This window comes from Triticum urartu, chromosome 5 (assembly GCF_003073215.2).
Source record: "Triticum urartu cultivar G1812 chromosome 5, Tu2.1, whole genome shotgun sequence".
NCBI lineage: Eukaryota > Viridiplantae > Streptophyta > Magnoliopsida > Poales > Poaceae > Triticum > Triticum urartu.
The window spans coordinates 246,595,022-246,667,110 of NC_053026.1; positions in this window are offsets into that span (position 1 = coordinate 246,595,022).

Sequence of the window (72,089 nt, forward strand, 5' to 3'; positions counted from 1 at the left end):
TGGTTCTACTAACCCCCATTTTAGTGAAAAGTTTGGAAGGCTAATGCCGAAGAAGTTTGAGATGTTTAGGATGAGTGAACTCAAGTTTTTCCTTAGATTGCAAATAAAGCAAACTAAGGAAGGTACCTTTGTCTCACAAACAAAGTATACCAAAGATCTTTTCAAGAAGCTCAACATGCAAGAAAGAAAAGGTATGAAAACACCCATGCCTACTAGTGGACATCTTGACTTGACTATGGATGGCAATCCGGTCGACCAAAAGGTTTGCCGTTATACGATTGGTTCATTGTTATATATATGTGCCCCCTATCCCGATATTATGCTAAGTGTGTGCATGTCTGCTCGATATCAAGCGGCTCCTCAAGAGTGCCATCTTAAGGCCGTGAAAAGGATATTGAGAAATTTAATTCATACACGAAACTTTGGAATTTGGTATTCTAAGAGGTCATCTTTTGATCTTGTTGGCTATTCCGATTCGAACTATGCCGGTGACAAGGTCGATAGGAAGTGCACTTAGGGTACTTGTCAATTTCTTGGTAGATCCCTTGTGTCTTGGTTCTCCAAGAAACAAAACTCCGTATTCTTATCCACCGCCAAAGCAGAATACATTGCAGCTGAATCATCTTGTGGTCAGTTACTTTGGATGACCCAAACTCTTAAAGATTATGGGATACATGTGAAACATGTTCCATTGCTTTGTGACAATGAAAGTGCTATTAAGATTATTCACAATCCCGTGCAACATTCTCGAACTAAGCATATTGAAGTTCATCATATTTCATTCGAGATCATGTTGCTAAAGGGGACATCAATCTTAAGCATGTCCGTACCGATAAGCAATTGGCGGATGTATTGACCAAACCGCTTGATGAAAAGATATTTTGCCATTTGAGAGGTGAATTGAATATCATTGATGGCTCAAACTTGGAATAGAGATTCCACTTGGATATATGCAAGGCATGAGCCTCTTTGTGAAAGATCCTTGATATTTCTCTTATGATGATGATCAATTATCTTGGATGTACTTTTCTACCCTTGCATGTTGTCTAACCCGTGTAGGTACTTGGATGAGCCTCAATCTAGGAAATTGCAAGTCATTCACATCCCAAGCAATTTCTACATCACCAAGTTCCTATGAGTTGGTTGTTGATTTCAAGGAAGCATGAACTCACTCAATATATACTTTTGACTATTTGAACATGACGAATTTCTCGATTGTCAATTTGGATACACAAGTGCTATTCCTTGCAAGATTAACCCATGTATGAAGATGAACTTTAACTTCTAGTGGTGCTCCCAACTCTTGATGGACTACATCAACCTTGAGCATCCAACATAAGTTCAACTACATGATCAAGATCAACACCACAACCCAAGGTATGTCATTCCATCTTAGAGAAGCTTGACTCCGAGTCATGAGCTAAATCAACTCAAGAAGATGTGAATACATCAAAATTCTTAAACAAAAAATGGCAACCCCATTTCAATCTTAAACAATGAGTATGACCTACGATCAAGTGATCTCACCTGACTCCACAGTCAATATACTCTAACATAGGTGACTTTGTTGCCGACCATCTCTAGATGAAGTTCTCTAGTGTTCTTTTTGCATAACTGAATTTCGATTTGCATGTTTTCTTGCCATTGTGTCTCTTTTCTGAACACAAAAAAACACTTCATCTAGATCTTTTTGTTCTTTGTCATTTCTCTATGTTTCTACAGTTAATTCATTGCAAATCCTTATGACAATTCCTTGAAAATCGTTGTGAGATTTCATTTGCCAAGTGAGCCGAGTTGACAAAAGTTTACTCTGTGTTGAACTTAGTCTCACCGATCCAAGCCCATCAGCTAGACCAAAACACAAGGTTTCCTTGTACTCAGTTCATTGGTACAACCGAGGTGGACTAACTCGGTCTCACCGATGAGCACCTTTAGTGGCTCTGCTATTTCAGAGTAACCGACGGAAATAGATCGGCGGCACCGATTTTACTACTAAGAAAACATTTTTTTTCATTTGATATTGCCTATTTTCTTCAGCTCCACTCAATGATTCTTTTCCGCTATCAGCATCTTAAGCTACATGCTGCTTTGTAGTGACTCTCAAGAACCACACCTACTTGACTCATATTCCTGAAGTTTCCCTTCTTGGAAATTGATGTTAAAGGGGGGGGGGGGAGAGAACACATCAAATCTTGTCAGGTCATACCTATCAAGATAAAGAGAGCACATCTAAGCTTTTCTACAGATGCTTGTTAACTAGGGGAGAGAAATCACATGTCTTTAAGAGGGGAAGACATGTTAGTATGATTGATTCTAGTTTTGCCTTGTCTTAATTGACATATATTTTCTCTAATTTTATCTCACCCTACCCTCTCCCATTATCTAATATCAAATTTAGGGGGAGAAAGAGTCTATGCTTAAGGGGAGAAAAATCTTTGGAAGTTATTTCACATCTTTAAATATTTGGGGACATGTCTATATCTAAATGAAGTACTCACTTTGTAGTACTCATCCGTTACATGTCATCCCAGTCTTGGTGTTCTTGTGGATTTTGAAATTGCTTTGCTTAGAGTGTTCTTGTGTTATCTAACTCTGTTTTCTCAAGTCTACTCCTTCAAAAGTCAGCTCAGGAACCACAAGATAAGTGTATGCATCACACTCATGTGCATGACGATCTCTTGTTGCTGCACATATTGTTTGCAAGAGGGAACCATAAACATGACGGTACATCTTTCAACCATATTGTTTTCTCAGATCCATATATCCAAGATACATGTAACTCTTTGCCTACTCATTCATGCTATGCATTCACATGTTCTTCTATTCTATCTTCACATTAATGCATACAAGTAGGGGGAGCTTATGCATGTTACATGTTCCTCCAAAAATTTGCTTGCTATTCTTCATTTGATTAAAACTTTGATCTATGTTGTCATCAATTACCAAAAAGGGGGAGATTGAAAGCACTAGTGCTCCTTGGGTGATTTTGGTTTTAATGCCAACATATCTCTTGTTGGACTAATAGTTTTATCTAGTATGTTTCAGATAAGTTCGACAATGGCGTAGCATGGACAAGAGGATGTGGAACCCCTTCAAAATGCTAAGGACAAATATTGGCAAAAGCTCAAGACTCTTCATCTTTATTTTAGTGATCCAAGATTACATTGAATCCATAGGAAATCCAATACTATTAAAAGGGGACGAGGTGTTGCTTAGTGGTTTTCTTGCTCAAATACTTAGTGATATTGCTCCAAAACCCGAGCCACTTTCTCCATCCAAATATGTCAAAACCCTAAACTCCAACTCGTCCCCACCGATTATTTCTACCTAGAGCCACCGAGTTCATGTGACATAGCCACTGATAGAAACCCTAACAGTTCGGTCTCACCGATACCGGTCTTGGTCTCACTGAGATGGCCTGGCCACCACTCTGTGACTTGTTGCATTTATTTTGGTCTCACCGAGTTGGTTTGACAGATTCTCTGTTGCCCTATTGCTTCACTTCGGTCTCACCGAGTTGATGCAATCGGTGCTGATACGTCTCCAACGTATCTATAATTTTTGATTGTTCCATGCTATTATATTATCAACCTTGGATGTTTTATATGCATTTATATGCTATTTTATATGATTTTTGGGACTAACCTATTAACCCAGAGCCCAGTGCCAGTTTCTGTTTTCCCTTGTTTCAGTGTTTTGCAGAAAAGGAATATCAAACGGAGTCCAAACGGAATGAAACCTTCAGAAAAGTTATTTTTGGAAAGAAAGCAATACAAGAGACTTGGAGTGTACGTCAGGCGATCAACGAGGAAGCCACGAGGCAAGGGGGCGCGCCTACCCCCCTGGGCGCGCCCTCCACCCCCGTGGCTCCCCTGATGTATTTCTTCCGACTATATATATATCCATATACCCTAAAACGATCGGGGAGCACAATAGATTGGGAGTTCCGCCACCAGAAGCCTCCGTAGCCACCGAAAACCAATCTAGACCCATTCCGGCACCCTGTTGGAGGGGGAATCCTTCTCCGGTGGCTATCTTCATCATCCCGGTGCTCTCCATGACGAGGAGGGAGTAGTTCTCCCTCGGGGCTGAGGGTATGTACCAGTAGCTATGTGTTTGATCTCTCTCTCTCTTGTGTTCTTGATTTGGCACGATCTTGATGTATCGCGAGCTTTGCTATTATAGTTGGATCTTATGTTTCTCCTCCCCCTCTACTCTCTTGTAATGGATTGAGTTTCCCCTTTGAAGTTATCTTATCGAATTGAGTCTTTAAAGATTTGAGAACACTTGATGTATGTCTTGCCGTGCGTATTTGTGGTGACAATGGGATATCACGTAATTCACTTGATGTATGTTTTGGTGATCCACTTGCGGGTTCCGCCCATGAACCTATGCATAGGGGTTGGCACACGTTTTCGTCATGATTCTCCGGTAGAAACTTTGGGGCACTCTTTGAGGTTCTATGTGTTGGTTGAATAGATGAATCTGAGATTGTGTGATGCATATCGTATAATCATACCCACGGATACTTGAGGTGACATTGGAGTATCTAGGTGACATTAGGGTTTTGGTTGATTTGTGTCTTAAGGTGTTATTCTAGTACGAACTCTAGGGCTGTTTGTGACACTTATAGGAATAGCCCAACGGATTGATTGGAAAGAATAACTTTGAGGTGGTTTCATACCCTACCATAATCTCTTCGTTTGTTCTCCGCTATTAGTAACTTTGGAGTGACTCTTTGTTGCATGTTGAGGGATAGTTATGTGATCCAATTAAGTTATTATTGTTGAGAGAACTTGCACTAGTGAAAGTATGAACCCTAGGCCTTGTTTCAACGCATTGCAATACCGTTTGTGCTCACTTTTATCATTAGTTACCTTGCTATTTTTGTATTTTCAGATTACAAAAACTATTATCTACCATCCATATACCACTTGTATCACCATCTCTTCGCCGAACTAGTGCACCTATACAATTTACCATTGTGTTGGGTGTGTTGGGGACACAAGAGACTCTTTGTTATTTGGTTGCGGGGTTGCTTGAGAGAGACCATCTTCATCCTACGCCTCCTACGGATTGATAAACCTTAGGTAATCCACTTGAGGGAAATTTGCTACTGTCCTACAAACCTCTGCACTTGGAGGCCCAACAACGTCTACAAGAAGAAGGTTGTGTAGTAGACATCAGGCGCCACCGAGATGATGTTTGCCCTAAGCCCTAGCACATTGGTTCACCGAGTTATTCCAATCACTCCCACCGAGATTGCTAACATTCACATTTTTGAACTGATCTGTGCCTCCTTGTTTAACCATTCGGTCCCACCGAGATGAGTCAAATGTGTGTAACAGTTGGATTTTGTGTGGAGGCTATATATACTCCTCCACCCCCTTGTCCATTTGTGAGAAAGCCATCAGAACGTGCCTACACTTCCACCATATATATTCTGAGAGAGAACCACCTACTCATGTGTTGAGATCAAGACATTTCAATCCTACCACAAGAATCTTGATTTCTAGCCTTCCCCAAGTTGCTTTCGACTCAAATAATATTTCCACCATAGCAAAATCTGAGAGAGAGAGAGAGTTGAGTGTTGGGGAGACTATCATTTGAAGAACAAGAGCAAGGAGTTCATCATCAACACACCATCTATTACCTTTTGGAGAGTGGTGTTTCCTAGATTTGTTAGGTGTCTCTTGGGAGCCACCGACAAGATGTGGAGTTGAACCAAGAAGTTTGTAAGGGCAAGGACATCACCTACTTCGGGAAGATCTACCCAGTGAGGCAAGTCCTTCGTGGGCGATGGCCATGGTGGGATAGAAAAGGTTGCTTCTTCATGAACCCTTCAAGGGTGGAGCCCCCCGTGGACTCGCGTAGCCATTACCCTTTGTGGGTTGAAGTCTTCACCACATGATATGTGTTTTGCTTGGAGCGTCATTTTATTTCATTTTGTTTTGCTTGCTGTTTGAATAAAATACCAAGATCTAAAATTCTTAAATGTTAGAGAGTCTTCACATGGTTGCATAATTATTCGACTACTCATTGATCTTCACTTATATCTTTCGGAGTAGTTTGTCATTTGCTCTAGTACTTCACTTATATCTTTTTAGAGCATGGTGGTGGTTTTGTTTTGAAGAAATAGATGAACTCTCGTGTTTCACTTATATTATTTTTTAGATTCTTTAGAACAGCATGGTAGTTTTCTTTGGTTATGAAACTAGTCCTAATATGATGGGCATCCAAGAGGGATATAATAAAAGCTTTCATATAAGTGCATTGAATACTAAGAGAAGTTTGATACTTGATGATTGTTTTGAGATATGGAGATAGTGATATCAAAGTTGTGCTAGTTGAGTTGTTGTGAATTTGAGGAATACCTGTGTTGAAGTTTGCAAGTCCCGTAGCATGCACGTATGGTAAACGTTGTGTAACAAATTTGAAACATGAGGTGTTATTTGATTGTCTTCCTTATGAGTGGCGGTCGGGGACGAGCGATGGTCTTTTCCTACCTATCTATCCCCTGGGAGCATGTGCGTAATGCTTGGTTTTTGATGACTTGTAGATTTTTGCAATACGTATGTGAGTTCTTTATGACTAATGTTGAGTCCATGGATTATACGCACTCTCACCCTTCCATCATTGCTAGCCTCTTCGGTACCGTGCATTGCCCTTTCTCACATTGAGAGTTGATGCAAGCTTCGCCGGTGCATCCAAACCCCGTGATATGATACGCTCTTTCACACATAAACCTCCTTATATCTTCCTCAAAACAGCCACCATACCTACCTATTATGGCATTTCCATAGCCATTCCGAGATATATTGCCATGCAACTTTCCACCATCCCGTTTATCATGAAACGTTCATCATTGTCATATTGCTTAGCATGATCATGTAGTTGACATAGTATTTGTGGAAAAGCCACTATTCATAATTATTTCATACATGTCACTCTTGGTTCATTGCATATCCCGGTACACCACCGGAGGCATTCATATAGAGTCATACTTTGTTCTAGTATCGAGTTGTAATCATTGAGTTCTAAATAAATAGAAGTGTGATGATCATCATTTTCTAGAGCATTGTCCAAAGTGACGAATAAAAGAGAGAGAGAGAGAGAGAGAGAGAGAGAGAGAAAGGCCATAAAAAAGAAGAGAAGGCCCAAAAATGAGAGAAAAAGAGAGGAGGGACAATGCTACTATCCTTTGCCACACTTGTGCTTCAAAGTAGCACCATAATCTCCATGATAGAGAGTCTTTTGTTTTGTCACTTTCATATACTAGTGGGAATTTTTCATTATGGAACTTGGCTTGTATATTCCAACAATGGGTCACCTCAAGTGCCCTAGGTCTTCGTGAGCAAGGAAGTTGGATGCACACCCACTTAGTTTCTTTTGTTGAGCTTTCATACATTTATAGCTCTAGTGCATCCGTTGCATGGCAATCCCTACTCCTTGCATTAACATCAATCGATGGGCTTCTCCATAGCTCATTGATTAGCCTTGTTGATGTGAGACTTTCTCCTTTTTGTCTTCTCCACATAACCCCCATCATCATATTCTATTCCACCCATAGTGCTATATCCATGGCTCGCGCTCATGTATTGCGTGAAGGTTTATAAAGTTTGAGATTACTGAAGTATGAAACAATTGCTTGGCTTATCATCAGGGTTGTGCATGATGAGAGCATTCTTGTGTGACGAAAATGGAGCATGACTAAACTATATGATTTTATAGGGATGAACTTTCTTTGGCCATGTTATTTTGGGAGGACATAATTGCTTAGTTAGTATGCTTGAATGTAGCGAACAGACCTCAAACGGTCCAATCTCTGTGCTCAGGTGTCATCCATGGATCAGTAATGCTGACACCACACAATACTTGAAGGATTTATAACAGAGTAGCAATCACACACTTATTACATCGAGTGTCTCAAAAGAGAACTTATTACAATAAATATGGCTTAAGGCCATCTAATAACGATAACAGCGAAAGGCTTGGAAAATAAGTGAGTCCATCAACTCCAACGGCATCACTGAGTATAGAACCACGACCTAAAAGCACCTTAATTGTCGTCTGAAAAGTCTGCAACATTAACGTTGCAGCCCGAAACGGGTCAGCACATGGAATATGCTAGCAAAGTAACACATAGAGAGTAATGGAATGAAATAGGCTATACTATATGCATATTTGGCTGGTGGAAAGCTCTATGGTTACAGTTTTGCATAAAGCCAATTTTTCCCTACTGCAAAGGAATAGATTTTATTTAACTATCATGGTAATTGTTAAACATTGAGAATGGTTGACAGCATTCTCAATCCCAATTAAGCATCATCATTAAACAAAACCCAACAAAATTAATTTTTAGAGTAACATGTTGAGATTCACACGATAATCCAGGTACTAGATACTCAAGATGTCCATAACCGGTGACACGGCTAACCATGATTAGTTTATACACTCTGCAGAGGTTTGCGCACTTTTCCCCACAAGACTCGATCACCTCCGTTTGGTTTCTCGCACTACATGGTGTTTGAGAAACGGATGACCGAGACATAGTCTTTCAGAAGCGCTAGCAGCTTACGATCGGGTAGACCGTTACACCTACTTTCCCCTACATCTGCTAGTCTACCACTGTAAGAGTTCGCACAACTTAGTCAACTATGCTAGAGCCCATAGTAGCTTGTGGCTGCACACTGAAGTTTCTAGCATGAATAATCTCATGATCCCTTTGGGCCTGGGTGGCGGTCCAAAAGAAAACAGGCAATCGCTGGAATACCCAGGTGCCTCAATCCACCCAGATGTGTGTTTAGGTTGCCACCTTAAATAAACCATAAATTAACAATCTCACATCTGTCATGGATACACTCACCCAATCCACGTCTACTAGCATAACATGGCATAATAAGAAAACGTAGAAGTAACTCCCAAAGGTTTGATAATAAACAGGTAATAGGTACTACCTCAACTACTTCCCAAACTCACAATTTAATTAGATCCTAAACAATGCAATGTGTGAGGATTGATCTAATGCAATAAAACTGGGTAGTAGGAGGTATGATCAAAGTGTTACTTGCCTTGCTGATGATCCGGGAAACCTAGCGATTCAAAGAAGCAAGCGGCGCACTCCGGGTACTCTATCGCAAACAAACAAGCATACAATAAGTACTCAACTAATGCACAGGTAAAACTCACATAAGAGATCTAACCAGAAAGTTCAACTTAAGAACTCCGATTGGCAAAACAAAATCAAATCGAACGAAACAACGGAAGACAAACGGCAAAAGAAACAGGCTTCGATTACTATTCTGGATCTAGGGCAATTTTTACAGTGGAAAAAACTTGTTTGAGTTGGTTAAACGGAAAGAGGGTTTCGAGACGAAACTCCAGGCGATTGAATCGCCTGATTCCGATAAATGAGCGAAAATTTAGACTAAAACGAAAATCGGATCAGGAATCGCGATCAGAAAAAGCGCGGATTTAATCCGAGAAAAAGAAAAACGACGAACGTTCGCTAATTAAATAAACTGGAAAAACCGATCTATTTAAACAAACCGAAACTAAAACAAAAACCGAACAAAACCGACGGAAAAACCAATCGGGTTTTCTAAAAAAACGGCGGCGGGTTCTACCTCCACGGTGGCGGGGCGGCGGCGGCTCCGAGGCGGCGGCGGCGGCTAGGGTTAGGGTTTGGGCGGTTGGGCTGTCCCGGGCCTCGGGCGGCGCTATAAAAAGGCCTCGGCCAGGGAGGCCTGGCCGGATACGGCCCGTACGTCGGTCCAGACCCTTTTTTTTAAATAATTACGCTCAGAAAAAAACAAAAGGAATACTAAACGGACTCCAAAAATCCCAAAATAAGTTTTCCCCGGCTTCTAAAATCAAGCCGCACAGGATGAACATTTATTTGGGGCCTAAATGCAATTTTGAAAAACACGCATTTTTCCCTAATACAAATAAAATAGCAAATAAAACCAAAATAAAATCTTATTTGATTTTTTTATTAAATCCTCAATATTTCTTTATTTTGGGAAAGTCATTTTATTCCCTCTCTCATATTTTTGTAATAGAAATAATTGAAGATAAAATAAATAAAATCAAATGATCCTATTTTCAAAACTTGAGAAAACTCAAATATGAAAATAACGAAATCCCCAACTCTCTCCAAGGGTCCTTGAGTTGCGTAGAATTTCTATGATCAACCAGAATGCAAATAAAATATGATATGCAATGATGATCTAGTGTATAACATACCAAATTGAAAATTTGGGATGTTACAAACCTACCCCCCTTAAGATGAATCTCGCCCTCGAGATTCGGGTTGGCTAGAAAATAGGTGAGGGTGGTCCTTCAGCAATTCCTCCTCTCGCTCCCAGGTGGCTTCATCCTCCGTGTGGTGGCTCCACTGAACCTTGCAAAACTTGATAACCTTGCTGCGGGTGACTCGACTGGCATACTCTAAAATCTTGACTGGTTTCTCCTCATAGGTCAAATCACTGTCCAACTGAATTGCTTCCAGTGGCACTGTATCTCTCAGCGGTATATCAGCCATCTCTGCGTGGCACTTCTTCAACTGGGTAATGTGGAACACGTTGTGAACTCCTGACAATCCTTTGGGCAATTCCAACTTATAGGCTACTTCTCCCATACGCTCCAAAACTTTGTATGGGCCTACAAAACATGGCGCTAACTTTCCCTTAACTCCAAAGCGCTTAACTCCTCAAAGTGGTGATACTCGAAGATAAACTCGGTCTCTGACTTCGTAAACTCTCTCCTTGCGTTTAGAATCTGGATAACTCTTCTGCCTGGATTGAGCTACCTTGAGCCTATCGCGAATCAATTTCACTTTCTGTTCAGACTCCTTTATCAGATCCGGTCCAAACAACTGGCGGTCTCCAACTTCATCCCAAGACAATGGGGTCCTGCACCTCCTTCTGTACAAGGCTTCGAAAGGGGCCATCTTCAAACTGGATTGATAATTGTTGTTGTAAGAGAACTCTGCATATGGAAAATTCTCGTCCCAACTAGATCCGTAATCTAGCGCACAAGCTCTTAGCATATCCTCCAAAATCTGATTGACTCTCTTGGTCTGTCCATCTGTCTGTGGGTGGAAAGCTATGCTAAACTCTAGTCTGGTACCCAAAGTTTCATGCAACTGATTCCAGAACTTTGAGGTAAATTGGGTTCCTCTATCTGATACTATGCTCCTTGGAACTCCATGCAGAGAAACGATTCTGGTCATGTATATCTTTGCCAACTTTGCACTGGTATAGGTAGTCCTCACTGGAATGAAATGAGCTACCTTTGTCAAACGATCGACTACAACCCATATCGAGTCATAGCCTGAACGTGTTCTGGGCAATCCTGTAATAAAATCCATGCCTAGCTTATCCCACTTCCATTCGGGTATCGGCAATGGTTGTAGCAATCCTGCTGGCTTCTGATGCTCTGCCTTTACTCTCTGACATACATCACAAACTGCTACATACTCCACAATATCCTTCTTCATTCCGGTCCACCAGAAAATATCCTTCAAATCCAAATACATCTTGGTATTTCCTGGGTGAATCGAATACGGTGAATCATGGGCCTCTTGTAAAATTAACTTCCTGATCTCTGAATCATTTGGTACATAGACACGGTCTTCAAACCATAAGGTATCGTGCTCATCCTCAAGAAATCCCTTAGCTTTTCCTTTGCTCATTTTCTCCTTAATATAGGCAATCTCCTTGTCAGTCCTTTGGGCTTTTCTGATCTTATCCATCAAAGTAGACTGAATCTCCAATGCTGCTACATAGCCTCTCGGGACTATCTCCAAACATAGGTCACAAAGATTTTCGGCTAACTCCCTTGGTAAATCTCCCGTCATTAGGGTGTTGACATGGCTCTTACAGCTCAACGCGTTAGCTACTACGTTAGCCTTTCCGGGGTGATAATGCAATTTCATATCATAATCCTTGATGAGCTCAAACCATCTCCTTTGTCTGAGGTTCAACTCCTTCTGTGTGAAAATATACTTCAAACTCTTGTGATCCGTGTACACCTCACAATGGTTTCCAATGAGAAAATGTCTCCATGTCTTCAATGCATGCACTACGGCTGCTAACTCCAAATCATGCATAGCATAATTCAACTCATGGGGCTTAAGCTGTCGTGAGGCATATGAAACCACTCTTCCTTCCTGCATAAGCACTGCTCCAAGTTCTCGACGTGAAGCGTCGCAATACACCTCATAATCCTTGGTCTGATCTGGCAAAATCAATACTGGTGAGGTAACCAAACGTTTCTTTAACTCCTGGAAACTAGCCTCACATTCCTCAGTCCATATGAACTTGGTATCCTTTTTCAACAACTCCGTCATAGGCTTCACAATCTTTGAGAAATTCTCAATAAACCTCCGGTAGTATCCTGCGAGTCCAAGAAAACTCCGGATCTCTCCAACTGTTGTTGGGGCTTCCCAATTTGTCACAGTATCAACTTTAGTGGGATCTACTGCTATACCTTCTCCGGATATAACGTGTCCGAGAAATCCAACTTCTTTCAACCAAAACTCACATTTGCTAAATTTGGCATATAATTAATGTTCTCTGAGCTTTCCAAGTACCAAACGCAAATGCTCCTTATGCTCCTCTTCATTCTTCGAGTAAACCAGGATATCATCAATGAACACTACGACGAACTTATACAAAAACTCCATTAACACTTTGTTCATCATGTTCATAAAATATGCAGGTGTGTTAGTCAGACCAAATGACATAACGGTATACTCGTACAGCCCATACCTGGTGGTAAAAGCCGTCTTAGGTATATCCTGTTCTCGAATCTTCAGCTGGTGGTATCCTGACCACAGATCGATCTTGGAAAATACCTTAGCTCCTTGCAATTGATCAAACAGATCATTGATCATTGGTAGTGGGTATTTGTTCTTGATGGTTACTTCATTCAATCCTCGATAATCAACAACCATCCTTAACGATCCATCCTTCTTCTGCACTAGAAGTACTGGCGATCCCCAAGGTGAAGAACTTGGGCGGATATATCCTTTATCCAGTAACTCCTTAATCTGCTTCTTAATCTCCACCAAATCCTTTGCGGGCATCCTATATGGTCTCTTTGATATTGGCCCTGTGCCTGGCAAAGGCTCAATCAAAAACTCAATATCTCTATCCGGTGGCATGCCTGGCAACTCTTTTAGAAATACATCAGGGAAATCCTTCACTACGGGTACTTCCTCCTGCACAACTCCTGTTAAACAATTTACTTGAGTCCTTTTCGGAACATGTCGGGATACATACTTGATCCTTCTTCCTTCTGGGGTGGTAAGCAAGATCGACTTACTGGCGCAATCGATGTTTCCTCCATACATCGACAACCAATCCATACCCAGAATTACATCCAAACCTTGTGATTCCAAAATTATTAAATATGAGGGAAACACATGCCTACCTATACTCAATGGCACTTGAAAACATCCTTGGCTAGCAATATATTCCGCTCCTGGTGAGCTTACTAACATAGGTGTTCTAAGAACTTTGGTGGGCAGGTTATACTTATCCACAAATCCCCTTGATATGTATGAATGTGATGCACCAGTATCGAAAAGAACGAGTGCAGTAAATGACTTAACCAAAAACTTATCGATTACTGCATCCGGCTGCTCTTCAACCTCCTCCACGTTAACGTGGTTCACCTGTCCCCTGTTGAAAGGGTTCGTCTTCTTCCCAGAGCTTCCATTGCCATTACCATTCTGTGATTCAGGACATTCATTGGCATAATGTCCGGTCTTCTGGCACTTAAAACAAGTGACTTGGCTCAGGTCTCTCTTGGCTGGGGTCGATGGGTTGGTGCGATTCTGGCCGTTGCTTCCTCCATTCCCATTACCATTCTTGGTGCCATTGTGATTGTGTGAGCTACCTCCTCCATGGGTATGCTGAAAATGTCCTCCCAGTCTAGGGGTAAAACGTGGCTTCTGCTGAGCTCCTGAATTGTACTTCCCTTGTCCATACTCCCTCTTGCGATTCTCAATCTGCTGCTGCTTCCCTTCAATCATGAGAGCACGATCTACCAACTCCTGGTAATTATTGAAGGTTGCTACCATCAACTGCATGCTCAACTCATCATTCAGTCCTTCCAGAAACTTCTCCTGCTTAGCTGCATCTGTAGCAACGTCATCTAGGGCATAACGTGCTAATTTACTAAAGTCCTCCACATACTGGCCAACTGTCTGTCCTCCTTGGCGCAAGTTGCGAAACTCTCGCTTCTTCATGGCCATAGCTCCCGCTGAAACATGGGAAGTACGAAAAACCTGCTGAAACTGGTCCCACGTGACAGTGTTGACAGGGAAAGTGGCTGTGAAATTCTCCCACCATGATGCTGCGGGTCCTTCAAGCTGATGTGCGGCAAACTTCACCTTTTCCGCATCTGTGCATCCCGCCGTGGTCAACTCCCTTGCTGTCTTGCGGAGCCAATCATCTGCTACTATCGGCTCGGTGCTACTGGAAAACACCGGCGGATTCAGCCTAAGAAAACGGGCTAAGTGATCAACAGGTGGTGGTGGTGGTGGGTTGTTGTTGTTGTTGTTCCCTTGATTCTGATTCTGGACTAGCAACTGCATCAATGTGTTCTGCTGCTGGATCAACTGAGTGAGCTCCGGTGGGAAGGTAAATCCGGGGTCACGTCTTGGAGGCATCTGAGGGTTTAGAAAAGATGAGATTTAAGAATAGAGGGGTCTAAGAAGAAAACACTACCCATATGCACATGAGGCAAAACCAAACAATTCACTTCATTCAATCAATCAAACAAGGGCATACAATCGATCTAACTATCGCAAGAGTGCTCGGACTACTATATTTACATGGTGGACTACTACTACTGTTGGGGTGGTCTACTAGAAATATTCTTCGGTTGCAGACTCCATGATATCTGCTCCAGCTTCATCAACATAGTCATCATCGCTATCGTCTGGATCCGAGTCGGTGTCATCGATGATGATGTAGTCTTCCGAGCGAATCTCCTTGGGTTCTTCGTCTTCTTCTACTAGTGTAGGGCCTCCCATGAATATTCCAATCTTCTTGATCAGATCGTCATTCTTCTCCACTAATACTTTGATTTCCTCTTCATAATCTTCATGTGTAGCCTTGAGTTCTTCCTCCAGTTCATTGATTCTTATCCTTGCCTTCTTCAGATCTATCATGTCGGCGCACATCTGGTTCTCCTGACGTCGTATGTGCTGGTTTAACTCCTGGATAAAAGCTGCAATTGATCTATCCTTCCTGGTGCTGATCATCTCCCAATGCTCATCTCGGCGCCCACAAATCTGGTAGATAGTATCTTTGAGATCATTGCGGTAAACTTCTCCAATGCGTCCCATGGCGATGTGAGCTGCCATGCTCTTTCCTAGATTCCAAGTTGGTGCATCAAAAGAAAACTCTATGGGCTCAGTGACTGGCATGAACGTCCTTCCTGGAACTTGAACTTGAATCATCCAGCGCTCTTCTTCAGGTAAAGTGGCGCTGTAGGTTCCGGTGAAGCTTGGTACTCCTATGTTCAGGTATCTAGTGACTTCCTTCAAGTGACGTCCGAAGGGTGTATCTTCATCCGGTTGCGTGAACTTGTTCCTTGCATCCGCCATCCTAAAAGAGTAGAAAAGATGAGAAGTCAGAAAGAGAAGAGAGTGAGTAGTGATCTAGGTCTTTAGCTTAGTGGTCGTGTCCTACAGTCAGTGTGTGCTCTGATACCATCTTGTAGCGACCAAATCTCAAACGGTCCAATCTCTGTGCTCAGGTGTCATCCCTGGATCAGTAATGCTGACACCACATAGTACTTGAAGGATTTATAATAGAGTAGCAACCACACACTTATTACATCAAGTGTCTCAAAAGAGAACTTATTACAATAAATATGGCTTAAGGCCATCTAATAACGATAACCGCGGAAGGCTTGGAAGATAAGTGAGTCCATCAACTCCAACGGCATCACTGAGTATAGAACCACGACCTAAAAGCACCTTAATCATCGTATGAAAAGTTTGCAACATTAACGTTGCAGCCCGAAATGGGCCAGCACATGGAATATGCTGGCAAAGTAACACATAGAGAGTAATGGAATGAAATAGGCTATACTATATGCATATTTGGCTGGTGGAAAGCTCTATGGTTACAGTTTTGCGTAAAGCCAATTTTTCCCTACTAAAAAGGAATATATTTTATTTAACTATCATGGTAGTTGTTAAACATTGATAATGGTTGACAACATTCTCAATCCAATTAAGCATCATCATTAAACAAAACACAACAAAATTAATTTTTAGAGTAACATGTTGAGATTCACATGATAATCCAGGTACTAGATACTCAAGATGTCCATAACCGGGGACACGGCTAACCATGATTAGTTTATACACTCTGCAGAGGTTTTGCGCACTTTTCCCCACAAGACTCGATCGCCTCCGTTTGGTTTCTCGCACTACATGGTGTTTGAGAAACGGATGACCGAGACATAGTCTTTCAGAAGCGCTGGCACCTTACGATCGGGTAGACCGTTACACCTACTTTCCCCTACATCTACTAGTCTTCCACCGTAAGAGTTCGCACAACTTAGTCAACTATGCTAGAGCCCATAGTAGCTTGTGGCTGCACACTGAAGTTTCTAGCATGAATAATCTCATGATCCCTTTGAGCCTGGGTGGCGGTCCAAAAGAAAACAGGCAATCGCTGGAATACCCAGGTGCCTCAATCCACCCAGATGTGTGTTTAGGTTGCCACCTTCAATAAACCATTAATTAACAATCTCACATCTGTCATGGATACACTCACCTAATCCACATCTACTAGCATAGCATGGCATAATAAGAAAACGTAGAAGTAACTCCCAAAGGTTTGATAATAACAGGTAATAGGTACTACCACAACTACTTCCCAAACCCACAATTTAATTAGATCCTAAACAATGCAATGTGTGAGGATTGATCTAATGCAATAAAACTGGGTAGTAGGAGGTATGATCAAAGTGTTACTTGCCTTGCTGATGATCCAGGAAACCTAGCGATTCGAAGAAGCAAGCGGCGCACTCCAGGTACTCTATCGCAAACAAACAAGCATACAATAAGTACTCAACTAATGCACAGGTAAAACTCAAATAAGAGTTCTAACCAGAAAGTTCAACTTAAGAACTCCGGTTGGCAAAGGAAAATCAAATCGAACGAAACAACGAAAGACAAACGGCAAAAGAAACAGGCTTCAATTACTATTCTGGATCTAGGGCAATTTTTGCAGTGGAAAAACTTGTTTGAGTTGGTTAAACGGAAAGAGGGTTTCGAGAAGAAACTCCAGGTGCTTGAACCGCCTGATTCTGATAAACGAGCGAAAAGTTAGACTAAAACGAAAATCGGATCAGGAATCACGATCAGAAAAATCGCGGATTTAATCCGAGAAAAAGAAAAACAACGAACATTCGTTGAAATGAACGTACGGGCGAACGCTCGCTAATTAAATAAATCGGAAAAACCGATCTATTTAAACAAAGCGAAACTAAAACAAAAACCGAACAATACTGACAGAAAAACCGATCGGTTTTTCTAAAAAAACGGCGGTGGGTTCTACCTCCGCAGCGGCGGTGGCGTGGTCCGACGGCGGCGGTGGGGTGGCGGCGGCGAGGCGGCATGGCGAGCGGCACGGCGGGCGGCGCGGCGGTGGTGGCGGCGCGCGGCGGCGGCTCCGAGGCGGCGGGGGCTAGGGTTAGGGTTTGGGCGGTTGGGCTGTCCCGGGCCTCGGGCGGCGCTATATAAAGGCCTCGGCCAGGGAGTCCTGGCCGGATACGGCCCGTAGGTCGGTTTGGACCCTTTTTTAAATATTTACGATCAGAAAAAACAAAAGGAATACTAAACGGACTCAAAAAATCCCGAAATCAATTTTCCCCGGCTTCTAAAATCAAGCCGCACAGGATGAACATTTATTTGGGGCCTAAATTCAATTTTGAAAAATGCGCATTTTTCCCTAATACAAATAAAATAGCAAATAAAACCAAAATAAAATCTTATTTGATTTTTTTTATTAAATCCTCAATATTTCTTTATTTTGGGAAAGTCACTTTATTCCCTCTCTCATATTTTTGTAATAGAAATAATTGAAGATAAAACAAATAAGATCAAATGATCCTATTTTCAAAATTCGAGAAAACTCAAATATGAAAATAACGAAATCCCCAACTCTCTCCAAGGGTCCTTGAGTTGCGTAGAATTTCTAGGATCAACCAGAATGCAAATAAAATATGATATGCAATGATGATCTAGTGTATAACATTCCAAATTGAAAATTTGGGATGTTACATTGAAGTATTATTATTTTTATGACAATATTAACTTTTTTCTTTAATCTTATGGATCTGAATATTCTTGCTACAATAAAGATAAATTCATGATGAATATGTTAGGTAGCATTCCACATCAAAAATTCTGTTTTTATCATTTACCTACTCGAGGACGAGCAGGAATTAAGCTTGGGGATGCTGATACGTCTCCAATGTATCTATAATTTTTTATTGTTCCATGCTATTATATTATCAACCTTGGATGTTTTATATGCATTTATATGCTATTTTATATGATTTTTGGGACTAACCTATTAACCCAGTGTCTAGTGCCAGTTTCTGTTTTTCCCTTGTTTCAGTGTTTTGCAGAAAAGGAATATCAAACGGAGTCCAAACAGAATGAAACCTTCGGAAAAGTTATTTTTGGAAAGAATGCAATATAGGAGACTTGGAGTGCATGTCAGGGGATCAACGAGGAAGCCACGAGGCAGGGGCGCACGCCCACCCCCCTGGGCGCGCCCTCCACCATCGTGGGCCCCTCATGGCTCCCCTGATGTATTTCTTCTTCCTATATATATATATATATATATATATATATATATCCATATACCCTAAAACGATTGGGGAGCACAATAGATCGGGAGTTCCGCCGCCAGAAGCCTCCGTAGCCACCGGAAACCAATCTAGACCCGTTCCGGCACCCTGCCGGAGGGGGAATCCTTCTCCGGTGGCTATCTTCATCATCCCGGTGCTGTCCATGACGAGGAGGGAGTAGTTCGTATGTACCAGTAGCTATGTGTTTGATCTCTCTCTCTCTCTCTCGTGTTCTTGATTTGGCACGATCTTGATGTATCGCGAGCTTTGCTATTATAGTTGGATCTTATGTTTCTCCCCCCCTCTACTCTCTTGTAATGGATTGAGTTTCCCCTTTGAAGTTATCTTTTCTGATTGAGTCTTTAAAGATTTGAGAACACTTGATGTATGTCTTGTCGTGCGTATCTGTGGTGACAATGGGATATCACGTGATTCACTTGATGTATGTTTTGGTGATCAACTTGCGGGTTCCGCCCATGAACCTATGCATAGGGGTTGGCACACGTTTTCGTCATGATTCTCCAGTGGAAACTTTGGGGCACTCTTTGAGGTTCTATGTGTTGGTTGAATAGATGAATCTGAGATTGTGTGATGCATATCGTATAATCATACCCACGGATACTTGAGGTGACATTGGAGTATCCAGGTGACATTAGGGTTTTGGTTGATTTGTGTCTTAAGGTGTTATTCTAGTACGAACCTCTAGGGCTGTTTGTGACACTTATAGGAATAGCCCAACGAATTGATTGGAAAGAATAACTTTGAGGTGGTTTCATACCCTGCCATAATCTCTTCGTTTGTTCTCCGCTATTAGTAACTTTGGAGTGACTCTTTGTTGCATGTTGAGGGATAGTTATGTGATCCAATTAAGTTATTATTGTTGAGAGAACTTGCACTAGTGAAAGTATGAACCCTAGGCCTTGTTTCAACGCATTGCAATACCGTTTGTGCTCACTTTTATCATTAGTTACCTTGCTATTTTTGTATTTTCAGATTACAAAAACTATTATCTACTATCCATATACCACTTGTATCACCATCTCTTCGCCGAACTAGTGCACCTATACAATTTACCATTGTGTTGGGTGTGTTGGGGACACAAGAGACTCTTTGTTATTTGGTTGCAGGGTTGCTTGAGCGAGACCATCTTCATCCTACGCCTCCTACGGATTGATAAACCTTAGGTCATCCACTTGAGGGAAATTTGCTACTGTCCTACAAACCTCTGCACTTGGAGGCCCAACAACGTCTACAAGAAGAAGGTTGTGTAGTAGACATCAGGTGCCACCGAGATGATGTTTGCCCTAAGCCCTAGCACATTGGTTCACCAAGTTATTCCAATCGGTCCCACCGAGATTGCTAACGTTCACATTTTTGAACTGATCTGTGCCTCCTTGTTTAACCATTCGGTCCCACCGAGATGAGTCAAATGTGTGTAACGGTTGGATTTTGTGTGGAGGCTATATATACTCCTCCACCCCCTTGTCCATTCGTGAGAAAGCCATCAGAACGTGCCTACACTTCCACCATATATATTCTGAGAGAGAACCACCTACTCATGTGTTGAGATCAAGACATTTCAATCCTACCACAAGAATCTTGATTTCTAGCCATCCCTAAGTTGCTTTCGACTTAAATTCCACCATAGCGAAATCTGAGATAGAGAGAGGTGAGTGTTGGGGAGACTATCATTTGAAGAACAAGAGCATGGAGTTCATCATCAACACACCATCTATTACCTTTTGGAGAGTGGTGTTTCCTAGATTGGTTAGGTGTCTCTTGGGAGCCACCGTCAAGATGTGGAGTTGAACCAAGAAGTTTGTAAGGGCAAGGACATCACCTACTTCGGGAAGATCTACCCGAGTGAGGCAAGTCCTTCGTGGGCGATGGCCATGGTGGGATAGAAAAGGTTGCTTCTTCGTGAACCCTTCATGGGCGGAGCCCCCCGTGGACTCACGTAGCCATTACCCTTTGTGGGTTGAAGTCTTCATCAACGTGGACGTACGATAGCGCTACCTATCGGAACCATGCAAAAAATCTTCTTGTCTCCATTGCATTTCCAAACTCCAATCCCATCCCTTTACTTTCTTACAACTTGCATTCTTTATTCTTTCCGCTGCATATACTCTTGTCATGCTTGCTTGAAATGTATTGTGAATGCTTTAACTCGTGTTAAAACTCAACCTTAACTTGAAGAATTTTAAAAACTGTCAATTATACTTGTTAAGGGTCTAATCACCCCTCTAGATCCCTCTTCTCAAACCTGTCCATTCGCACCTATTGCTAGTCTTGAAGCTCTTTGTATATTGCTATATGCTAACCGTCATAATATTATCTTATATCAAATGTATGTGAAAAGTGCATTCCTCAATGGTAAGCTTGAGGAAGAACTATATGTTGCTCAACCACCAGGCTTTGAGGACCCAAAGCATCCTGACAAAGTCTTCAAGCTCAACATGGCTCTGTGTGGCTTCAAGCAAGCCCCAAGGGCTTGGTATGATACTTTGAAGGAATCCCTGAAGAAAAAGGGCTTCAAACCTAGTTCACTTGACCCAACTCTTTTTGCAAAATCTTATGATGGTGAACTGTTCATATGCCAAATATATGTTGATGATATTATCTTTGGTTCCACTAACAAGTGATACAGTTACGAATTTGCATACATGATGCATGAATAATATCAGAATTCTATGATGGGGGAGTTGAAATTCTTCCTTGGTCTTCAAATTAGTCAACAACCCAATGTCATCTTCATCTCTCAAGAGAAATACATCAAATATTTCCTGAAGAAATTCAGCATGCAAGACTGCAAAGGCCTCAAAATCCCGATGCCTACAAATGGCCAACTCCGCTCTGATGAAAATTTTAAAGATTTCGATCAGAAGGTATATCGCTCCATCATTGGTTCACTACTTTACCTATGTGCATCTAGGCTAGACATTATGTTTAGAGTTTGCATATGTTCTTGATTTCAAGTGGCACCGAAGGAATCACACCATCAGGCTGTGAAGCAAATTCTTCGATATTTACCTCACACACCAACGCTTGGATTATGGTATCCCAAGGGCTCATCTTTTGATCTAGCTGGATTTTCCGATTCTGATTATGCTGGAGATCATGTGGATTGCAATTCAACATCACACACATGCCATTTCCTGACACGGTCTCTTGTTTGTTGATCCTTGAAGAAGCAGAACAATGTCTCATTTCCCATAGAAGAGGCTGAGTACATTGTTGTTGGTGCCTGTTGCTCTCAGTTGCTATGGATGTAGCGGGCCCACAAGGACTATGGCATCAACATGAAGAAATTCCCTCTCTACTATGATAATGAGAGCGCTATCAAGGTCACCCACAACCCTGCGCAACATTGAAGGACGAAGCACATTCAGATTTGTCACTATTTCCTTCGTGATCATGTGCTGAAGGAAGACATCATCATCAAGGACATGAAGACTGAAGACCATCTTGTAGATATCTTCACTAAGCCCTTGGATGAGAGAAGGTTTTTCATGTTGAGGTGTGAGCTAAACATCCTAGAATCTTTGAATGTCCTTTGAGAAGGACACACATCCTAATGCTTATGCATTGTTGATGACTTTGATGCACAACACACAAAGTAACATATTTCTTCAATCAATGAAGACTTTCCCTCGAAGTGTGAAGAAATTAATGAAGAATTTATTTTTTAGAGCCCTACAACAATAGTACACGGTGTCCGTAATCAACACAATTATTATATGGTAGGTAACACCACCACCCTCTTCATGACATTCTTCAAATTTGAGTTTTTCGTCATTTTCTATTTCGTAAAACTTTTCAAATTCGTCATTTGAGATTATTATTCATTGCTTTAGCTGATATTTGAGTTTTTCATGTCCTCAATAAGATCCACATATTTTTAATTCTTCAAGTTGGTTTCTTTGCCTATGTGGATGTCATCAAAACCATTCCGCTCTATGCTAAACTCAATCCAATCTGTTCACAAATTCTTCATGTATGTTCTACTTGACATTATTCAAAGTCTTCACTGTGTCCTTGTTAGCTGAAGCAAATGCGACCACACTTTAAAAAATTTCAAGTCAAATTTTTGGCAGTTGCCACAGTAACTGTAAGTGCATCTAGTGCCACCCCTAGTTGGTTTTGGAGTATTGACGACAAACCTAGTTGAGGGACTAATGTGTTTGTGAGAATTGCAGGATAACACAGGTAGAAGTCCCTCATTGATTCGGTTTTCCTACTAGAGATGACCCCTAAAAATGTATGAAGACATTGATGTCAAAGGTGGTATATGAAGATATTCACATTGAAGACTATGACAAGAGAAGACATCGCATGAAGCCTATGGAGCTCGAAGACTTAGATCTTTCGTAGTTCTTTTTCTTCTTTGTTGAGTCATAGGAACCACCGTACTGTTAAGTGGGGTCCAAGAGAACCAGTCAGAATGACTGAAGTGATGCTTAACCAAAACCTATGTCTTCGAGTGAAGACTATGAGAGCGAATCTTGCCAAGATTCGGTTTTCCTACCAGAGATGACCCCTAAAAATGTATGAAGATATTGAAGTCAAAAGTGGTATGTGAAGACATTCACATTGAAGACTATGACAAGAGAGGACATCGCGTGAAGACTATGGAGCGCGAAGACTTAGCAGTTTCGGCGTTCTGTGTTTTTCTTTGTTGAGTCATAGGAACCATCGTACTGTTAAGTGGGGTCCAAGAGAACCAGTCAGAATGACTGAAGTGATGCTTAACCAAAATCCTATGTCTTCAAGAGAAGACAATGAGAGCAAATCTTATCCAGAGTTGGATAAGTCAGCTTTGCTTATAGCCCAAGTAAAGTTGCCGTGTGTGTTTGAAATCTGACTGTTGGAACACGTGTTAGTTCCTTAGTGACCAAGGGTCATTTCGGACAAATCAGATCGGGTTGCCTAGTGGCTATAAATAGCCCACCCCCTACAACCATAAATGGTTGGCTGCTCAGAGTTAGAATACGGCTTTTGTCATTTGAGAGCAACCCACCTCGAAGCCTTTGAGAGAGAATTCCATGCGAGGATAAAGCCCTAACCACCCAGAGCCAAAGAGAATTAGGCATCACTTAAGTCTTCTTGTTTGAGTGATCTGAAGACTTATTACACTTGAGGACTGTGAATCCTCCAGCCGGTTAGGCGTCGCGTTCTGAGCGTCCAAGAGACATTGTGGATCGCCGGTGAACGAAGTCTGTGAAGGTTTGGGAGTCTACCTTGAAGACTTACCAGAGTGATTGGGCGAGGTCTGTGTGACCTTAGCTCAAGGGGAATACGGTGAGGACTGGGTGTCCTGAGCTTCATGTTCAGGACTGGGTGTCCGGGACTGTGTGTCCTCAGGTTTAAATACCTAGCCGCCCTAACCAGACGTACAATTGTCACAGCAACTGGAACTGGTCCAACAAATCATTGTCTTCAACGAGTCACTGGTTTCATCCTTCCCTTCCCTTTACTTACTGTTGTTCCTTGTGAAGTCATTGTTTGATTGCACTATCTTTTGTCTTCACTGAGTGACTGCGTGTTCTGTTTGGCTTCTTAATATCTTCCTACCTGATCCTTACTACCTAGCCGCTATTAGTCATTGTGATTTCACTTCATTGAATACATGATTGTGGTTTACCTAGTGTAGTCTACCTTCCGCTGGATGGTTATAGGTTTATTTCTATCGTTTGTCTTCGAAACTTCCACGTTTTGAAGACTTTCATAAAAATCGCCTATTCACCCCCCCTCTACTCGATATAACGCACTTTCAATTGGTATCAGAGCAAGGTACTCCCTTGTTCTGTGTGATTCGGTTTAACCACCTGGAGTTTTAGCTATGTCGACTGCAGGGATAATTAAAGTCTCCACTGCGTGCCCCGTCTTCGATGGAACTGAATATCCCTACTGGAAGAATAAGATGCGCATGCATCTTGAAGCCATTGACATCGACCTATGGTATGTCGTCAAGAACGGCGTTCCCAAGGCTGGAGAAGGTGTCACTGCTGCTGATGTCAAGAAGTTCGTTCAACTGGACTCTACTGCCAAGAATATCATCTGTGGTCATCTGACCAAAGGACAGTATGGCCGTGTAAGTGCTTTGGAAACATCTAAGCTAGTCTGGGACTGGCTCTCCAAGGTCAACGAAGGCGTCTCAACCCAGAGAGATCAGAGAATCAGTGTCCTTCGCAACCTCTTCAACCGCTTCAAGCGAAATGACAATGAGAATGTCCAGCTCACGTTTGATCGACTCACTGACATCACAAATGAGCTTCAAGCCCTCGGCGCTACTGAGATCACCAAGCATGAAGTCGTCAAGACACTACTGAGATCACTTGACAGCTCGTTTGACACCCTAGCCCTGATGATTCAAGAACGTCCTGATTTCAAGACACTTGATCCGTCTGACATACTTGAGAGGCTCAATACACATGAGTTTCAGCTTTCTGAGAAAAGAGATATCTACGGTCCAAACTATGGGCGAACTCGTGCCTTGAAGGCAAAAGCTGTCTCCTCATCTGAAGAAGAATCTGACAGCAGTTTTGATGACCCTGAAGACATTGGAAAGGAACTTGCTATGCTTGTGAAGAAGTTCCAAAAATTCACCAAGAAGAAAGGCTTCAGGAAGTCTTCACGATCAAGCTCAAGGAATGATGAAGCTTCTGCTCATGAGTACAAGAAGAAAACATGCCACAAGTGCAAGAAAACTGGCCACTTCATCTCTGAGTGTCCGCAGTGGGACAATGAGAACAAAAAGAAGAAGAAGAGCAAGGAATATGACTCTGACGATAAGAAGAAGAAGAAATACTCAAAGTCTTCTTCCAAGTCTTCCTCAAAGTCTTCATCACACAAGAAGAGCTCATCTGGCAAGGCACGTGCGTTTGTTGGCAAGGAAATGGATTCAGAGGAGGAGTCCGCTTCTGAGGAGGCGGAGGTGGAGTCTGAGGAGGAGTCCGATTCTGGTGTTGCAAGTCTGGCTACAGCATACGTTGCCAAGTCCATTTTCAACACTGAAGACAATGACTTCATCACTGACACCAATGCAAATGACAAGGAGTACTCCGCTCCTACCTACTGCTTCATGGCACGCGGTGCCAAGGTAAACACACGCACTACTCACTATCAAACATCTAGTGAAGATGACTCTGATTGTGATTCAAGACCCAACTACAAAACACTTGCTAAAATTGCAACTGAACAACAGAAAGCTATGGAACATATTCAAAAACTGTTATACAAAAGCGATGATCTGTTAGGCGCTGAAATGACTCGATCTGAGTCCTTAATTGAAGACATAAAAAATCTTCATGTTAAGTATGAGGAACTTGATAGTCGTCATGAAACGCTCTCAACAACTCATGAAAAGCTTTCCTATGATTATCTTCAAAGGAAGAAAGATCTTGAGAAATTGAGAGCGGCTCATGAAGATCTTCAAAAGGAAAACGAGTCACTTCGCGCTGAACAGATCAGTTCCGCTCAGGAAGGATTTGAACCACCATGTCTTAAATGCATTGAGTGCGATAATGCTAGTTCTGTTGCTGAATGTTCTACTGCTGCTACTGTTGCAATATCTTCAACTGTTGATGTGGTAACTAACGTCTCTGCTGAGGATACCACTGCTATTGCTGATGAGAATGCTAGGTTGAAGACATTGCTTGAAACAGGGATGTACAAAAGTCTTAAAGGGCATCAGACACTATGTGATGTCCTCAAAAGGCAGATTCTGAACCGAAACCCGAGGAAAGGGGGTGTTGGGTTCGTAAGGAAAATGAATGCTGATGGCTCTTACTGGAAACCTGAGCAGTACCCCAAAACCACCTGGGTTGCTGCAAAGGAACCTTCAGCAGATCCATCCAATCTATCTGGCTTCACTTGTGCTAACCCCATTGTCATTGATGAATCCATTGATGCAAACTATAAGCTGTTTAAGAATCAGAATGGTGAAGTGTTTGCCAGGTATATTGGTACTAACTGCAGGAATGGGCCGCCTATGAAGAAGATCTGGGTGCCGAAAAAGTGTTTGGAAAATCTTCCTGTGAATGTCATCATGACACCACAGGTGAAGAAGACAAACCCCAGACCACAGGCTTCATACGGTCCAAAGGCTTCATACAGACAAAGGACTCACCTGAGTCACACTAACGCAAATGTTTTACAGGGAAATCATACTCAGGCCTATGAATATGAGCGTGGTTCATCGAACCGCCATGTTCATAAGACCAAGAACTATTCTGCTTATTCTTATGAGTACTATTGTCCGCCTGCAAGACTTTTTGCTAGGGCTCCAAAGCCAAAGTTCTCAGACGCTGCACTTAGACTTATCGCTTCTAAGCCACCCTTGAAGATGTGGGTGGCTAAGAAAGCTTAACTCTCTTTTGCATGGAAAGGTCTCCAGCAGAAAACCAAAATTGTCTGACGCTATTGCTGGGGACCTTAAACATCTTGTAGGGCGCAAGATCAAATGCCCGAATGGTCTTACTATGTACTTCGTTCCTGAATCGCTTGCTACTCTCCCTATTAGTCCTAATCTGGATCTAAGCTTTCATAACCCACTGGTTCATCAAATGGTTTTGCTTCACAATTCTCTTCGTGAAGCCTATCCCCCTAACTGTACTGTAGGGTACGACACCAGCGTCTTCAGAATGGATTATTGATAGTGGGTGTACCAACCACATGACTAGCAAAAGAAGCCTTCTTATGGACTCAACCTTACGTCCATCCGACAAGAGTCACATCACATTTGCTGACGCTGGTAAAAGTAAGGTATTGGGTCTAGGTAGAGTTGCAATCTCAAAGGATCAACACATGGATAAAGTCATACTTGTTGAATCCCTTGGCTTCAACTTAATGTCTGTCTCAATGCTTTGCGATTTGAACATGATCGTAATATTTGGAAAATATCGTTGCCTTGTTCTAATGGAATCTGACAAGTCTCTAGTGTTTGAAGGGTATCGGAAAGATGATTTGTACGTGGTAGATTTCTCAGCAGGACCACAGTTTGTCGTATGTCTTCTAGCAAAAGCCTCAGAATGCTGGCTCTGGCATCGGAGGCTTGGGCATGCTGGCATGAGGAACCTCCACACCCTTGCAAAGAAGAAGCATGTCATAGGCATCAAGGGCGTCAAGTTCAAGAAAGATCACTTATGCGGTGCCTGTGAAACAGGAAAGATGACGAGGGCCAAACATCCCTCGAAGACAATCATGACTACTACTCGACCCTTCGAACTGCTCCACATGGATCTTTTCGGTCCCACTCATTACTCAACTCTTACTACTACTGCTTGTCTCTATGGCTTTGTCATTGTTGATGATTATTCTAGATATACTTGGGTGCACATAATCCTCTACAAGACTGAAATGCAGGATGTCTTCAGATGCTTCACCAATCGAGCAATGAACAACTATGGCGCCAAGATAAAGCACATCAGAAGTGATAATGGCACTGGATTCAAGAACACTGGCCTTGATACATATCTTGATACCTTGGGCATCACACATGAATTCTCAGCCCCGTACACGCCACAGCAGAATGGCGTCGTCGAACGCAAGAACGGAACACTCATTGAGATGGCCCGAACGATGCTTGATGAATACAAGACTTCAAGAAAATTCTGGCCTGAAGCCATTGATACTGCATGCCATACAATCAATCGTGTTTATCTTCACAAGCTTCTGAACAAGACATCTTATGAGCTCCTTACTAGCAAGAAGCCAAATGTCAGTTACTTCAGAGTATTTGGCGCCAGGTGCTGGATCAAGGACCCACATCACACTTCAAAATTTGCACCAAAAGCACATGAGGGTTTTATGCTTGGATATGGAAAGGATTCGCACTCCTACAGAGTCTTCAATCTCTTTCATTATAAAGTGGTTGAAACAGTGGATGTGCGATTTGATGAGACTAATGGTTCACAAAGAGAACACCTGCCAAATGTGCTAGATGAAGTTCCATCCAGCGAATCAATCAAGCTAATGGGAACTGGAGAAATCATACCTTCTGAAGCTCAACCTGAAGAGGAACTTATCATCTCTGCACCTGATCAACCTGAAGACAATGCTCAGCCTGAAGACAATCCCACTAACAACGATAATGATCAGCAAGAGCAAAATCTTCGCCCTGTACATCCTCGTGTTGCCAATGAAGTGCAGATTGAGAGAATAATTGATAGCATCAATGCACCCGGTCCGCTCACTCGATCAAGGGCAACTCAGCTAGCAAATTTCTGTGGGCACTTCGCATTCGTCTCAATAACAGAACCCAAGAAAGTTGAAGAAGCCTTCATGGAACCTGAATGGATTCAAGCTATGCAAGAAGAGCTTCAACAGTTTGAGCTGAATAATGTATGGGAACTGGTTAAGCGTCCTGATCCTCGAAAGCACAACATAATATGCACCAAATGGATATACCGCAACAAGCAAGATGAGCATGGTCAAGTTGTCAGAAACAAAGCTCGTCTCGTTGCTCAAGGATATACTCAAGTGGAAGGCATTGACTTCGATGAAACATTTGCTCCTGTGGCTAGACTTGAAGTCATACGCATACTGCTGGCCTATGCAAATCATCATAACATACTTCTATATCAAATGGATGTGAAGAGCGCCTTTCTCAATGGCAAGATTGAAGAAGAAGTGTATGTTGCACAACCGCCTGGCTTTGAAGATCCAAAACATCCTGACATGGTATACAAGCTCAACAAGGCACTGTATGGCCTCAAACAAGCCCCTCGGGCGTGGTATGACACACTCAAATACTTCCTGAAGAGCAAAGGCTTCATACCTGGTTCCCTCGACCCCACTCTCTTCATGAAGACATATGATGGTGAACTGTTTGTGTGCCAAATATATGTGGATGAAATTATCTTCGGCTGCACCAATCAGAAGTACAGTGAAGAGTTTGGATATATGATGCAAGAGCAATATCAGATGTCCATGATGGGAGAGCTGAAGTTCTTCCTCGGTCTTCACATACGACAGCAACGCAACGGCATCTTCATATCTCAAGAGAAGTATCTCAATGATTGCCTGAAGAAGTTCGGTATGCAAGACTGCAAAGGCTTCACAACGCCAATGCTAGGCAAGCATCATCTGGGTCCTGACGACAATGGTAAAGAGTTCGATCAAAAGGTATACCGCTCCATGATTGGTTCTTTGCTTTATCTATGTGCATCTAGGACAGATATTATGCTTAGTGTTTGCATGTGTGCTCGATTTCAAGCGGCACCAAAGGAGTCGCATCACTTAGCTGTGAAGCGAATTCTTCGATATTTGGCTCACACCCCAACTTTAGGATTATGGTATCCAAAGGGCTCAGAGTTTGATTTGGTTGGATTCTTGGATGCTGATTATGCTGGTGACAAAGTGGATCGCAAGTCTACATCAGGCACATGTCATTTTCTGGGACGATCACTTGTATGTTGGTCTTCAAAGAAGTAGAACTGTGTATCTCTCTCCACTGCTGAATCTGAATACATTGCTGCTGGATCTTGCTGCGCTCAGCTTCTGTGGATGAAGCAAACACTCAAGGACTATGGCATTCATCTGAAGCAAGTGCCACTCTACTGCGACAACGAAAGCGCCATCAAGATTGCCAACAACCCAGTTCAGCACTCGAAGACAAAGCACATTGAAATTCGTCATCACTTTCTCAGAGATGATGTTGTGAAGGAAGATATTGATATCATACACGTCAACACTGAAGAGCAATTGGCAGATATCTTCACCAAGCCCTTGGATGAGAAGAGATTTTGCAAGTTACGGTGTGAGCTAAATATCTTGGAATCCTCAAATGTCCTGTGATCAGGCACACATCCTAACACTTATGCATATTGATGACTTAGATGTGCAACACACGAAGTAAAGTATATCTTCAATCAATGAAGACATACATTCTAAGTGTGAATACATTAATGTGGAATTTGACTTCGGAGCGCCACGATAATTGTGCGCCATGTCTGGGTCTAATACTTCCTATACGGTGGGTAACGCCACCACCAAATTTTCTGTTTGAAGTGTTTCACTCATGGCGTTACATTTGCTATGTCTTCACATTTGGTTTGGCTTCAATCTCAACATGTCTTCATGATTATCTTCACTATGTTGATTATATATATATATATACTAGTGTTCTACCCTCTACAGCATTCACTTATAGCTATGTCTTCTTGTTGAATCTTTTGAACTAAGTGAATGTGATCGGACCCTAACCTCTCTATGCTTTCTATCTCAAACTCTATCTCTCCAAATCATATGCATTCTATTGAAACTGTCGAATGTCTTCTCTGAGTCCTTGTCAGCAGAAGATACAGAGACAAACATTAAGTCCATTTTCAATGCTCATTCCTTCACCTGAAACCCGGAGAAGTGGGAACGACCACCCGACAATCCAGGCGTGCGTGGGACGTGGAACAACCCCCGATATGCTGCATGATGGCCACGTGTTCCTCAAATATGAATCGCCAGGGGCACCTGTGTAATAACACTGAGCCGCCCCTGTCCCTATAAATACACGTCTCACCATAGTCATTATCTCTTCTTCCACTCTCGCACGAACCCTAGCGCTACCGCTAGCCCTCGACGACGCCGGCGACGAAGCGCTTCGCTGCCGCAACCTCTCCGACGCCGTCTTCACGCCGACCGCGGACATCGTCCTCTCCGCCATCGCCGTAGGTGTCCTCCGTCGCCAAGTTAGGGCACGGAAGATCGAACTGCTCGGCCTCCTCTTCCACTCTGTCTAGCAGTTCTTCGTGTGGTAAATAAAACTTCCTTTTTACGGCCCCCTTGATCCTATAGCTTTATCACTTTCTACCACAAGCAGTTTCTATTCACACAAGTTGGATCTCTTTCATACTGCATCTCATAACATGCCTAGTATATTCACTTATGCTTCACAAAGTAGTTAGATTCCTCACTTGTACTGATCCATGGATTCGTACAAATCTGGAACCAACTCCTTATCTATGAGTGAATGTCTTCGCACGATGAGGTCAATGTCTTCTAAACTGATTTATCTTCAAAATCTTCTGAGAATGCATATGACCTCTTCCCCTTCCCTGGCACCTTAATGCTGTCACAGGTACATGTCCGTGGGAGAATCCCTTGGTTCTCATAGTCTGCATTCATTTGAAGAATTCTTACAGTATCACATAAATTCTCCCGAAGCCAGTTCCTGTCTGTCCAGCAAGCGAAAGCCTTTGAACGTATTGAAGCCTTTCAGTTTAAAGTTCATGGCTTCAGAGAAATCAGCAAGGAAGGGTGGCAGAAAGCGTCGTGGAGAAACATCAAGAGATCTGCCCGATGACCTCTCAGAGCTATACAAGACAGATCCTGAAGAGGATTACAATCAGCGCAAGACACGAATCCAATGGATTCGACGCTATTGGGCAGAATAGTGGTTCAAGTACAGATTTGTGACAAAGGAATATGCTGAAAAGAATGCCATCAAGCGACCATGGGGAGACATCCTCTACAAAAATCTTCAACCCAGGACCAGAGATGAAGCCATTGAACAAGGCTTCTATCCCTGCATGGTCCGTGGGCCACAGCCTGCAGATGCACACTCATCGTCACTACTATGGTGTCGTGACGACATTCTGTTCAAGTGCAACTTCCAGTTTGCCCAGAACTCAGCAAAGCAGAACAAGAAGACATTGGGACTGGACTTCAACCCTGGTCCTTCTGCTCCAAGGGCTGACGGCACACGAGATGCAGAACCCAATGTCGTCGGTCCTTTCTACAACCTTGAAGGTCTCATCACCCATATCTTGGTTCAAGGGACAGCCGTGAATGAGCCTGCAGATGACGCTGAATCAGATGAAGCGCCTGCAGCGCCGAAGCCAAAGAAGCAGACTAAAGCTTCAAAGCCTGCCTCTGCTCCAAAGATCTCACGGGCGAAGCCACTGGAAACTGCACCTCCTGAAGACAGTGTGCAGTCTGAAGATTTGTCACGCATCTCCAAGCCCCAGAAGGTCAAGATGCCTCTGCCACACACCGGCCAAGAACTGACAGCTGCTGCTGTTCTGCGTAATGATGCCATTGATCTGTCCAGTGATGAAGATCTTGCAGATGACGCTCTTGAGCAACTAATCAAGAGCAAAAAAGAAGCAGAAATCTTCAATAATCTGCCTCTCTTTGACGTGGCAATCATCCACAACTTCATTGATGAATGGTTTGACACGCCCAACATCAGCTTCGACGATCTGCAACTTCCCATTGGCCTTAGTGTCGCCTTCCATGGCGCCAGTGCTTCAGAGTTAGCTATCGCCCAGCGCATTGTTGAACTGAAGTAGAAGATTGACTTTGAGAAATCTCAGTTCAAGAAGCATATGGCCAAGCTCAGCGTGCAAGAGGTGAAGAACTTCAAGATTATGCTGCACGAGCTCAAGGAAGCCTTTCTCAAGAAATGTGTAGAAGCTCAGGGTTCTCGTGAGCGCATGAAGGTCCGGGCTGACAGGTGTGTGCAAGCCTACAATGAGGCTGAGAAGCGCAAGGCCCTTGGGCGTCCCGGCATCGACCCCAGGATGGCTGCAAAGAAGAAGAAGAAGCCCGCTATGGCTGAACCCGACGCACCAAGGCAGGAAGCAGATCCCATTGTCTTCCCAACTAGCATGACTCGCTCGAAGCCAAAGGCCCGGTCAACCGCTTCAGAGCTGAAGAAGACGAGGACTGCTGAGGCCGAAGCCAGGAAGAGGAAACATCCTCAAGCCTCTCCTACTGCCCCCTCCAAGAAGAAGAGGAAGACCAAGAAGGAACGGGCTGCTCCCACAGAGCCCTTGATTGTTGAACCCATCTCCATGGTTCACCCTGACGCTGAACCGCAAGAACGTCAACTGACTATCCATGAGCCTGCTTTCACAGAGGCTCATGAAGCTGAAGACTTTCCAGCAGCTGATCCCATCGCTGCTGAAGACATTGGTCACCATGACCATGTTGAAGATAATGCAGTCCTTCCTCAGCTCGAGCACCAACAGGTATCATCGCTTGTGCTAACGCACAGCGAACTCATCAGCATTGGTCGTCCTCTGATGCCAATTGCTCAGGATGCTTCATGGGCTGATCGCCCACAAGAGGAAGAAGACTTTGAGGCCCAGCCAACACCAACTCCACAGGCGTCGCCAGCATTGCGCAGGCTTCGCAAAGGACCAAGGCCTCCAGTCTCTGTGTCTGAAGCTAAAGGCGCTGAAGACATTCCGGCTGCATCAACTGATGAAGAAGAAGCCCCACAAGCTGCTACTCCCCTGTCCCACCAAGAAGCGGTTCTCGAGGAGAACGTGACTGTGACCGACCCTCCAGCTCGTCAAGTGGAGGTTGAAAATCTTGAGGCTGCCACCACCAACACCAATGAATCCACTGACGTGGTCATGGCTGAAGCTAATGTGGAGCCCTCACCAACCCAAGAACCAGAAGTCAGCGAAGCCACTGATCCCACTGCTTCTGTTCCTGCGCTTGCTGCTGGTCCTCAGTTCGACTATCATGTTGAGCATAGGCCTCAGGTCTAGAAGCCAATCCCAAGATTGCCCAGGTTTCCAGGTCCTGCATCAGCACCTGGATCCTTCAATATCAATGGCTTCAAAGCAGACAACACTTTCTTCAATAGCTCCAGTAACCCCTACTCAAGGGAAAGAATATCATCTGATCGGTTCTGGAGCTATCCGCAGCGAAGCTATTACTCCTGCGTTCTATACAATCAAGGTCGCATCTTCCCACATAAGCGTCTTGACATTGAAGCAATAGCTGGTATGCCCTGTCTGGAAGAAGCTCTGGATTGCTTCAAAGAGGTTGGATTGCTGTCGTTCGTCACCGACCAAGAGCATTGGAATGAAGAGTTACTGCTCCAATTCTATGCCACACTTCACATCCGTGGGTACAACAGAGATCCGAAGACTTGGGTCCTGGAGTGGATGACAGGAAATGTTCATCACGAAGCCAAAGCCTTCGACATCATTGAGCTCACTAGTCTGCCCACTCCTGGCGATCTCTACGAACATGGCTGTCAGCTTCATAGTGAAGCTGTGGAGAGCATCTTTCAGAAGCCTGAACCTAACATGAGTCAGATGCTCAGTATGATGAAGCCATTGCCCCAAGATGCTGCATATCCCACGGAGTTCTTTGTTGAAGACCTTGAGTATCTGCCAAGGACTATCTATCACATCATAAGGCGAACTCTCTGGCCCATCAAAGGACATTCTCCACATGCCAAGCTGGAAGGTGCAATGAAGACTTTGGTCTTCTATATTCTTCATGGCAAACGCTTCAATGCACAGGACTTCTTCATCCGCCAACTTGCTGCATCAGGCTCTGATCTTTTTGGCTTGAAGTTCTACGCTCCATGGATAATGCGGCTGATCAAACTCCACTCCGCCATCTCATATCAGCCATCTGCTCCCAATCATCGGATCTTTCTGCCTGAAGTGGATATGTCTGTTGAAGCAATTTATCCTGAGCCTGCCAAGGAACCTCTAAGTCTTCAGAATGCAGAGCATCAAAGTTTTTCTCAGAACATTGAAGGAGTTGAAACAGTCACTCGTGTGTATCCTTTGGCTGGAACTACACGTGCACCGCATCCTGCTCTCACTGAAGCCACTGATAGCACAATTGCCCAACGACCCAAGACGCGCACTCGTGTTCTCAATGACCGAGAGCTTCTTGTGGCTCTTCATCAGAAACAGGATAGGCATCATGACTGGCTGAAGCGTCAAATGCAAAGCCTCTTGGTGGATGTCAACCGCATTCGCAATCTTGCCACCAAGAATGCTTTCGTTGCCCATGAAACCTCTCGACGCACATGGAAGGGGCTGACGCTGATGTGCTCTGAAGATGATCTTCAAGAGGATGGCTTCTCTGAACGCTTTAAGTTTGACTCCACACCTCCTCGAAGGGAAGTGCTACGACGAACTCCATCTCTTGAAGACTCTGAGTTCTCTTCCTCTGCTGCAAATGTGAATGCCAGAGTGATTGAGGATGAAGACGATGCTACTTCACCGCCACCTCCTTCAGCACGCTTCGACACTGCTCCAAGTTCTTCTGCACCGCCGAACACCACCGACGACCCTGCTGCTTCACCTACTCTTCATGGGAACGAGTAGATGCTCTATGTCTTCAACCCTTTTTGGTCCTTACTGACAAAAGGGGGAGAAGCGTATGAGTTTGATAGTCTTCAAGCGGGTCCACATGGGCGGTTGCTTTATATTTTTCCTCGTGTTTACAACTCTCGTTTTGATACATTTGGTTCTTTGAGTTGTAACACCTAAACTCGATGGTCGTCTGCTACTTATTTGCTACTTCGTGATGCGACGATAAATTCCGCATGTGCGACGATAAATTCCGCACTTAGATCATTTTGCAGATGTCCATTTTCCATTATGCATGTCATTATCTTCACATACCTTCTCATGCATAATGAATTGTCATCATAAGTTGAAGAGGATCTCCACGAGTACAACCTGCCATGTGCATTTGCATTCCAAAAGCAAATTACTTATATGCACATCTTCAGGGGGAGCCCTTGCAACTTATGAAGACAATTCCTTTACAATTTCACATATTATATTCCCCGTTGAAAACTTCAACTAGTTTGTCATCAATCACCAAAAAGGGGGAGATTGTAAGTGCATCTAGTGCCACCCCTAGTTGGTTTTGGAGTATTGACGACAAACCTAGTTGAGGGACTAATGTGTTTGAGAATTGCAGGATAACACAGGTAGAAGTCCCTCATTGATTCGGTTTTCCTACCAGAGATGACCCCTAAAAATGTATGAAGACATTGATGTCAAAGGTGGTATATGAAGATATTCACATTGAAGACTATGACAAGAGAAGACATCGCATGAAGCCTATGGAGCTCGAAGACTTAGATATTTCATAGTTCTTTTTCTTCTTTGTTGAGTCATAGGAACCACCGTACTGTTAAGTGGGGTCCAAGAGAACAAGTCAGAATGACTGAAGTGATGCTTAACCAAAACCTATGTCTTCGAGTGAAGACTATGAGAGCGAATCTTGCCCAGAGTCGGACAAGTCAGCTTTGCTTGTAGCCCAAGTAAAGTTGCCGTGTGAGTTTGAAATCTGACCGTTGGAACACGTGTCAGTTCCTTAGTGACCCAGGGTCATTTCGGACAAATCAGGTCGGTTGCCTAGTGGCTATAAATAGCCCACGCCCTACAACCATAAATGGTTGGCTGCCCAGAGTTAGAATACGGCTTTTGTCGTTTGAGAGCAACCCACCTCGAAGCCTTTGAGAGAGAATTCCTTGCGAGGATAAAGCCCTAACCACCCAGAGCCAAAGAGAATTAGGCATCACTTAAGTCTTCTTGTCTGAGTGATCTGAAGACTTATTACACTTGAGGACTGTGAATCCTCCAGCCGGTTAGGCGTCGCATTCTGAGCGTCCAAGAGACATTGTGGATCGTCGGTGAACGAAGTCTGTGAAGGGTTTGGGAGTCTACCTTGAAGACTTACCAGAGTGATTGGGCGAGGTCTGTGTGACCTTAGCTCAAGGGGAATACGGTGAGGACTGGGTCTCCTGAGCTGCGTGTTCAGGACTGGGTGTCCGGTACTGTGTGTCCTCAGGTTTAAATACCTAGCCGCCCTAACCAGACGTACAGTTGTCACAGCAACTGGAACTGGTCCAACAAATCATTGTCTTCAACGAGTCACTGGTTTCATCCTTCCCTTCCCTTTACTTACTGTTGTTCCTTGTGAATTCAGTGTTTGATTGCACTATCTTTTGTCTTCACTGAGTGACTGCGTGTTCTGTTTGGCTTCTTAATATCTTCCTACCTGATCCTTACTACCTAGCCGCTATTAGTCATTGTGATTTCACTTCATTGAATACATGACCGTGGTTTACCTAGTGAAGTCTACCTTCCGCTGCATGGTTATAGCTTTATTTCTATTGTTTGTCTTCGAAACTTCCACATTTTGAAGACTTTTATAAAAATCGCCTATTCACCCCCCCTCTAGTCGATATAATGCACTTTCAGTAACTTCACCCCGCGCATCTGACGGGTGGATAAGATCTCCAAATCGCATGTGTGGCGCATGTCAATGAGATGTGAAATGCCAGGGGCTTACTCGTCCAAAATCTTCAGACTATTTAATTTTTACCGCGGCTATATATAGGCTTGACGTCGTCAACCCTAAAATCACGTCACTCCCTCTCCCATATCACTCTCACTCCTGAACCCTAGCACTGCCACTGGATTTCATCGCCACCGAAGAAGAAAAGCTTCATTTCCTTGACTTCCCCACTGATGTACTCGCACCAGCCATGGATTTTTTCACCTCTATCACCATTGTAGATGTTTTTTTACTGAGTTAGGAACAAAAGATCTGAGCTGACAATTTCCTTCTTGGGGTAATTAAAATTTCATTTTTACTCACTACCTAAAATTCTTCAAGTGTTGTTTTTACCTTAACTTTCCAAATCTTTGGCACTTCCTTGGCCAGTCTTGGTTATCTCATCTAACTCATGCTTAATAGTTAGATTCCTCAATTGTGAAATTACTTTAGTCTGTACAACTCTAGAACCTAAGTCAACACTTAGTGAATTTCTTTAAGATGATAAGGGTCAATTTCCTCAACTGGATTTATTTTGAGAAATTTCTGAGAATGCATATGACTCTCCCCATTTTCCTCGCAACTATACTCTGTTCACGGGTACACATGTCTGCCGATGAATCTGTAGGTTCTCATCAAATTAATTCATTTGCAGCATTGCTTGAGGAAAATCTTCAAACATCTTCAGAGTCATCAAGAGTTCAAATTTCAGTTGAAGAAAATGGTCGATGGTAAAGAACTTAAGAAGGGAGGAAAGAGGAAAGAAGAGCATACTAGCTTTGAGATTTGTAAGGATATATACTTAGGATACTACACACTTTATGAAAAGATTCATGGCAAAGACTACTGACCCCACAAGCATCAGACAGGGTGAAGAATTTCCTGTAGAATGGGTAAATATCAAGCCAAGTTGAATAAGTAGGCTCATGATGACCCACAAGTATAGGGGATCTATCATAGTCCTTTCGATAAGTAAGAGTGTCGAACCCAATGAGGAGCATAAGGAAATGACCAGCGTGATGTAGGGTGGAACCCTAGATGGCCGATCTTTCACGAAAGGAGCAGATCCCGTGAAGAACACGAGGAACATGAGGGGAAAACACAAGAGAAACACTCAAACCAACTAGATGCGGTCACACATGTGCTAGATCCATGAACACAAAAGGAGATACAAGATCCACGATCAACAAGGGACGATACAAATCGTAGCCGGTCTTCTCCATGAGGAGGTCTTGATGGGGCCGCCCAAATGGGGGTCTTGAATCCAAGGTGGATCTTCTCCGTAGAGGGGACGCGATCTCTCTCAAGGAGTAGACCCGATATGGATGAGCGAGGCTCTATCTCTCAAACGAGATATCACAACGCTAACCCTAAAACGTAGGTAGGAGAGGAGTATATATAGTCTAGGTGGGCGAAGGGGTACACGGGCCTCGGGCCCTTACACTGTGCACAGATAGGGGAGGCCGGATGTCCGGGCGTCAGGACGGATGTCCAGGCTTTCAGGCGGGGCCGAATGTCCAGGCTAGAGTGGACGGATGTCCGGGCTGGAGAGGCTGGCCTTGTTGCTCTCGGGTTCGGTGGTGTCCGGATATCCGGGTGGGAGGCCGGATTTTCGGGAGATCGGGAAGGGTTGGATGTCCGGGCTGGCGGGGCCGGATGTCCGGCGCCAGTAGATGCTTGGCGGCTGTGCAGTTATGGTGGACGACGCTCCAGGAGTCGGATGTACGGATTCGTGGCCGGATGTCCGGGGCCTGGGAGGTGTTCTTGACTCCTTCCATTGGTTCTCTTCATCCGTGAACTTGGGGACTTGTACGTCTTCACATGCATCTTCAGGAGGGTCCTCTTGATACCTAATCATGCACAATATCTCGGACTTAGGTAGTAGCCATGTCTCGAGTGGATCATATGTGATATCACTAAGGAAAGAAGTCACCTTGTTCTCGAGAGCTCTAGGTCCTGCTCGTGTCATGGGTCCTCTTGGCTCTTGATGAGACGATGGTAGGTCCATGGGGATGACCATAGGATGCTCCGCATAATCTCCCCTCCCTTGGGGAAGATCCGAACTCGGATCGAAATCCTCATCACCATGGTAGGGCGAGAGGTCTTTGACGTTGAAGATGTCGCTCACAAAGTACTTGTGAATGTCGATTTTGTAGGCGTTGTTGTTGTAGCGTTCAAGCACCTTGAAGGGTCCATCTACTCGTGGTCGAAGTTTGGACTTGCATTCGTGTGGGAAGCGGTCCTTGCGAAGGTGTAGCCACACGAGATCTCCAATGTTGAATACCATGGGGTTCTTGTTGATGTTGAGTTTGGTCGCGAGTCATTGTACTTGGCGCTCGATGGTGTGCCTTGTATCTTCATGCATCTTCTTGAGATAGTCGACTCGGGCACTCGCGTCCATATTCGTGTGCTCTTGTAGTGGTAGAGGGAGGATGTCCAATGGCGACAATGGGTTGAACCCATAGACGACCTCGAAGGGGGACTTGCCGGTAGTTGAGTGTCTTGTGCGGTTGTAGGCGAACTCGGCGATAGATAGACACTCCTCCCACTCCTTGATGTTCTTCTTGATTAGCACGTGAAGTAGAGCAGAGAGTGTTCGGTTGGTCACCTCCATTTGGTCGTCGGTTTGAGGATGGTAAGCCTTGGAGAAGAGTAGCTTGATTCCGAGCTTGGCACATAGGGTCTTCCAAAAGTAACTCAAGAACTTGACGTCGCAGTCCGAGACAATCGTCTTTGGCACTCCATGTAGTCGTAAGATTTCCCTACAAAAGAGATTGGCAACATGTGAAGCATTGTCTATCTTGTTGCAAGGAATGAAATGTGCCATCTTAGAGAATCGGTCCACAACAACAAATACCGAATCCTTTGCATTTCTAGTTCTAGGCAATCCAAGTACAAAATCCATGCTAATATCTTCCCATGGTTGATATGGAATTGGGAGAGGCATGTGAAGGCCATGGGATTGAGCTTTAGACTTAGCTTTGCGACATGTAGAGCATCAGTTGGTGAAGCGGTTGACATCGTGAAACATCTTGGGCCAATAATAGTTCTTGGAGAGCGTATCAAAAGTCTTGTCGCGTCCAAAATGTCCCATTAGTCCTCCTCCATGAGATTCCTGCAAAAGCAACAAACGAAGAGAAGACTCGGGGATGCAAAGTTTGTTAGCTCTCATAAGATAGCCATCTTTGATGTAATAGCGTTCCCAAGATGTATGCGCCAAACACTTGGCATAAGGAATAGCAAATGTGGGATCATGCTCATAGAAGTCTTTTATGTGCTCAAAGCCAATGACATCCAATTCAAGTTGAGTAACAAGCATGCATATGTGGGAAAGAGCGTCCGCCACAACATTTTCCTTACCTTTAATATACTTGATGACATAAGGAAAAGACTCAATGAATTCACTCCATTTAGCATGACGCTTGTTCAACTTAGTTTGACCCTTAAGGTATTTGAGCGTTTCATGATCGGTGTGAATGATAAATTCATGAGGGCGAAGATAATGTTCCCATTCATGCAAAACTCGCAGTAAAGCATATAAATCTATGTCATATATGGGTTAATTGAGTTGCGCTCCGGAAAGTTTCTCACTAAAATAAGCTATGGGGTGCTTCTCTTGCGTTAACACACCTCCTATGCCATTACCACTAGCATCGCAATGGATCTCAAAGGTTTTGTCAAAGTTTGGTAAAGCAAGCACGGGAGCATGAGTAAGCAAATTCTTAAGCTCATTGAAAGTGGTGTCTTGGGATGGTCCCCAAACAAAAGGCGCATCTTTCTTGCTCAATACATGCAAAGGTGAAGCAATGGTGCTAAAGTCCTTCACAAATCTACGGTAGAAACTGGCTAAACCAAGGAAGCTACGCACTTGATGCAAGTTGGTTGGTTGTGGCCAAGTTTTAATAGCATTTATCTTAGAGTCATCAACATGAACACCCTTAGAGGAAACAACAAAACCCAAGAAAACGAGCTTATCCACGCCAAAAAGGCACTTTTCCATGTTAGCATAGAGACGCTCTTTCCGAAGAGTTTGCAAAACGGTTCGAACATGGGTGACATGATCTTTGAGAGATTTGCTATAAACAAGGATATCATCGAAGTAGATCACAACAAACTAACCAATATAAGGGCGAAACACATGATTCATAAGACACATGAAAGTACCCGGTGCTTCCAATAAACCCATAGGCATAACTAACCACTCATATAAACCAAACTTTGTTTTGAAAGAGGTCTTCCATTCATCACCCTCTTGTATGCGGATTTGATAGTAACCACTTTTAAGATCAATTTTTGAAAAGATAGTGGCACCACTAAGTTCATCAAGCATATCATCAAGGCGTGGAATGGGATACCGATAGAGAATGATGATAGCATTGATAGGTCTACAATCGGAACATATGCGAAAGCTACCGTCTCTATTTGGCACAAGAATGAACGGAACGACACAAGGACTCAAACTTTCACGCACATTTCCATGGTCTATGAGATGTTTGACTTGCCTTTGTATTTCTTTGGTTTCTTCGGGGTTGAAGCGGTAGGGAGCTTTGTTCGGAAGTGGTGCTCCGGGGATGAGGTCGATGCGGTGCTCGATTCCTCGTAGTGGAGGTAGTCCGGAGGTAGCTCGTCGGGTAAAACATCTTGGAATTCCTGCAAAAGAGAAGACAACACTAAAGGTAGAGTGTGAGAGGTGTTAGCTTTTGGTGCATCGTCCTTGCACAAAAGTATGTAGTGTATCACACTAGATGGATTCTCACACACTTCTCTTATCTCACGTTTGGTGGCAAATAGAACTAGGTTCGTTTTTTCACTCATCGTGGAGGCACTCAAGTTGTTTGTAGTAGGACGATTTGGGGTTGTCGAAGCTTTCTTGTAACTCGACTTGTCGACGTTGCTTGTAGAAGGGCTTGGTTGAGGTAGACAGTGTTGGACTCCTTGAAGCTTGGGTGTGGGAGAAGCCGTATGACTTGGATGAGAACTTGGCATACTTGAAGTCATCTTGCACTTGACGTTCCGCTTTGGTAGCTTGATGCACTAGCTTGATGAGTTTCGAGTATGGTTGGAGGTCGGCTATCTTCTTGATGGGATGATTGAGTCCATGAAGAAACGTGCCATAGTTTGCTCATCATCTTCCGTGACATTGGCTCGTATCATTGCAATCTCCATTTCCTTGTAGTACTCTTCAACGCTCTTGGTTCCTTGCTTGAGTAGTTGGAGTTTCTTGAAGAGGTCGCAGTTGTAGTAGGTAGGCACGAAGCATGCTCTCATGACATCCTTCATTTGCGCCCAAGTAGTGATGGGTGGTTCACCTTTTGCCTCTCGACGCTCAATGACTTGTTCCCACCAAATGAGGACATAGTCTTGGAACTCAAGGGATGCCATCGCGATCTTCTTCTCTTATTCATAGTTGTGCAAGCGGAAGATTTTGTCGACCTTCAATGCCCATGAAAGGTACTCTTCGGGATCATTGCTTCCGTTGAACTTGGGAATGGTGAGCTTTAGCTTGCCGTAGCGTTGCTCTTCATTGTGTTCGGGTCAGGGATGATGACGTCCTTGATGAGGAGGATCGTCTCTCACAACTTGCTCTTGTCGTGGAGGATTTCTATTGTCTTATTTCTCTTGTTGAACTTGATGTTCTTGGCGAGCTTGTGGAGGAACTTGTCGAGCTTCACGTTGCACGCGAGCTTGATATAATCGTTCTTGAACTTCTTCGCGAAGTGCTTCTTGATGTTCACGAGCTTGTTGGCCTCGGAGGGCTTGTTGCACCTCAATTGCTTGAGCTTCTTGCAATTGTTGCTCTTGACGTTGTGCCTCATCGTCTTGTGCTTCTTGGTGAAGACACGCTCGCTCTTCCTCTTCGTGTTGGCGTTGTCGTTTCCGTTCTCGTGCTTGCGCAAAGGTAGCTTGGTTTTGACGATGTCGTTGTTCTTGAGAGTTGTTGTTATGTAGAGGGTTGCGGTTGGCTTCACGATCTTGGCACGCGGCACGACGAAGAGTATTCAATGTCGGTGTACTTGAGCCGGAGATGGTGTAGTCGGAGTGTCGACTTGAGCGGCTCCGTCTTGATGAGGACGAAGTGGAAGAAGAGCGGTTGAGCAACAAAGCATGAATCTCGTCCATTCTTGCATCATTCTCTTGCTTGTGGTCATCGAGCTTGTGGTCGAAGTAGTCTCTTGTACGTTGCTCGGAGAGTCTTAAGTCGGTGGCGAGATTGTCGATGCATTCACTCATTGCTTGTTGCTCTTGATGCAAAGCACGTTGTGCACCAAAGAGGTGGCTCTTTGTGATGTAGGAGTTCATGTCGTCGTCTTGCCCGATGAAAAGTGGGTTGGTAGAAGTACCTGGCCTATCCATCATTCCAGACAAATATGTGAGTGGGAGAAGGAGAAGAACTTATACCAAATGTACCTTGACCGATGTTGAAGATGGATCAAATATCACTCCAAATGTGGAACAAGGAAATAGCACAATTGGTACCAATTCTTGTCGGTTTCTCACACCTACACAAGTAAAAGATTATGGTGGAGTTCGGTTAGGATGGTGGCACAAAATTTGATGCAATTGTTAGTGATCTTCAATAATGTTGGAAAAGATTCACAAGTTTGCAATGCAACAAGTAGACCAATAGCAAAATAAGGTACACGGAAACACACAGGCAAAGAGATAAGTGGGGTCGTGCAACCAAGGATGAGACAGAATGTGGAATCCACGAAAATGCTCTTGTTGCACAACACTAGAGAGACGCTAGCACGATTGCACAATAGGCGGATACGAAGACTTGTGCACAACCTACTAAGCAAAAATGCAACGACTTCTATCCCAATTATGCTCTATGTATGGTATTCCGATGATATAATCCAAGATGATCTAGTATGACAATCTTAATGTTGTATGATGCTATGGTTCTTTCTTAAAAGCTCTTTGCTTATCTTTCCCTTTTGCTTAAAAGCTTGTTTGGCTCTTTGTTGTTTGAGCTCTTTTCTCATGCAATGCTTCACGAACCAAGATAGCAATTGTGTATGCGATGACAACTTTGTGACACAAGAGATGATACTAAGATATGCACCAATGTTATATGTATGCTATGGGAAGTATGATCACTAATGTGCACAAGTCACGTTGTCGACAATACTCAAAGGCTAGTCTTCATGGGTAAGCGATGCAAAAGAGTAAGGCTATGATGGCTATCAATGTAATGGCAAGAATGGTGTATCACTATAACAAGACGAGGTTACCGCTTGATGTTGGTTGTTTGTAAGTAGGAAACGGTTGATAGTGTCAGAAATGGTGAAGTGGTCGTTATCGATGACGCGTCCGTGGCGAAGATGAGCGGCGGTGATGTTTATGTCGAACCGTACCTAAATAGCCGAAACACAATAGTACACGGAACCGCAACTCAAGTTCTCAAATAAAAACATGAGAAAATTGTCGGAGTTGGTAGTGGTGTATGTGGTATATGGCGGTGCTATGCGGAAGTGGTGGTGGTATGCAGAAGTGTATGTGGGCACCGGAACAAAATTTGGCTAAATTTGGACGGAAAACTGGGTGGTGGATGGAAGTGATGCTGCCAGGGGCCGGATGTCCGGGCATGATGGCCGGATGTCCAGGTGGCTGGATGTCCGGTCTGTTGGGCTGGATGTCCGGGCTCTGGATCCATGGACGAACTCGATGAACTTCGCGTGGAGAGGTCAAATCCGGGCAAAATTCGAGGAAATTTGTGGAAGTAAATTGGGGAAAAGATGATGGAAAGCTAGATCTACCTGCAACACACGAAATCCACGGATCAAATGCAACAAAACTTCATCACACCAACAAATCACAAAAAAAATTGGGGGCTATTTTTGTTGGGAATTTTCGAATTAGGGACAAAATCAACAAAACAAGGCTAGAAAACAAAGAGGGGGCCTCCGAAATCATGATCAATGTGGCTCATGATACCAAGATGATGTTGGGTGGAACCCTAGATGTCCGATCTTTCACGAAAGGAGCAGATCCCGTGAAGAACACGAGGAACATGAGGGGAAAACACAAGAGAAACACAAGAGAAACACTCGAACCAACTAGATCCGGTCACACATGTGCTAGATCCATGAACAGAAAAGGAGATACAAGATCCACGATCAACAAGGGACGATACAAATGGTAACTGGTCTTCTCCGTGAGGAGGTCTTGATGGGGCCGCCCAAAAGGGGGTCTTGAATCCAAGGTGGATCTTCTCCGTAGAGGGGTCGCAGTCTCTCTCAAGGAGTTGATCCAATATGGATGAGTGAGGCTCTATCTCTCAAATGAGCTATCACAACGCTAACCCTAAAACGTAGGTAGGAGAAGAGTATATATAGTCTAGGTGGGCGAAGGGGTACACGGGCCTCGGGCCCTTACACTGTGCGCAGACAGGGGAGGCCGGATGTCCGGCCGTCGGGCCGGATGTCCGGGCTTTCATGCGAGGCCGGATGTCTGTGCTGGAGTGGCCGGATGTCCGGGCTGGAGAGGCTGGCCTTGTTGCTCTCGGGTTCGGTGGTGTCCGAATCCCGCCCGGATTTCTGGGAGCTCGGGAAGGGCCGGATGTCCGGGCTGGCGGGGCCGGATGCTTGGGGACTGTAGATGCTTGGCGGCTGTGCAGCTATGGTGGACGACACTCCAGGGGCCGGATGTCCGAGGCCTGGGAGGTGTTCTTGACTCCTTCCGTTGGTTCTATTCATCCGTGAACTTGGGGACTTGTACGTCTTCACGTGCATCTTCGGGAGGGTCCTCCTGATACCTAATCATGCACAATATCTCGGACTTAGGTAGTAGCCATGTCTCGAGTGGATCATATGTGATATCGTTAAGGAAAGAAGTCACCTCGTTCTCGAGAGCTCTAGCTCATGCTCGTGCCATGGGTCTTCTTGGCTCTTGATGTGATGATGGTAGGTCCATGGGGATGACCATAGGATGCTCCACATCAAAGCAGGTTTCAGCAAGGTATTCTCAGCAAGCACGGAAATTATCGGCAATAGATAGTTGTGTAATAAGATCATTCATAACGGGTAACAAGTAACAAAAGTAAACAAGGTGCTGCAAGGTGGCCCAATCCTTTTGTAGCAAAGTACAAGCCTGGACAAACTCTTATATAAAGCAAATCGCTCCAGAGGACACATGGGAATTGTTGTCAAGTTAGTTTTCATCATGATCATATGATTCACGTTCGTTACTTTGATAATTTGATATGTGAGTGGACCGGTGCTTGGGTGCTTCCCTTCCTTGGACAAGCCTCCCACTTATGATTAACCCCTCTCACAAGCATCCGCAAGTACGAAACAAGAATTAAGGTAAACCTAACCATAGCATGAAACATATGGATCCAAATCATCCCCTTACAAAGCAACGCATAAACTAGGGTTTAAGCTTTTGTCACTCTAGCAACCCATCATCTACTTATTAATTCCCAATGACTTCCCCTAGGCCCAAACAATGGTGAAGTGTCATGTAGTTGACGTTCACATAACACCACTAGAGGAAAGACAACATACATCTCATCAACATATCGAACGAATACCAAATTCACATGATTACTTATAACAAGACTTCTCCCATGTCCACAGGAACAAATGTAACTAATCACAAAGCATATTCATAATCAAGATCATAGGAGTATTAATTATCATTGAGGATCTGAAAATATAATGTTCCATCGGATAAACCAACTAGCATCAACTACAAGGAGTAATCAACACTACTAGCTACCCACAGGTACCACTCTAAGGTTTTGAGACAGAGAACGGATACAAGAGATGAACTAGGGTTTGGAGAGGAGATGGTACTTGTGAAAATGTTGATGGATATTGACCCCCTCTCGATGAGAGGATTGTTAGTGATGACGATGGCTTTGATTTCCCCCTCCCGCAGGAATGTTTCCCTGGCAGAACAGCTCCGCCGGAGCCCTAGATTGGTTCTTCCCAGGTTCCGCCTCGAGACGGCAGCGCTTCATCCCGAAAGCTTCCTTCCAAATTTTTCCTGGTCAAAACACACCATATAGCAGAAGATGGGTGTCTGAGGCCTGCCAGGGGACCCACAAGGACGGGGGCGCGCCCAGGGGGTTACGGTGCGCCCTCCACCCTTGTGGCTGGCTGGTGGCCCCCCTCTGTTACTTTCTTCACCAAATATTTTTTATATATTCCAAAAACATGCTCCGTGAAGTTTTAGGACTTTTGGAGTTGTGCAGAATAGGTCTCTAATATTTGCTCCTTTTCCAGTCCAGAATTCCAACTGCCGACATTCTCCCTCCTCCTGTAAACCTTATAAAATAAGAGGGGATGGCATAAGTATTGTGATATAATGTGTAATAACAGCCCATAATGCAATAAATATCAATATTAAAAGCATGATGCAAAATGGACGTATCAACTCCCCCAAGCTTAGACCTCGCCGGTCCTCAAGCGAAAGCCGATATCAAAAAATATGTCCACATGTTTAGAGATAGAGGAGTCAATAAAATAAAATACGGACATGAGGGCATCATGATCATCTTTAGAACAGCAACATATAATGCCATATAATTTCTCATGCTAAAGTAACAATTCATTCACAAGGTGAAGTATGAATCAGAAACATCATTGAAAACTAATAAACTATGATCTCAGTCATTGAAACAATTGCAATTTATCATAACATCGGAAAGAGTCCATTAAAGAGCTTTTCAGAAAGTCCACATACTCAAATATCATTTAGTCTTTCACAATTCCTAACACTCACGCGATACTTATGGGTTCAAAGCTTTAATCAGACATAGAGAAAGATAGGGGCTTATAGTTCCGCCTCCCAACTTTTTACCTCAATGGTAATGTCAACAATAATACTTTATGAAAACCTACATCTGAGCGGGCATATATATCCGGATCTCTCCAACACATAGTGCCTGCCAAAGGAAAAAGTGTAAAAAGGAAACGTGATGATCACCACGACTCTTGTATAAGGGTAGAAGATAAAAGTAAAAGATAGGCCCTTCGTAGAGGGAAGCGGAGGTTTTCATGCTCTTTTATGGTTGGATGCACAAAATCTTAATGCAAAAGAATGTCAGTTTATATTGCCGATTGTGATAAAGACCTTTATTATGTTGTCCGTCGCTTTTATTTCTTCCATATCACAAGTTTGTATAAAGCTTATTTTCTTCACACTAATAGATCATACATATTTAGAGAGCAATTTGTATTGCTTGCACCGATGACAACTTACTTGAAGGATCTTACTCAATCCATAGGTAGGTATGGTGGACTCTCATGGCAAAATTGGGTTTAGGGATGTTTGGAAGCACAAGTAGTATCTCTACTTGGTGCAAAGAATTTGGCTAGCTTGAGGGGGAAAGGCAAGCTCAACATATTGGATGATCCATGACAATATAACTTCTATTCGGATATAAGAAAACATAACCTATTATGTTGTGTTGCTTGTCCAATCATCAACTTTTTAGCGTGTCATATTTTAATGAGTTCTCACAATTACAAAAGGATGTCCAAGATAGTATATTTATATGTGAAGCCTCTCTTTCTTTATTACTTCCTATTAATTGCAACAATGACCAAAACTATGTTTGTCAACTCTCAACAATTTTTATTCATCATACTCTTTATATGTGAAGCCATCACTCTCCATAAGATCAATAGATGGTCTTTTTATTCCTTTCTTTTATTTAATTCCCTCAATATCATAGCAAGAAAGCAAATCCCTCAACTCAAAACTACTATTTATTATATATACTTCTTATGATGATCTAGATCTGTCAGAAAAACAACTCAAAACCTTCGGGAGATTATAAAATGATCTTTTACTGACCATAAGATGTATCGTGTAAGAAAACGGAGTCCGGAAGGCACATGAGGTGGCCACAAGGACGGAGGGTGCGCCCAGGGGGTAGGGGGCGCCCTCCACCTTTGTGGTGGCCTCATGTCTCTTTCGGACTACTTTTAATTTTCCTAATTTTTTAAATATTCCAAAACGGAGAAAAATTATCATTGGAAACATTTTGGAGTCGGTTTACACACCGTACCACATACCTATTCCTTTTCGGAGTCTGAAACATTCTGGAAAGTGTCCCTTATGTACTCCTCCAGTGTTACGGTATTAATTATATTGGTCTCAACATTTATGGGAGAACAAGAGATATAATGTTTGATTCTTTCACCGTTTACCACCTTCGGATTTGTGCCTTCGGTGTTGTTGATTTTTATGGCACCGGAACGATAGACCTCCTCGATAATGTAAGGACCTTCCCATTTGGAGAGAAGCTTTCCTAAAAAAATCTTAAATGAGAGTTGTATAGCAAAACATGGTCATCTACATTAAACTCACGCTTTTGTATCCTTTTATCATGCCATCTTTTAACTTTTTCTTTAAACAACTTGGCATTCTCATAGGCTTGGGTTCTCCATTCATCAAGTGAGCTAATGTCAAATAACCTCTTCTCACCGGCAAGTTTGAAATCATAATTGAGCTCTTTAATAGCCCAATATGGCTTATGTTCTAGTTCAAGAGGTAAGTGACATGATTTTCCATAAACCATTTTATACGGAGACAGTCTTTTGAAAAATTAATTTAAGCTCTCTATTACTCAATTCTACTTGAGCACTAGAGTGAGGATGATAAGGAGATGCAATTCTATGGTCGACATCATACTTAGCAAGCATTTTACGGAAAGCACCATGAATAAAATGTGAAGCACCATCAGTTGTTAAATATCCAGGGACTCCAAACCTTGGAAAAATAACTTCTTTAAGCATTTTAATAGAAGTGTTATGATCAGCACTACTAGTTGGAATAGCTTCTACCCACTTGGTAACATAATCAACAACAACTAAAATAAGTGTATACCCATTAGAGGAAGGAAAAGGTCCCATATAATCAAAGCCCCAAACATCAAATGGTTCAATAACAAGTGAATAATTCATAGGCATTTCCTGACGTCTAATAATATTACCAATTCTTTGTCATTCATCACAAGATAAGACAAACTTACGGGCATCCTTAAAGAGAGTGGGCCAATAGAAACCGGATTGCAATACCTTATGTGCACTTCTATCTCCAGGGTGGTGTCCTCCGTAAGACTCAGAGTGACACTTGCGTATGATCTGTTCCTGTTCATGCTCAGGTACACAATGTCTAATAACACCATCTACTCCTTTATAAAGGTGTGGGTCATCCCAAAAGTAATGTCTCAAATAATAGAAAACCTTTTCTTTTGCTGGTATGTGAAACTAGGTGGTATAAATTTAGCAACAATGTAATTAGCATAATCAGCATACACTACTGCAGGATACTGCTAACGCGACACTACGATCAGAGACCCTTAGTCCTTGATTACACCAGATTCATCTCCGCCACCAGTCCTAGTCCGAGTCCAATAATTGTTGCTTTGTTTTCGATTTCCAGATCACATGATACTCCAAGTCATGACAGAGCTGGACTCCCCAACTTTCGAGCCATCCGCAGAAGCAAAATAGTTCCAAACTAAAAAAACTAAGTCTGGAAAATTCTGGCTAGGCAGTTTTTAGACCATTTGTAGACTTTTTCGAAAAAAATTGTTGCGGAGCAAAAAAAGGACAAAGAAGTGCAAAAAAAAGAAAAAAATTCAGAGCGTGCTCCTCCCTTGTTTACGTGCAGCGCCGTGATTTTGTTAGTGTTCTAGGCTCGCGTCTCTAGCACGGTCTAGCCTAGGACCAGCACAGTACCGTCATTGAGCGTTTATTCAACTTTACATCTCTGAATTGATTATTGCTGACCCTTTTTGCTACCATATTATAAGCCTTCCTAGCTCCACATACATCTACGTCATGCGTTTGACTCTCCCTGGTAATCGCTGTATCCAAGCTTTGAGAGTTTTGACTACGACGGTTGCCGATCACCACCTGTTGCTGGGTAAGAACTGGTAAGAATTTGGGATTCGCTTGCTGGATTTGTGATACACCACCACCACCACTTCCTAGTAGTCTGTAGGATCATATTCTTGTGTGTTTCTATTGCTGCTAACCATGGCAGGATCACAAGCCGATGAGACAGATTGGGAGAACATGACGAACAAAGAGCTACATGATAAATTTCAACAAATGATGAGTGGACAGGTGCAAGATGTGCTAAACAGATTTGAAGAGGCCATGGAGAAGATAGATGGCATGGAGAAGACGTTCGAAACAAAGCTCGATAAGAAGTTTAATGAATTGCTCGCGCATCTTCCACCACCACCACATGCTGCTGCTAACGCACCTCTACAATAACAACAACAACAACAACATCGCCTTCCAAATCAAGTGGGATGGGCATTGCGCATTCCCCTTGAGCCTGGTCAAAATTCTGGTGTTGTTGTTGATGCTTCTGTAGCTCCTGCTGCTACTGCAGAGGTGGAGGACCATTACGAGGATGAGGTTGATCAAAATCAGAACTACGTGCAACCACCAGCACCACGGCCACCAGGTCTTCCTCATGCATATCATCGCAATGGTAGGGCTGCACAACCACCTCAGGTACGTGATCATGACCACCTCCCTAAACTAAAATTGAACATTCCACCATTTGAGGGTAGATATGTTCCTGATATATATCTTACTTGGGAGTTAGAAACTGAACAACGATTTACATGCTTACAATATCCTGAGGAGAGACGTTTTCCTGCTGCTTTTTGTGCTTTCACTAGCTTTGCATGTGTTTGGTGGTCTGAACATTGTAGATTATATCCTATTCCAGCTACTTGGGCTGCTTTGAAAACTGCTATGCGTACTCGTTGGGTTCCACCATATTATCAACGTGAATTACTTCAAAAATTGCAGTGTTTAAGACAAGGAAAAAATTCTGTAGAAGAATATTATCAGGAATTACAAACTAGCATGATTAGATGTGGTATTGTTGACGAGAATGAAGCTATGCTTGCACGTTTTATGGGTGGATTAAATAATGAGATTCAGACCATTCTAGAGTATAAGGAGTATACTAATATCACTCGTTTATTCCATATTGCTTGTAAAGCTGAACGTGAAGTGCAGGATCGACAGGCATTGGCGCGAACTAACTTTTCTGCAGGTCGATCTTCATCATGGACACCACGTGCATCCTCTACTTCCATTGCACCATCAACTCCATCAGGTGCCACCTCCAGCCGTGATACAAGAAAGCAGGCACAACCACCACTATCTGCCAAGAGCACACATGCCGGGCCTGCGCAGAGCTCTTCTTCTTCCATGGCATCAACAGGGCACACAAGTGATATTATTTATCGTTGTTGTAAGGGAAGAGGACATTTTGCGAGAGAATGCAAATCTCAGTGTGTGATGATTGCTACTGAGGATGGTGGGTATGAGTCCGCTAGTGACTATGATGAGGAGACTTTGGCTCTTATTAAACATGAAGAACATGGTGGAGATGATTCTGATCATGAGACGCAATACATGGCTCCTGAAGATGCTGACAGGTATGAATGTTTAGTTGCTCAACGTGTTTTGAGTGTGCAGGTTACACAAGCTGAGCAAAATCAGAGGCATAATTTGTTCCACACAAAGGGAGTTGTGAAGGAACGTTCTGTTCACGTCATCATAGATGGAGGGAGCTGCAACAACTTGGCTAGCATGGAGATGGTGGAGAAGCTCTCTCTCACCACACGACCACATCCACATCCACATCCTTACTACGTCCAATGGTTCAACAACAACGGCAAGGTTAAGGTAACACGTACTGTTCGTGTGCATTTTAGTATCTCGACATATGCTGATTATGTTGACTGTGATGTGGTACCCATGCAAGCATGTTCCTTATTACTTGGTAGACCATGGCAATTTGATAAAAATTCTGTACACCATGGTCGAAATAATCAGTATACTCTTGTTCATAAGGATAGCCATATTACTTTGCTTCCTATGACTCCCGATTCCATTTTGAAAGATGATATTAATAGAGCTAATAAAGCAAAATAGGAGAAAAATAAGAGTGAAAATCAGATTGTGGCAAAAGAATTTGAGCAACAAATGAAGCTTAATAATAGACCATTTAGTGTTGCTTCTGAAATTAAATTGAAAAGTGCATGTTTACTTGCCGCCAAATCTGATATTGAAGATCTAGATTTTAGCAAATCTGTTTGCTATGCTTTTGTGTGCAAAGAGGCATTATTTTCATTCGAGGACGTGCCTTCCTCTTTGCCTCCTGCTGTCACTAACATTTTGCAGGAGTTTGCTGACGTCTTTCCACCACGTGTCACCAGGATTACCACCTATTCGAGGATTGAGCATCAAATTGACTTAATTCCCGGTGCATCATTACCCAACCGTGCACCATACCGTACCAATCCAGAGGAGACGAAGGAGATTATGCGTCAAGTACAAGAACTGCTCGACAAAGGTTATATACGTGAATCCCTTAGTCCTTGTGTTGTTCCTATCATTTTAGTGCCGAAAAAGGATGGTACGTCACGTATGTGCGTTGATTGTAGAGGCATTAATAATATTACTATTCGTTATCATCATCCTATTCATAGGCTAGATGATATGCTTGATGAATTGAGTGGCTCTACAATATTCTCCAAAGTTGATTTGCGTAGTGGATACCATCAAATTCGTATGAAATTGGGAGATGAATGGAAAACAACATTTAAAACTAAGTTTGGATTACATGAGTGGTTAGTCATGCCTTTTGGGTTAACTAATGCACCTAGTACTTTCATGAGGTTAATGAATGAAGTTTTACGTGCTTTCATTGGACGATTTGTGGTATTTTACTTTGATGACATATTGATTTATAGCAAATCTTTGGAGGAACATTTGGAACATTTACGTGCTGTTTTTATTGCTCTACGTAATGCATGTTTGTTTGGTAACCTTGGAAAGTGCACCTTTTGCACCATCCGAGTATCATTTCTTGGCTATGTTGTTACTCCACAGGGAATTGAAGTTGATAAAGCCAAGATTAAAGCTATTGAGAGTTGGCTGCAGCCCAAAACGGTCACACAAGTGAGGAGTTTCCTTGGCCTCGCTGGTTTCTATAGGTGTTTTGTGAGAGATTTCAGCACCATTGCTGCACCTCTCAACGAGCTTACAAAGAAGGATGTGTGTTTTGTTTGGGGTACCGCACAGGAAGAAGCCTTCACGGTATTGAAAGATAAGTTGACACATGCTCCTTTACTCCAACTTCCTGATTTTAATAAGACTTTTGAGCTTGAATGTGGTGCTAGTGGAATTGGATTAGGAGGTGTGTTATTACAAGATGGCAAACCTGTTGCATACTTTTCTGAAAAATTGAGTGGGCCTAGTCTGAACTATTCTACTTATGATAAAGAATTATATGCTCTTGTTCGGACCATAGAAACATGGCAACATTGTTTATGGCCCAAGGAATTTGTTATACATTCTGATCATGAATCATTGAAACACATTAAAAGTCAAGCAAAACTGAACCGTAGACATGCTAAATGGATTGAATTCATTGAGACTTTCCCTTATGTCATTAAACACAAGAAGGGTAAAGAAAATGTTATTGCTGATGCATTGTCTCGTCGTTATACTATGCTTTCACAACTTGACTTTAAAATATTTGGTTTGGAGACCATCAAAGATCAATATGTGCATGATGTTGAATTTAAAGATGTATTGCAGAATTGTAAGGAAGGGAGAACTTGGAATAAGTTCGTTCTTAACGATGGATTTGTGTTTCGTGCTAACAAGCTATGCATTCCAGCTGGCTCCGTTCATCTTTTGTTGTTGCAGGAGGCACATGGAGGAGGACTAATGGGACACTTTGGCGTCAAGAAGACGGATGACATACTTGCTACACATTTCTTTTGGCCAAAGATGAGACGGGATGTTGAGCGTTTTGTTGCTCGCTGCACTACATGTCAAAAAGCTAAGTCATGACTCAATCCTTATGGTTTATATATGCCTTTGCCTGTACCTAGTGTTCCTTGGGAGGATATATCTATGGACTTTGTATTAGGTTTACCTCGAACAAAGAAGGGGAGGGATAGCATATTTGTTGTCGTGGATAGATTTTCGAAAATGGCACACTTTATACCATGTCATAAAAGCGATGATGCTGTTAATGTTGCTGATTTGTTCTTTCGTGAAATTATTCACTTGCATGGTGTGCCAGATACTATTGTTTCAGATCGTGATACTAAATTTCTTAGCCACTTTTGGAGATGTTTATGGGCTAAGTTGGCGACTAAACTGCTTTTTAGTACTACTTGTCACCCCCAAACTGATGGACAAACTGAAGTAGTCAATAGAACATTGTCTACTATGCTTAGGGTTATTTTGAAGAATAATAAGAAAATGTGGGAAGAATGCTTGGATCATATTGAATTTGCTTATAATCGTTCATTGCATTCTATTACTAAGATGTGCCCTTTTGAAATTGTGTATGGTTTCCTACCTCGTGCACCTATTGATTTGTTGCCTCTTCCATCTTCGGAGAAGGTTATTTGATGCTAAAGAACGTGCTGAATTGATTTTGAAAATGCATGAGTTAACTAAGGAAAACATTGAGCGTATGAATGCTAAATATAAACTTGCTGGAGATAAGGGTAGAAAACATGTTGTGTTTGCACCTGGAGATCTTGTTTGGTTACATTTGTGTAAGGATAGATTTCCTAATTTGCGCAAATCAAAGCTAATGCCACGTGCTGATGGTCCTTTTAAGGTGTTAGAGAAAATAAATGGTAATGCATATAAACTTGAGCTGCCTGCAGATTTTGGGGTTAGTCCCACTTTTAACACTGCGGATTTGAAGCCTTATTTGGGTGAGGAAGATGAGCTTCCGTTGAGGACGACTTCATTTCAAGAAGGGGAGGATGATGAGGACATCAATACCATTGTTACACCCACAATCCCTGTTGCTATACATACTGGACCAATTACTAGAGCTCGCGCACGCCAATTGAATTATCGGGTACTTTTGTTTCTTGGTAACGATTCTAATGTTCATGAGAATATGATGCTGCCTAAATTGGATACATTTGTTTTGCTTACAAATGAAGGGCCTAGCTTGGACAAGAAAGATGAACCTTGGAGCAAGTTCAAGCATGGAGATGATGGCATGCGCAAGGGGATCAAGAACGGAGTTACAAGTGATGATTTCAGGACTTTGAAGCCACCATAAGGAGTGCATGCAGCCTTGGACGAAATATACAAGATGCCACTTCATAAACTTCATCCAGAGGCTATTTTAGGTGCTGCGTCAACTTATTATTGGGCCAGGCCCATGTATTTTCGAAATACTTAAGTATAGGCTGTTTTTAGAGTCCGTATGTGTGGGGAAACATGAGTTAGGGTTGGTTTCGGACCCCTCCTCCAAGGGCCACGAAATTCCCCCTCTTCCTCCATATATACAGCCCTTAGGGCATCGTTTAGACTTTGGGTTTTGTTTCTGTTGACACGTAGAATAAAAACCAATTGTAACATATCATTGAAGATATATATAGTTTATGAGCATCAACATTAAAATAAGACTTTTTACCAGCATTTTGTGCACACAATTGGTCTTATTCATTGTGTACACCATAGGTCTAACTAATCCCATCCAAAATCCAGCGTTCATACGCTGTGCTATCTCTATCGGATTATCAACAAAGTTTATGACATGCTTCAAGTCCTTCCAGTGAAATTTCGTGCGGTTAGTAACATATAGATCATTCACTATGCATCCAACATATCCTGCTTAAAAGGTGGAAAGGTATTATTTATTCAGAACATGGCAGAAGCATATATAGTGCGCATAAATTGGTAAATAGAATTTGTTACTGCCTAGGAACGGAGTCAGAATATGAAATCACAATTGGTTGCTTAAATAGTGACCAATTAGTTAGAACAAATACCCCGATTTTGCTAAGTAATATGACAGCATGGAGAAAGTTGAAAGGACACTAACCTCGATCAGACTTTGATCGGCTGATGACGTTGGGGAAGTAAACATCCATGTTAATTAGACCAGGTTGTGGTGCACGCACTAGAATTTTATTGCCAGCTTTCAGTTCAGAACACTTAGACATTTTTCTCCAAAGGTCCGCATTAAAATAGGAGTGACCATCTTTATCAAGTTTTACGCTAACTGTCATTGTAAATCCATGTTGTGTTGTCAATATGACATCCTGGGAGTAATCAACAAAGTAAAGCCCAAGATTTCCTTCTACTCCTATTCTTGCAAAGCAAGGGGTGTACTGCTTGAAATGAAAATTAAGATCGTAAATTAGATATATTGAAATAACAGAGCAAGATGCAAATATGGGAGTAACAGATAGAATAGATCAATATATAGATGAAAGCAAAGTAGAAAAATATATAATTAAAAATAGATAATGTAACAAAGATTTGATGCAAATATATAGATAATGTAGCAACAGACGGTATATGTCCACAAATTTAGGCCATGCCGACCGTGGTAGGTTGAGATTGAACATACCGAGCGCTCCCTGAAGTCATCCAGAATGGTGAGATAGAACTTCGTTTCCGACTGGCCATGACCACAGTTGCCCGATTTGTGCTCGCACTGTGGACACATGAATGAACACCCATGAATCAGCTAGAACAAAAATGATTCCACGGTGATTTCCGTCGGTTGATTAACAGCGACAGACAAACTGCGATAAGTTGATTACCTTCTCCATGAGAAAATCCTCGGCCCAATCCCGTCGAAAACCCTAGTCAACCAGAGTCTAGAATGTCAGTGCAGATAGGCGGCGGAAAGCGGTAGGGGCAAAATCCCATGCCGTTTGGAGCGTGACCTACGCCCGCTGCCAATAGCCGTTGAGCTTAGGGTGCAGAGTTGCGGAGGAGTCCGCGGTGAGTGAGTGGGAACGAAGTGGGCGAGGGTTTTTATTTTTTCCTTTTGCATGTGTGAGTGAACACACATGGTTCGCAGAGGCAACGGAGATGAATCGTGTGCGATAGTAAATCACCGAGATTGAATGGGAATCCAAATTTCCTTTGTCCTTCATCCATGAGTTTTTTTCTACGATGAACATAAATCTTGCTAACCACCGTGTTCAAATTTGACACTTTTCCAGGTTCATTTACAATATTATGGGGATTATGTGCATTTTGTAGGCATTAATGAACATAATTCAAATTCAAACAATTGGTGCTTAAAAAGGTGCACAAGAATGGTCTGTAAAACCATACTCGTGGTATTTAGTAATTTCTGAAGCCTTTTACAAGGAATGGGAAGATATTTAAATGGAATGTGTGGCAATAGTCAACCACAAATGCGTCATTTACTGGGTTATCATCCATAGAACAATGAAATACGTGCTTGAAAAACATGACGCCTGGCATGGTGCCATGGTATGGCCTCACCGTGCCCTGGTTAAAAACTGAGAAGGTTTGATTTATGTCATCATGCACGCCCTTCATAAATCAAACCATCACCAAGGAAGTTCAATGCTTTCGAGAGTGAAATCACCAATATTGAAGGGGAATCCAAATTTCCGTCCTACTTTGTCATTCCGTTTTATCCAACGATCAACATACCTACTCAAATGCAACGTGTTTAAATTTGACATTTTTCCAAACTCATTTACTATATTTATGGGATTATGTGCATTTTCTAGGCATTAATTATGCACATAATTCAAATTCGAACAACTGGTGCATGAAAAGGTGCACAAGAACGGTCTGGAAAACCATGCTCGTGCTATTTTTCGCATGCCTTTTACAAGGAATGGGCAGATATTTCAAGTAAATGTGTGGCAATAGTCAACCATAAACGCGTCGTTTACTGGGTTAACAACTATACAAAAATGAAATGCATGCTTGGAAAACATGACGCCTCGTCTGGTGCCATGGTATGGCCTCACCGTGCCCTGGTAAAAATGTCGTCATGCACGCCTTTCATAAATCGAACCATCACCGAGGAGTTTCATGCTTTCGAGGGGGAAATCACCAAGATTGAAGGAGGATCCAAATTTCCTTTGTCCTTTGTCCATGATTTTTTCTGTGATGAACATACAACCTGCAAATGACTGTGTTCAAATTTGGCACTTTTCGGGTTCATTTGCCATATTTAGGGGATTAAGTGCATTTTGTAGGCATTAATGCACATAATTAAAGTGCAAACAATCGATGCATGAAAGGGTGCACAAGAATGGCCTGGAAAACCATGCTCGTGCCATTTAGTAAATTCTCATGCCTTTTACAAGAAATGGACAGATATTTCAATGAAATGTGTGGCAATAGTCAACCACAAATGTTTGTTTGTTGGGTTTTCAACTATAGAAAAAATGAAATAAACACTTGAAAAACATGACGGCTGGCATGGTGCCATGGTATGACCTCACCATGCCATGCTAATTTTTTTAGAAGGTTTAACTTATGTCGTCATGCACACCCTTCATAAATCGAAGCATCGCCGAGGAAGTTCCATGCTTTCAGGAGGGAGATCCCCAAAATTGAAGGGGGATCCAAATTTTCGTCCTAGTTTGTCATTCAGTTTTTTCCAACGATCAACATACCGTCTCAAATGCAACGTGTTCAAATTTGACATTTTTCCGTGCTCATTTACCATATTTATGTGATTATGTGCATTTTCTAGGCATTAATGGAAATAATTCAAATTCGAACAATCGGTGCATGAAAAGGTGCATAAGAATGGTCTGGAAAACCATGCTCGTGTTATTTAGTACATTCTCATGCCTTTTACAAGGAATGGGCAGATATTTCAAGGAAATGTGTGGCAATAGTCAACCATAAACGCGTTGTTTACTGGGTTAACAACTATACAAAAAAATGAAAGACATGGTTGGAAAACACGACACCTGGTGTGGTGCCATGGTATGGCCTCACCATGCCCTGGTAAAAATTGGAGAATGTTTTTCTTAAGTCGTGATGCACGCCTTTCATAAATTGAACCATCACCGAGGAAGTTTCATGGTTTCGAGGGCGAAATCACCAAGATTGAAGGGGGTTCCAAATTTCCTTTGTCCTTTGTCCATGAGTTTTTTTCTACCATGAAGATACAACCTGCAAATCACCGTGTTCAAATTTGGCACTTTTCCAGGTTCATTTGCCATATTTAGGGGATTATGTGCATTACCTAGGCATTAATGCACATAATTCAAGTTCAAACAATCGGTGTATGAAAGGGTGCACAAGAACGGCCTGGAAAACCATGCTCGTGCCATTTAGTAAATTCTCATGCCTTTTACAACTAAGGGAAAAATATTTTGATGAAATGTATGGCAATAGTCAACCACAAACGTTTGTTTTTGGGTTTTCAACTATAGAAAAAAAATGAAAAAAATGGTTGAAAAACATGACGCCTGGCATGGTGTGCCAAGGTATGACCTCACCATGCCCTGGTAAAAATTTGAGAAGGTTTGGCTTATGTCGTCATGCACGCCCTTCATAAATCGAACCATCACCAAAGAAGTTCCATGATTTCAAGAGGGAAATCACCAAGATCGAAGGGGAATCCAAATTTTCTTCGTTCTTTGGCCTGGTGTTTTTTTCTACGACGAACATACACCCTGCAAATCACTGTGTTCAAATTTGGCATTTTTCTGGGCTCATTTACCATATTTAGGGGATTATGTGCATTTTCTAGGCATTTAGCGCATATAAATCCAATCCAGCTACAGGTGCATGGGTGTGATGTGAGGGACGTGGATTGTCGTTCGATCGCGGCGCATCCTATGATGCACATGCGCGATCAGCGTGGCTGGGGTTTCGGCCAATCATAATTCAACACACAATAGGCTCACCGCACACTATTTCTGGAAGCGACGGAGATGAACCGTGTGTGATAATGAACGAGTAAAATTGTAAGGGAAGCCAAATTTCTATTGTCATTTGTCATTGAGCTCTTGAATACCACTGCACTGTACGGCTGCCCGGCCCGTCCATCCCAGAGCTCTCTCCAGGCGTCGTCCATGGCACTGTGGTGCACAGTAACTGGTAAGCAAGCGATGGCATCTCGCCGCGCCGCGTTCCTTGTCGCCCGTGACCACACACATGGTAAGGAAGCGATGGCATCTCGCCCCACCGAGTTCATCACCGCTGGTGGCCAGACAGTTACATGTGCGAACTTTGAGGCTGCCATGGCTGAATGGGTGGTGGATCTAGAGGCGGCCAAATCCGCACAGAAGGAGCGGAAAAGGCAGAAAGCAGTCAAGAAAAGAGAGTCCCACTGCCGCCAGAAAAAAGAGGTCGCACGCCGTGGTTTGGAGAGGTTGGCAGAGATCAAAGCATGGTGGTCCGCCGCCTACAAGGCCAGGAAGGAGAACGCCGACGTCTGGCCAGCATGCCATGATGGCAGCATGTGAGAAGTAGTTTAAGTTTGTATTATTAGAGCAAATTACCAGTAGTACTTTAAGTTTGTAGTATTAACATACAATGTCCGTAAGAGCATCCTTTGAGGGCTTTGAGCGTTGATTAGCATGTGTGCCCGTGTGCATTTTTTGCGTTAATCATTAGAAGATCAGAAAACACACGGTTTCTATGCCGTACCCATCTGCGTTTTTTTGTGTTAATGATCCATAAGTCAGTTACCTGTGCGATGTTTCCTAATAAACCAGGCGTACCATTGATCGAAAAAAAATCAACTACACGTGTACATTTTTTTGGAGACAGGATCTGCCAACTTTCTTTTTTTCTCGCACATTAGTATTTTACATGCTTCGTCTGCGTTGTGTGTTTCCCCCGCCCAAGTTTCAAGTTTTGCAGCAAAATTTTCATTAGGCGCGCGTTTTCAGAATTTATTCCTCCAACCACATCCCCACCCTCAGTATCCCCCCCGCGCCTCCCCCTACCGGCATCTCAACCCGCCGCCGCCGCCACAGCTTCAACCACATCTACGTTCTACTCGGGTCCTGTCAGGTAACCCGTCGATCTCTATCACGGCTCTGCCTTGATTGCTTAAATGGCACCTGCGAAACATCCTCATGCCTCCAAATCCCCACCGCTAGGAGCTGATGGCGGTCCATGGTGCGATGGCCGCTGTGCGTGTTGACCTGGAGGGACACCTCGCCTCCGCCGTCCCCGACATGGTGCAGGCTCTGGCCCAGATGAAGTGCCCCAGTGACTAGCCCCCAGGACTTAACATGTAAGATCTGACCAGCTAAATCTTACCAATATGGTTGATGTATTAAGCATGTTCGTGCCTTGTTTATTTCAGTACTGCACATTGTGTGATGTTCAAATATTACCGTGTCCAGCTCAATTTCACCAATACCAGCAAAAAAACTTACCATACATGACTCAGGATATCACTAGAGATGCTGCCCATTTGCTATTTTTAGTGGATGCTAACCCTGTTGTACTTAACATGCATGTCCATGTACTTACGCAGGGTCATAACGGCCAATGTTGTTGTTTGCCGTCGAGGTTAGCTGCATCCCATGTCTTACAGTATTTCGCATCATTTGTGCATTTGCAGTTTAACTTCTACCATTTACTGGTTGCTTGTAGGTACACATGTCAGTGGCACTGATCCATGCTTCGACCTGGAGGAACAGCTCGCCTCTGCCGTCACCGACTTTGGGCGGGCTCTGGCCAAAATGAAGTGCCCCAGCAACTACCTCTCAGGACTTACGAAGTATGTACTCACCAGTTCAATCTTACCAATACCAGTTGCAATTAATGGCTATGTTATGTACGATCAATGTATTAAGCATGTTCTAGTAAACATGCCTAACATGTTTTAGCTACTTTCCCTACCTTTTTATAGACATATGGGCCATTCTTTGCTCTGGCAGCACCTGCCTTGTAATGTTTAACTATGCCAATTGCATTTTTATCGGTACCGGTTTCAATGTCTATTAAGCATGTTCCAATTAACAATTGAATCCATTTTTAAACAATTGTATTTCAATGGCTACAAACTTACAAAACATGACATAGGATGTTGTTAAGCCTGTTGCAATTAACAGTTGTATCCATTTTTAATATGTCCATTTGCTACCATGCTACTCTACGCAATGAAGATATACTAAAGATGCTGCCCATTCGCCATTTTTGGTGGATGCTAACCCTGTTGTACTTAACATGCCTATCCATGTACTTACACAAGGTCATAATGGCCAATGATGTTGTTTGCCGTCGAGGTTAGGTGCATCCCATGTCTTACAGTATTTCACATCATTTGTAAAATTGTAGTTTAACTTCTACCATTTACTGGTTGCTTGTAGGTGCACATGTCAGCGGCACTAATCCATGCTTCGACCCGGAGGAACAGCTCGCCTCCGCCGCCGCTGACTTTGGGCGGGCTCTGGCCAAGATGAAGTGCCCTAGCAACTACCTCTCAGGACTTACAAAGTATGTACTCACCAGTTCAATCTTACCAATACCAGTTGCAACTAATGGGTATGTTCTGTATGGTCGATGTATTAAGCATGTTGTAGTAAACATGCCTAACACGCTTTAGCTATTTTCCCTACCTTTTTATAGACAACTGGGCCATTATCTGCTCTGGCAGCACCTGCCCTCTGATGTTTAACTTTTCCAATTGCATTTTTATCAGTATTGGTTTCAATGGCCATTATGCCTGTTGCAATTAACAGTTGTATCCATTTTTAAAGAGTTGTATTTTAATGGCTAAAAACTTACAAAACATGAATTAGGATGTTGTTAAGCCTGTTGCAATTAATAGTTGTATCCATTTTTTAATCCGTCCCTTTGCTACCGTGCTACTCTTTCGCAATGAAGATATCACTATAGATGTTGCTGTTTTATTAGCATTTGCTATTTTTTGGTGGATGTTAACCCTGTTGTAGTTAACATTGGCTTTCCATGTAATTACACAGGGCTACAATGGGCGATGCTGTTGTTTGCCATCGAGGATAGCTGCATCCCATGTATTATACACCATCTATTCCTCAATATAAGTATTTTTAGAGATTCCAATATAGACTACATAAGGAGAAAAATGAGTGAATCTAGATTCTAATCTAAACTATATCTATAATTCTATATACATCTGTATGTAGTTCATATTGAAATCTCAAAAAAATACTTGTACTTAGGAACATAGGTAGTTGTACTTTACATCATTTGTGCAATCTCAGTTTAGCTTCTAACATTTACCGGTTGCTTCTAGGTACATATATGAGCGGTACTGATCCACGCTTCTATCCCTTTTGCGTATGGGGCAATGAGATATTCATGAACAAGCATCAAGTGAGGAAACTAAGAAAGATTGTTAGGCGAAAGAAACGGGTGATTGGAATTAAGCTGTTTATTTACACTTTGTCCAAGACAACAGTGAACTTTAGGATGGTAAGTAATGTGTTTCCTTTTCCCCTGCCCACAAGTTACTCTATTAGACCTTAGTATCTGATATTTTTCTCTTTTCAGTGGTTTCCGAAGCTATTTACTAATGATTACCTTGCAAACTACATGGCCGGACTGGAGGCAACTAAGGTTAAAGTATATAATTCATGCTACCATGATAATGCTCTAGAAGTCTTCCTAAAGGCGGTGAAGGATGGGAGGGCGATCGTCACAAGGGGTTGGACAAAAGTGGTTCGTGCCTATGGCATGCAGGAAGGCACATTGCGGGCATTCCGCTTCTTCAACACCGTCGACAGTCAATATGATTTACACTTGTCTCTTCACCTTTACCGCCTTTAAATATTGAGGTTCATCATAGTTAATTGTAGCCTAATCCTGTAATTACTAAACATATTATACTGGTGATTTTATTTATGGATTCATTGTTGAACCATTGTGCTAAGAATTTGAATTGCACGTTTCACATTTCAAAATTTCCAATTTATAGGACCTAATAAAATAATGTGCACACGGTTAGAAATAAAACAGCGTGTGCGATGTAAAAAGAGAACAGACGGTCATGGAACTTTGCAAATGGTTCTGGCAATAAAAGTGCTTGTGATGGATAGCCCAATGCCACACAGTTTTCTACATCAAATCGTGTGTGATGTAGTTCATAAAAGCAAACAGTTAACCAAGGCAGAGCGTGTGTGATAGTTACACCTTTCACACACGAGTGTATACATAAAACTGTGTGGGATGTACATAGAAATGGAAACGTTTTCCCTGGATTGACTAAGTGGGATGCACATAAGAATGGAAACGTGTTCCTTGGATTGACTGTACGTGATATACATACGAACGGAAATGTTTTTCTGGGATTCACCATGTGGTATGTACATATGAACGGAATTGATTGGGTTTCGATGCCTCACCCGATCGCACATGAGTCCCAGGAGGGCCTATCCCCGATGATTTCTGGGTCGTGTGGGAAGGACCCCCCCTATCGCCCACACTCACTTGGCGGCAGTTCCAAATGCTGTCGTGGAAAGGCGTTAAAACCATTTGTATAGCACCGACGCGTACCGGTGATACCATGGAGTATTACGAGAAACATTTATTGCAGCTAATTGTTCATCAGGAAAGCTATCATCAATAGGCAGTGGGTCATCAAGAACATTTTCTGAACTAGACAAGTTGTCTGCAATGGGGTTCTCAGCTCCCTTTCTATCAATAATATGCAAATCAAATTCTTGTAACAAGAGAACCCATCTAATAAGTCTAGGTTTAACATCTTTCTTTTCCATAAGATATTTAATAGCAGCATGATTAGTGTGAACAGTTACTTTGGAATCAACAATATAAGGTCTGTACTTATCACATGCAAATACAACTGCTAATTTTTTTTCAGTAGTAGCATAATTTCTCTGGGCACTGTCTAGAGTTTTACTAGCATACTGGATAAAATTTAATTTCTTATCAACTCTTTGTCCTAGAAAAACACCAACAACCTAATCACTAGCATCACACATAATTTCAAAGGGTAAATTCCAATCAGGTGGCTGAATAATAGGTGCAGAAATCAAGGCTCTCTTAAGTATTTCAAATGCTTCTACACAATCATCATCAAAAACGAAAGGCACACATTTTTGTAAGAGATGAGTGAGAGGCCTAGAAATTTTAGAGAAGTCTTTAATAAACCTCCTATAGAAACCAGCATGACCAAGCAAACTTCTTATACCTTTGATATCTTTAGGAGACGACATCTTTTCAATAGCATCTACTTTAGCTTTATCAACTTCAATACCTCTTTTAGAAATTTTATGCCCCAAGACAATACTTTCATTAACCATAAAGTGGCACTTCTCCCAATTCAAGACAAGATTAGTTTCTTCACATCTGTGCAAAACTCGATCAAGGTTGCTTAAGAAATCATAAAAGGAAGCTCCATAAACATAGAAATCATCCATGAAAGCCTCAACAATCTTTTCACAAAAATCAGAGAATATAGCAGTCATGCATCTTTAAAAGGTAGCAGGTGCATTGCATAAACCAAAAGCATACACCTATAAGAAAAGGTACCGAAAGGGCAAGTAAAAGTGGTTTTCTCTTGATCATCTTTTGACACAGGTATTTGAGAGAAACCAGAATAACCATCTAGAAAGCAAAATGTGTATGATTGGATAATCTTTCTAGCATTTGATCAATAGAAGGTAGAGGGTAATGACCTTTTCTAGTAGCTTTATTTAATTTGTGAAAATCAATTACCATTCCATAACCTGTAACAATTCATTGTGGAATCAATTCATTCTTATCATTAGGAACAACAGTGATACCTCCTTTCTTGGGGACACAATGAACATGACTTACCCCTAGATAATCAGTAATAGGATAAATTATACTTGCCTCCAGAAGCTTTAGTATTTCATTTCTCACCACTTCTTTCATCTTAGGATTTAACCGTCGTTGATGATCAATAACTGGTTTAACATCTTTCTCCAGTTTAATTTTGTGCTGACATAGAGTGGGACTAATGCCCTTAAGATCATCAAGAGTATATCCAATAGCGGCACTGTGCTTCTTCAGAGTTTTCAATCATTTCTTTTCTTCATGCTCGGAAAGGTTGGCACTAATAATAAAAGGATATATCTTCTTTTCATCAAGATAAGCATATTTCAAAAAGTATCAGGTAATTGTTTAAGCTCAAACAAGGGATCACCCTTAGGTGGAGGAGGATCCCCAAGGATTTCAATAGGCAAATTGTGTTTAAAAATACGCCCTTGATTAAATAATACTTCATCTATTTCCCTTCTTTCATTCATAAACATATCATTTTCATGGTCTAGCAAATATTTTTCTAAAGGATCAGTACGAGGCACGTCAATAGAAGCAAGACCAATAATTTCATCCTTACTAGGCAATTCTTTATCATGGGGTTGTCTACGAAATTTAGAGAAATTAAAATCATGAGACATATCCCCTAAGCCAACAGTAACAATATCCTTCTCGCAGTCTATCTTAGCATTAACGGTATTCAAGAAGGGTTTACCAAATATAATGGGACAAAAATTATCTTGTGGGGAAGCAAGAACAAGAAAATCACTAGGATATTTAGTTTTCCCACATAAGACTTCAACATCTCTAACAATCCCAATTGTGATATAGTATCTCTATTGGCAAGCTTAATAGTAACAGCAATATCTTCTATCTCGGCAGGTGCAATATCATTCATAATTTCTTTATATAAGGTACATGGAATTATACTCACACTAGCACACACATAACATAAGCCATGATAACAATGATTTCCAATTTTAACAGAAACAATAGGCATGCCAACAACAGGTCTATGTTTATCTTTCATATCGGGTTTATCAATTCTAGCAGCTTCATCACAGAAATAAATAACATGCCCATCAATATTATCAACCAAGAGATCTTTAACCATAGCAATACTAGGTTCAACTTTAATTTGCTCACGGGGTGTAGGTGTTCTAGTATAACTCCTACAAACCACAGTTAAAGCTTTAGCATGATCCTTTATTCTAATAGGAAAAGGTGGTTTCTCAATATAAGCAGTAGGAACAATAGAATCAACATTATCAGTGATAGTTTTTTCTTCAACTTTAATTGGTTCTACAACCTTAACTTCAATGGGAGGATGATATTTAAACCACTTATCCTTAGGGAGATCAACATGAGTAGCAAAAGATTCGTAGAAAGAAGCAACTATCTCAGAGTCAAGTCCATATTTAGTGCTAAAATCACGAAAAGCATCGGTATCCATAAAAGATTTAACACAATCAAACTTAAGGTTTATACCTGACTCTTTACCTTCGTCGAGCTCCGAATCTTCAAAGTTGCGCTTATTTCTTTCCAATAAATCCCATTTGAATTCAATATCTTTATTCTTATAGGAACCAGTACAAGAAGTATCGAGCATGGATCGATCATTATGAGAAAGCCGAGCATAAAAGTTTTGAATGATAATTTCTCTTGAGAGCTCATGATTGGGGAATGAATATAACATTGACTTAAGCCTCCCCCAAGCTTGAGCGACACTTTCTCCTTCACGAGGCCAAAAATTATATATATAATTCTGATCACGATGAACCAGATGCATATGATAAAACTTGTGATGAAATTCCAATTTCAATCGGTTGTAGTTCCATGATCCGATATCATCACACAGCCTATACCATGTCAATGCCTTTCCCTTCAAAGATAAAGGGAAGACCTTGTTCTTGAGAACATCCTCGGGCATACCTGCAAGCTTAAATAATCCACAAACTTCATCCACATAGATTAGGTGCATATCAGGATGTAATGTTCCATCTCCTGCATAATGATTAGCTAGAAGTTTCTCTATCATACCCGAAGGAATTGCATAATAAATATTTTCAGTAGGTGCAGTAGGTTGTTGGTGCAACAAACCCTGGGCCTGTTTCCCGGACTGTGCACGGGCACGGGAACAAGATTACGGCACCAGGAAATACCAGAGTACCAGAGACCAAGATTTTCGAAGGACCGACATGCAGATCAAGAGGACCAAGATCAAGCCAGAGAAGTAAGATGTCACCAGCAGAAAAGCCTCCCTTGCCGAGCAGCCAAGCTCGGCGAGGGCAGGGTTGATCCCGGAAGAGAACGTCCAAGGCATCCCGGCAGGGCCTGCCGGGGCTCGCGAAGGCAAAACCACCTCACCCAACTACTCCGCCATGACCCACATCGTCAATCGATGCGGTGTCAAGCCGCAAGGTGATTAAGTGGCAGCCATTCGCCACATGGTGGCCACTTTCTATAGGGGATACCTACAAGTGACACCCGTCCTACGACGTGTCAAGAAGGTAGGTGTGAAGCTGGCAAGATAGCCCGGCAAGGCTTGCCGGGCAAGCGACGATGTGACGTCGAGCATCGCATTTAATGCGCTCTGCCAGCCTGTAGGGTTAGGAATGATAGAACTGTTTGCTATCTTATCAGTGCATAATGACTACTTTGCCTTCATGGTGATCCCTTAACCTATAAAAGGAGGCCCATGGCAACCATAATAGGGGTTTGTTAGAAGGTTAAATCTCCATGAATTCATATGCACTTAGCCACTGCCGCCCCGAGGCAATCCTGCTGGGCAAGTGTACTATGCTCAACCACCATTCTTCCACCATCAATCCACCAAAGTAGGAGTAGGGTTTTACGCCTCACGGCGGCCCGAACCTAGGTAAAATCGCCCGTGTGATCTCTGTCATGATGCCCCACGCTCTTCTTCTCTTTGTGCAACATGACATCCCCCCTGCAAAACCAGCAAGGGACCCTTGGTCCCATAGGTGGTCATGGTTCCCCATGACATCTTTGGCACGCCAGGTAGGGGGATCAATTGCATGCACCTGAAAGCGTGTGCAGCGCATCATCTTCGTCACCATCTTCATCTTCGACGACACCATCGACCATGGCGCCCAAGAAGAAGTCCAGTGCTTTGGCTCATCCATCCACCTCAAAGGCTCCGCCGCCCACGGCTGACAATGCCGCAAGCAATGTGGAAGTGCACGAGGATGTGGACGCTACTAGGGACGTGGTCGGAGCAGGTGGCACCATCACCGCTTCCCCCGCGGGTGAAGCAGGAGTAGGAGACACTGGAGGAGAGAAGCATCAGCAACACCCCGATGGCCATGCTCCAGGAGGTACGGGTGAAGGGGTTATTTCGTCCACACCCTTTCCTCTCGCCGACGGGCTCAGCTGCAGCAATGGCGCTCGGTGCGGGGCGAATCGCCACCCTCCGGCCGCCCCCGCCGCGGGGGCAACCACAGTGCGTGCACCTCCCTCGGGACGGGTCGACCAAGTCGCTATGCCCGGCGGAGCCACTGGCCCTCAAGCGCCTTTGCCACGCCATCATGCCATCCAGGTGGCCGCCCTGCAACAGTGGGGTCGTGGTACGGTCGCTGCTGGCACCGTCAGGAGCCGAGCGACGGTGCGATCTACATCATCATCACCCATGCCAAGTACTGCTACGAAGGCCATTGTGCGGTCTCAGCTGTTGCTAAGGTTTCCACTAGCGCCCAAGAAGATGGACGAATCACTAGCGCCCAAGCAGATGGACGAATGGCGTGCCACCATCCAGAGTCTGCTCGGTTTCGCTAAGCCTGGGGGCTCGCAACAAGCTGGCCTGCCACGGCCCCCCCACGCAACGACGACGGCTCGTGCTGCTGGCCGTATGGAGGGGGCCACCCCCATGGTGCAGCCCCCGCCATGGCAGGCAGCGCAAGCGCATCAGAATCAAGAACCTGATGATGTCTCGATGGCCTCTTCCGACCCTCAAGCGCATCCAGGCCGACAGGGAACCCCGGAGGACAGGTGAAAGGGAGACACGCGCGTTGTCGTCAAACGATGTCGCGACGACCACCGCCGGACCGATGGGTGTGATGGCCCCGATGTTGACGAGCATGTGCTCTGTATTAGCGGGAGCCTACCTATCGAGGTTGGGTGCCCTGCCTTTACTCGTGAGCTGCGGCAAGTCCATTGGTTGTCCGTTCGCACGTTCAAGCCAGAGATACCCGAGAAGAACGATGGGAGGCTGAACCCGACAGAGTTTCTGAGCATCTACAGCATCGTTGTTCAGGCTGCCAGGGGAAGAGATGAGAAGGTGTTTGCCAACTACTTCCCTTTGGCTCTCAAATCCAATGTGAGGTCTTGGCTAATGCACCTACCGGAGAACTGTATTTGTCGTGGGTTGACCTATGCCATGAGTTCATTGGTGCCTTCACCGGCGGCCATCAAGAGCCAGGCAGGCCCAGCGACTAGCAGCTTCTCCAACAAAAAGAAGGAGAGACCCTCCGGAAGTATTTGTAGAGATTCAGCAAGGTCCATAGGAACATCCCAAATATCCATCCGGCAGCAGTGATAGCTGCCTTCCAATCCAATGTGCGCAACCGCAGGATCCGTTCCAAGAGAACGTGCAGT